Genomic DNA, 72,089 nt, shown 5'->3' with positions numbered 1-72,089 from the left:
AAGAGTTACTTTCCCTAAGATTTAATGAAGCTGAAACATGGAGTTTGGGAGCAGACATATCGTTGGACAGCTTCATTTCCGAAAGCCACTGCATACTTAGCCAGTTTCTCAGGCAGCAGTAAATACACTGCCTTCTGGATGTCTTCAGGGGTGAGGGTACAGCGTTTTCTGTAACACATTAGGTCGCAGGCTTCCCTGGAAATGCGCTCAAACGTGTCATTGATCATGGTGTTTAAGATGTCCTTGGTGCGAGATGATATGCTCTTCTGGGGAACCACTTCTTTCAGGACCCTGTTTATGTAGCGTGAGTAATTCCTATGGCCAGATTCAGTGCTGGAACATGGTTTCTTTTTGTAGATTGCTTTTTGGTGTCCTCTGCGGTGCTTGTTCTTCTTGGTGATGTTTCTGGCCATTGCAGATGTTGTTCTTATCAGTTACGAGTGGAGAGGAGAAGGGCCTACAGGTGGTGGGCGTGCTCATATTTATACTGGCATGTCACAGTCAGACTTCTGGAGCTCCTCTCTGATTGGAGGTCACTCTTCCTATGTCATAATCCCCTAGCAACAACACTGGTTTGTTGTTAAGGGGAAATCTTGTTTCTGGCCAACTTGAAACTCTCCTAAGAAGATAGTGTTGCAGAAGGATTAAGGAGGACTTTATAGCAGAAGAGTACTCATTTTTCATACTTGATTTTTTAGCAATTTGTGAGCATAATATATAATATTTTCAGAGTTGGCACACCTCATCAACTTGAGAGGTTGGTTGTAGGAAAGTAAAAGAAAAAAATGCCATAAACCTTTTAATAGGTGGACTCTGTTTATAGAAGTATATATAAATTCATTTTATAAGCAAATGAATAAACTATTAAAAATCTCATAATGATGTTATAATAAAAATAAATATGTAAACTAATCTGCTTTTAAAAATTGTGACTTATTTAAAAAATGAATTCTAATTTATTTTTTGGACCACAACTCCTTAGGAGTAACTCAATAATACTAGAGAATAAAACAAAACCCTCCTATTTTATTGTTTAAATTCAGATATGTGAACTGTGTTCATTAATTTTTTATAATGGTATTAATGTAGTCCTTGAAAATTTCACAAATTTTATTACATGGTCTGCTTTTTACAAGTTATTGTAGTTCTTATGTCATTGTTAACCAAAAGTATTTGTAGGGTCATTCCTGACCATGTGTTATGTTGATACTCACGCTTAAAAAAAAAAATCCCCGTTTGTTTTCTTAATCAAATTCATCCCTGGATAAAATAAAAAAGAAATAGAAGTAACTATAAAAATCCCAACTCACAAGCATTTCAGTAACTCATGGTTGCCATAACTATTAATGCTGCCAAGAAATGTCTTTCACTGTGAGCTACTTCACAGATAAGGGAGGCTGGGTTATGTGTAGTTTCTGGAATGCTATCTATAAGCCCTTTCCTTTTTCTCCCACTCAAGACAGTAAATCTGAAAGAAGGTAAGAAAGAGTAATGTTATTCTAGAGACACCTTTGAACAAGCTCTAATTTTTGAAGCCGAGAGGAATCGTTTGTAAATGTCTATGCCTTATTGCTAGTAACACACCTCAGACTGTTCTTCATCACTGAGGATGGAGGCTGTTGCTTCCAGGTATGCTTTGGGGTGATGGGTCTTTAGTCAGATCTTGCTAATACTGCATTGAGATTACTCAAGATACAATTACTTAGCTTAATTACAGCATAGCTTTACTTGCTGTTGTTTAGACACAGCTGTCAGGTGAAAAACATTCATCCCCTATTCCTCATGCACCCATGTTGAAGACCTTTTACTAGTGTAACACTCCTGGCCCTCTCTCTCCCCTGCTTACTCCTCCCTGGGACAATCTTCCCTGGGACAATCTTCCCTAGGAAGGGAGGTTGGGAGACAATGGGCACACCTATTTTGGTCCCTTCTGGACTCTTGCTGGGATTAACTCTGGGCAGCTCTGCTCCTGATGGGGCTGGATCACTTTTGCCAGCTGCCAGTAACTGAGTAGGTCATTCTTCTTAACATGGAGGTGCTGCAGTAGGAAGCCTATAGTTGCCCTACACCTAATGCTGTTCTTTAGTTTGTCAGTAATGAAGCTGACATTTGATTCCTGTATTTCTGATCCCTATGACTCTCTCAGCTGGTTCTGTGCTGAGTGGGAAGAAGGAAGAGTGCATCACAGAAGTTAAAAAAGACTTTAAAGCCAAAACAATAAGCTATATGCTAAAATATTGACTGATCAGAAAGTTCAGAAAATGAGGAATACTGATTCTGTAAAATTTCTGAATACTTTAGAGCTAACCTGAATTTTCTTTTAAATTTAATGAGTCATTCTAAAACACGTATGAATTCACCACTGATATGCTGTTTTCCTTTCCCTCCCCGCTTCCTCCTCCTCCAGACAGTCTGGAACAGGGATAGACACTTCTTAGCATAATGTCCTTTAGGAGATGCCTGCTGTTATCAGTCTGGGAAGTGCAGCAAGTCTAATCATTTTGCATCTATGATAACCTGAGAATGGGCACTGTGAAGTCCTCTCTCTCCTTCTCCTTTCTCCCCTGCCCCCACTCTCAAGGTCCTAGCCTTAGAAAGGAGCCTGATGACCTTCAGTAGGGGACATAACAGAGTCAAAGGGCTGATATCTAGCGTGCCAGGGTTCTGGAGTCTCTGAGCTATTCAAGTATAGCCAGAGTCCAAAGTTAAGAACTATTTCATACATTTTTCCAGGCACTTCTTTTTTTTTTAAAGGTCATCATCAAGACTCACAGTGATTATTCAACAATAACTGTGGCAAAAGTGATATCAATTCAAAGAAAACATGTTCTGACAGGAGTGTGCCCAGTGAACACTTAAGTTTCCTGTGGCTGCTGTAAAAAAACAAACAAACAAAAAAAACACCACAAATTTAGTGACTTCTGAAAACAACACAGATTTACTACTTTAGAATTCTGGTGGTCAGAAATCCAAATGGGTTTCGCTGGGCTAAAATCAAGGTGTCAACAAGGCTGTGTTCCTTCTGGAGGCTCTAGGAGAGAACCTGTTTCCTTACCTTTTCTAGCTTCTAGAGGCTGCCTACATTCCTTGGCTTCTCCTCTATCTCCAAAGCCAGGAACAGATAGTTTTTCTCACACTGCATCATTCTGACAATGAGCTTCCTGCCTCCCTCTTTCATGTAAGAGGACCCTTGTGATTACAGTGGACCCACCCAGATAAGCTCCACATCTCAAAATTCACATCTTAGTCACATCTGAAAATTACATTTTGCCGTGCGAGGTGGTAGTCACATAACTGGGGGTTTGGGATATGAGCATCTTTGAGGGGCTTTATTCTTCCCACCATGGCTACTGTGAACAGAATGAGATTGTCAGGGAAAATCTGGGTTATCAATAGTATAGATGTGGGAGATGAACCGTACTGTCCTTAGATGATAACTAGAAATATGTTCAAAAAGTGCTTTCTATATATAGGCTAACTTTCTTGTAATTTGTATATTTTTTCTAAAAATGAAGAGTTGTTTTGGGTTCCTACTTTCTGTGCTGTGCCTTTATATTATGGCTCCAAAAATATGCTAAGTATAGTCAGCTTTATCCTTCGAAGGCCAGAAGATGACATAGAAGAGATATTTTTCTTTACTCTTCCTCATTTTCAAATTTCCTTCTCTTCTCTTTTTTCCAACTTGCTCTCTCACCAGTATTTATTGAATGCCAATCATGTGCCAAGCACTGCATAGGTTACATGGAGGGACACAGAGATGAAGAAGGTATACTTCTTACTTTCAAGGAACTCAGTTTATTGAGGTAGGCAGACAGGAAAGTGATAGATAACTATGAACAGGGACCTAAAGGCTATGTCGTGGCATCCACTGGATATGGCAAGAACATAGGATTGGCCCTAGATCACTCAGCCTGCCAGACCAGGCTTCTCAGAAGACGTGATGTTTTACTTGAATCTTAAAGGATATAAAAGTTATTCAGGCAGATAAGGTTGGTGGTAGGGGTAGAGGAAACAGCTGTATAAATAAAATACCTCCAAGAAAGACATTTTTTGTTGTTGTTTGCTTTTGTATGAAAATGGAAGACCCATGGTCTGAAAGAGCCTGAGTTTGATTGCCCTTTCTTATCTGGTGGTATTCAGGTGTGGGAGAAAGTGTAGTCTCCAGAAAGAGGTAAAGGGAGCCTGTTTGCTAGGGGAGAATCCAGTCTTAGTTTAGGCTGTGGTTCTCAAGATTGGATATATCTTGAAGTCATCTAGGAAGATTAAACAAACAAGCCCATGCCAGGGCTAGACCCCAGACTGTTAGATCCTGCAGGGAGGTAGGCTCAGGTATTTTTTCTTTTAGCTTCTTTTAATGTGAAGTCAAGTTTGAGACTCACTAGTTGAGCTAAAACAGAGAAAAATATTTGAAGGTGTTGGAGAGTTCTTTGTAGACACTGAAATGGGAGTAGTAAGGGAAAGAGTTAAGAGGCAGAGAGGTGAGAAGGGGAGTTAGGAGGAGAAAGGTGGAGTGATAGAATGAGTAGATGAGGGGACTGATGATGAGGAAAGTGGCTCTTGAGGGTGACACATGTCCTCTGGTTATAGGACTCCAGGTTCAGAGACTTGAAGAGACACAGATTGATGTAAATTTGTTTCTGTGCAGTTATTCATTTATGGCCACACTGGTAGGCTTGTGGGATCTTAGTTCCTGCCTAGGGATAGAATCTGGGGCCTTGGCAGAGAATGCAGAGTCCTAACCACTGAACTGCCAGGGAATTCTTTTGTTTGTTTGTTTGTTTCTGTGCATTTAAATCAGGCTAATATTGTCAAAAAACTCTTTCAGTGCTAGACGAGAAGAAGATCTAGGAGAACTGAGGAGGGATAACAGAGGAAGGTAGAGCCAGCCTGGAGCCCGCTTTGTTGTGGAGTCTTACTGTTTTATATCTCCATGTTTTAGGAGGAGTAAAACAAGCACACTCTTCACGTTCCTTTTTCCTGCTTTGTTGGTAGTTCTGTGGTGTAGGTCATTTCTCTTTGTCTTCATTTGATCTTCTTTTGCTGGGTTCCTGAGGCTGACACTCGTAACCTCACCAGTACAAAGCTCCCTCCCTCCCATTGCAGACTCACCTGTGTCCCGCTTTGGCTAATCTGAAAGCTAGGTCATTATTCTTAGGTGACCTGGAAGAGAGTAATTAGATTAGCTCTGTGCAGAGTAAGAATGTAATAAAGGAATTAGCCTTGAAAGTAAGTAGAAGGTTGTCAGTTCCTGATGGGTTTGATGTTCTTTAGCAGAAAACAGAAAATGTATTGGGACGATAGAGAGAAGAAAACTTTTAATTTTGTTTTCAGTTTTGATTCACATATTATAGTAAAACATCAATTAACTAAAAAGTAAGTACCCCCCAAATCAATAGATTATCACTGTAAAATGGATTTTCCTATAACTATAATAAGAGTGCTCTTGCTAAGCACACAGAATAGGAATAAAAGTTGCCCAAGGTCACCTGGCCAGGAAGTTGTTGAGCCAGTGGATAATGGAAACCTATTAGGCATCCAAGCTGGAACTCTTAACCACTGGATATACTGCCTCTCATTAGCTGGCCAAGAAGGGAGGACTTTCCAAGTAGGAGGAAAGGAATGATTAACAACATGGAGGTATAAAATGACAAGCTGTGTTCTAGAATGAGGGAAAACTCTTCCTAGAGTAGAGGGATTATGTCTGAGAAAGATGTAATGGTGGGTTTAGTTTATAACACATTTTAAAATTGTAGTCTAAGAGTTAAAACTATTCTATAAGTATTTGTGAGTCACTGAGAATTTTAAGTATTCATGTGATTGGCTCAAACTTTTGAGAGAATGGACTTGGTGCCAAGTACAGGAACAAATGGGTTTCCCAGGTGCTCTAGTGGTAAAGAACCCGCCTGCCAATGCAGGAGACATACTGAGACATGGGCTCAATCTGTGGGTTGGGAAGATCCCCTGGAGGAGGGCATAGCAACCCATTCCAGTATTCTTGCTTGGAAAATCCCATGGACAGTGGAGCCTGGTAGGCTACAGGGTCACAAAGAGTCGGACATGACTCAAGTAACTTAGCACACATGCACAGAAACAAACAGAGGGAGAAACAAGATCTGAGAACCCAGCGATGTCATTGGTGGCCCAAGAGGGGGACAATAGCGGTCTGAACTGAAGGGGAACAATGAGCTGTCTGAGAGAATTGGTGAGATCTGATGATTAAACCTAGACAGCATATTCAAAAGCAGAGACATTACTTTGCCAACAAAGGTCTGTCTAGTCAAAGCTAGTCATGTATGGATGTGAGAGTTGGACTGTGAAGAAAGCTGAGTGCTAAATAATTGGTGCTTTTGAACTGTGGTGTTGGAGAGGACTCTTGAGATTCCCCTGTACTGCAAGGAGATCCAACCAGTCCATCCTAAAGGAAATCAGTCCTGAATATTCATTGGAAGGACTGATGCTGAAGCTGAAACTCCAATACTTTGGCCACCTGATTTGAAGAGCTGACTCATTTGAAAAGACCCTGATGCTGAGAAAGATTGAAGGTGAAAGAAGAAGGGGACAACAGAGGATGAGATGGTTGGATGGCATCTCTGATTCAATGGACATGAGCTTGAGTCAACTCCAGGGGTTGGTAAAGGACAGGGAGGCCTGGTGTGCTGCAGTCCATGAGGTTGCAAAGAGTCTGACACAACTGAGTGACTGAACTGAACCGAACTGATGATTGATTTACTATTTGTGGCAAAGGAGAAGGAAGAGTCTAATATAATGCTAACTTTTACTGAGTATTGACTAGGTGTCTAGACACTGTGCTAAGTACTTCCCAGGTATTAACTCAATATAGGTACTACCATTATCAGCATCTTTGCATGGGTGTGGAAACTAAGACACAAAACAGCTACATAACTTGCCTCAGGTCGTACAGGTGGTTAGCAGCAGAGCTGGGATTCAAGCTCAAGTTTCCGGCTGCAGGTCCCGTGCTCTTCGCCCTCAGACATCCTGATTCTTCCGTAATCCTAATGTGTATGGTGCTCTCCCTGCTGCATGTATTTGTTTGACCATTGCATCTCATTTCATCTTCACTAGAGTCTGAGTAAGTAGGTGGAACCAGTAGTTCTTCCTGTCTCACAGCTGTAAATTTGCCTATTGCCAGCAAGTAAGTGGATGAACCAAGACTTGAACCCTGATCTTCTAACTCTGTCCCCAGTGCTCTGGCCAAAGCCTCATGCTCTGTAGAGATTACCGTGGGGAGAAGAGGGGGGGAAGGGAAAGTTCATTAAGCAAAGAACAGCTGGAGCACTGGAAAGGATATGATGTTAGAATTTAGACCCCAGGAAGTTGTTTCTCTCACTTTACAGGTAATAGAGTCCCTAAGGCTATGGTATATATAAAGGAAGAATCGTTTCTTTCTTCCACAAGAGAGAAGATTCTGACAGCCATCAGATGGCTTTACATTCTAGACAGGTCAGAGGAAAAAAAAAAAACACCTTTACCTAGGAGGAAAGGATGATTGATTCTAAATTAGGAGAAAGGATTTAAGGAAGGGAGTCTATACTAAGAGAATCCTAATAAGGTTTTATAACCACATCTCTTCTTCACTTGTCCTGAGATGCCCCTTTAAGCTGGTTATACACAAAGAAACAAGACAGATATGTTAACATAATAAAATTAGAAGCTGATAATCATAATAAGAAAATTATTTTCATTTTAAAATGGCTAAACTGAAACCAGGACCTGTCAAATGTCTTTCTTTAAGTACATCAATTTTTTTTTTTTCCATTCTAGGTGATATAATAAAGTCTTGCCCTGGTTACACTCAAAGAAAAAAAAAAAACACCCAGTGTTCTTGAATTTAATAAAATCCAAATACCTAAATCTAATGTCTCTCCAGGGCCCAATAAAAGAATACAAGTCTTTTGGCAGTTCAGACTGAATACATTCACAACAAATTTATCTTAGGACCAGCTTCTGAAGTAGTGCAGTCTAAGTACTAATCTCTTTGGGTAAGGCTGTATCACTACAGTTTTCTTAGAGGAGTGATGGAATTAGTGAAGCTAACTAATACTAACATATTCTGGAATATGCTGGAAGCTGCCATCTGAGGATATGATCTCTCCATTCTGCTGTGTCCTGAAATCACAATACCTTATTAACACCTGCAGAGTTACTTCCTACCTTCCAAAGTATTAGGAGTTTATTAAAAGAAGAGTACTCTCGGAAGTGTTCTCAAGAGAGTATATCTAGTAGGAAAACCCTGAACATACCTCCTCGTAAACATGGCAAATTTAAAATGACTTATGGAGAAACTATTGATGAGAAAGATCAAAACCTACCAGAAAAGACCTTCATTAACTAAGATATAAAGAAGGTACCACAACCAGACAGGTAAAAAGGAAGGAGTCATGGAATAGTCAAGACTCACACCCCTGGGTAGGTGACCCACAAATGAAAATTACGTTTACAGAGGTTTTCCCCAGTGAGATGATGGATGTTCCCTAAAAATTATGATAATCATTTCATGATATATGTAAGGCAGATCATTATGCTGTATACCTTAAATGCATATAGTGTTGTATGTCAAGTATAAAACAGGAAGGAAAAAATAAGTATGGACTCAGTGCCCATAAATTAATAGAAAACAATTTCCTGGAGACCAGGACAAAGTGCTTTTTGTAGGAGTTGGGCACTATCTTTGTGGAGCAGCTCTCGGTGTGAGTGGTGACAAGGCTCCCCAGACACAGTGACCCTCAGTACAGAGGTCATGCCAACTTTTTCTGATTGAAGAAATATCACCAAAGTTGATTCTTAAAAATCAACTTTCAAGATGAGTGGCTAATGTAAACACACTAGGAACAAATTATTAACTACATATTATGTGCTAAGTGGACTTCCCCAATGACTCAAGTGGTAAAGAATCTGCCTGCAATTCAGGAGATTCAGGAGACAGGGTTCAGTTCCTGGATAGAGAAGATCTCATGCAGGAGGAAATGGCAACCCACTCCAGTACTCTCACCTGGAGAATCCCATGGACAGAGGAGCCTGGCAGGCTACAGTCCAGAGGGTCGTGAAGAGTTGAACATGACTGAGCAGGCATGGTGTGCTAAGCACCATGCTAACTGCTTCATTTTAGCCTCTCAACAGCTCTGTGAGGAAGGTATTATTATCCTCAAATTGTGAGTTCATAGTCACCCTTATATTTATGTTCACTCACTTGCATTCTGATATACTTCCTTCAATGAGAAAAAATTGAGTGGGTTCTAGGTTTTCTGTTGGAAGCTGCCCAGAAGTTCAGATATTCATGTGGGAGTATGCTAACAATATGAATGGCATCCATGTATATCTTAGTGGGGAAAAATGAGAATGGCTAGGCTTTAACTTGAAATGTAATCCTGTGTAGAATTTTTCACCTCTAGGGGAAATATTGGGTGGCATATTTATACATATTTTTACTTTTAAAAGTATGTGTTTAAATAAATGCTGGATAGAGTGTGGAGAAAAGGGAAACCTTCTACATGGCTTATGGGAATGTAAATTGGTGCAGCCACTGTGGAGAACAGTATGGAGGTTCCTTAAAAAGCTAAAAATAGAGCTATCAGATGACCTTGCAATCCCACTCCTGGGCATATATCTGCAGAAAACCATAATTCGAAAGTGTTCATGCACTCCAGTGTTCATTACAGCACTATTTACAATAGCCAGGACATGGAAGCAACCTAAAGGTCCTTTGACAGAGGAATGGGTAAAGAAGATCTGGAACATATAAAGAATGGAATACTTCTCAGCCATGAAAAGGGAAAATAGTGCCATTTGCAGAGACAGGGATGGACCTAGAGATTATCATACAGAATGAAATAAGAAAGAGGAAAAAAACATAATATCACTTACATGTAGAATCTAGAAAAGAGGCACAGATGAATTTATTTGCAAAGCAGAAATAGAATCACAGATGTAGAGAAGAAACTTATGGTTACCAAGGGAGGTGGGACAAATTGGGAGACTAGGATTGACATATATACACTACTGTGTATAAAATGGGCTTCCCAGGTGGCGCTAGTGGTGAAGAGCCCACCAACTGTATACCATAGAGAACTCTACTCAGTGATCTGTGATGACCTAAATGGGAAAGAAATCTAAAAAAGAGTGTATATATATATATATATATGTATATATGTATACATAAAACTGATTCAATTTGCTGTATAGCAGAAACTAATATGACATAGTTAAGCAACTATAATTTTTTATGAAAAAGTTATCTGGTTAAGGGGCATATAAAAAATGTTGCCAGCATATAGCACTATAATTTCTCAGATTTTATTACTTAGGACCAGTGTGAGCAAGAAACCAGGGATGGTTTACTTAAAGACAAAGTAAAGACAAATATTAAATAATGAATGTAAATGTTAACTAATGAATATGAACAGGTATTATGAAGATATAAAATCTTGAAGATAATATGTGAGTGACTGGCATTTGGGAAAAGAAGTCTCTGCCTGGCCTGAGATCTGGAGCTCAGGCCAGAGGTAAGAGCTAGTTTATATCAGTTTTTGTTGAATCAGCATTCATTCACCTTCCAGGGCCCTAGGAATCTTCTTGTGACTTTAGTTACTCCAGATGGGGTGTTCAAGAATGGAATAAAGTTGAATCTGAGTCAGACAACCAGGACCCTGGAAGTGTCAGTTCTCCCCCTTAAGTATTGGTAGTCATAAACACTCAGAATGAGTGGGCTGTCTGCCTTATGGTCTTTTTCTGGGTGAAAGTCAAGGGCTCTTTTCAACCAACTTTCTGTGGAAGAGGCAGGAAGTAATGTTTTTTCTTTGATATTACTGGGTTTTCCAAGATTCTTGTTCTTGTTGTTTTTTTTTAATTGAAGTGGTTTTCTTTACTTCTCAGAGTTGAAAGTTGTTCAGGGACTGTTTATCAAGTACCAGTGTACCTGGTACAGTGCTGACCAGGGATACAGAGAGAAATAACAGGCTGTTGCCCTTGAAGATCTGTGGAGAACCTTTTTAAGAACTCCACACACTTGTCAGGGAGATGGACTAGATTAAGAAGCCAATTCAGGACAGACAAACTTAGAAAATAACGACGACCTCTAAGAAAACCTCCATATAATATACTGTGATGGGAATGGAGTGAGAAAACACAGTATCTTAGCCGCATGTGGATGGATGTATCCTTGAAACTTTAGGGGTCCAGGTTTGCCCTTATGCCATTAGTAAAAGACAGTGGCTACCCTTATGATTTCTTAGTATCTTTAGGGATGGGGTTTCCATATTTTTCTTGCAATACTCATACCTAAGATATTTTCTAATGTCTATCCTGTGTGTGTGTTCTCAATCGCTCAGTCGTGTCCGACTCTTTGTGGCCCCAGGGACTGTAGCCCGCCAGACTTCTCTGCCAGTGGAATTTTCCAGGCAAGAATACTGGAGTGGGATGCCATTTCCTACTCCAGGGGATCTTCCTGACCCAAGGATTGAACTTGCGTCTCCTGCATTGGCAGGCAGATTCTTTACCACTAGCACCACCTGGGAAGCTCAAAGCGAAGTGAAAGTGAAAGCCGCTCAATCATGTCTGACTCTCAAATGTCTACCCTAAATCCCTATTATTGAAAGTTAGTTCAGTTCAGTTGCTCAGTTGTGTCTGACTCTTTGCACCCCCATAGACTGCAGCATGCCAGGCTTCCCTGTCCATCACCCACTCCTAGAGCTTGCTCAGACTCATGTCCATCTAGTCGGTGACGCCATCAAACCATCTGATCTTTTGTTGTCCCCTTCTCCTCCTGCCGTTAATCCTTCCCAGCATCAGGGTCTTTTCTAATGAGTCAGTTCTTAGTATCAGGTGGCCAAAGTATTGGAACTTCAGCTTCAGCATCAGTCCTTCCAATGAAAATTCAGGGTTGATTTCCTTTAGGATTGACTGGTTTGATCTTGCAGTCCAAGGGACTCTCAAGAGTCTTCTCCAACACCACAGTTCAAAAGCATCAACTGAAAAGTTATTGAAAAGTTATAATGAAAGTTAAGCCCGTCCTCTTTTACAGAAGAGCTGTCTGCTGTTTCTTTCAATATCATGAATGATTAGAAAGGACTTCTGAGTTTGCCCTCTCCATCTTCAAATCTATGTCTAGATCTTATTCCAAATTCTACTATTTTCAGCCACTCTCGTCATGAACTGTATCATTCAATTTTTTCTTCTCATTTTTTACCTCCCCCTGCCAATAATTACACATCACCTTTAGCGTTTCCTTCTAGCTATATAAACATGAATTTCTTTTGGTTTATTGTCTCTTCTCTAGTTCAAATTTTTACTGTCTTTCATTTGCCCTTCTTGCTTTTTTTTTTCCCCTTGAATTTGTCCTTCCAAAAGTCCTAAATTTTAATTTTATTTAAAGTCTAAATCTTTGTACCTTTTAGTTGGATTTAATTTTCCTTCTTGGGGAATCAGTATTGTCCCTTTCGTGCATATGTACTGAGTGAGGTAAGGGGAGCCCACTGGTTTAAATTATGCTTTGCTGGGTCATGAGGTCTGGAGTCACACTCTAATGTGTGAAAATCCAAGAGAGAAAATTATCCCTCTACTACACTGAATGCTTCCTGGGCCGTAATTTCCAGAAACTGGATCTTTAGGGGTGCATTAATGCTGTTGCTGGCAGGGAAGGAACAGATGAAAAATAAATATACTCGAGGGCTCAGAGACTATTTCTGAGGCTGGAGGCAGGTAGTCAGGCAACAGGAAGTAAATACAGCAAAATAGTAGGAATAAGATATTTACCTTTGGTCCTTTGAGCAGCAGGGAGCTAGGGAAAGATTGCACCAAGGCTTCTGAAGGGGGCAGCCCTAACAGGTGGCTTGTAGAGCCTTACTAGCCATATAGCAGTTGACTCTGAGCAGCTGCATTTTACAGACCTGAAAATAGCTTGAAAATGAGTTTTCTCAGTCCTCAGAGTTGCACAAAGCAGGGCTGGTGAGGGACATGACAGCTGGACATCAGGGATATGATACATGAATAGCTCTCTGGAAAGTACTTCCATGCCCACTGTTGGACGGGAACCTTGTAACAACCCTGTGAGGAGCACAGCAGTGATATCATTAACACTTTGTTGCATAGATGAAGAAACTGAGGCTCGAGGACCTTAACCTGATCAAAGTCATATACTTGGTTTTAATGTTGTACCAGGCTTCCCAGGGCATAAGAGATTGTGGGTAGAACTGGATCCTCATAATAGTTTATAAGCATTAACATTTACTCACCAACTTTAGAGAATTTCAGATCTCCTGAAATTCAATGATGATAATAATGATATGGATAATAGTAATTATAATTAAAAATAGAGCCACTATTTTTTAAGCGCTTACCACATGCTCTTTAAACCTCACAGCAAACCTAATACCTAACAGTGATATTTTCATCCTTGTTTAGCAGATGAAAAAAAACGAGGTCCAGAGAGGTTTAGTACTTTGCCCAAGATAACACAGCTATTAAGTGCCTGATGTAAGATTATAACTGAAGTATATATAATTCCAAAGTCATATATTTCCAGCAGGAAAAATTCAGAGGCTAACTTAAGGAGTCCCCAGGGATGTCCTCTTGTGTTCAGTAAACACAGTCTTCCTGACTACAGTAGCATTTCTTCTTCTCTCGGGTAGTGGCCCCATGGGGCTGCCCTGACTCCTGGCCTTGGTGGGCGTGGCGTTTCTGTCCACGCGGTTCTGACTATTCCACCCGTGACCTCCTTACTGTGCCTTGCTCCAGTGTGCTCCAGCAGTCAGCCAGTGTAGGAGGGCCCAGTATGAACTATGTCCCAAGCAGCATTGCCTGATGCTCTGGTTTCTTGTAGAGATTTCAACAGTAAAGCTCTTTATCTCTCTTCTGAAGACCTTGGGCATGAACCCAGAGAGGCAGAGCCAAAGGGCCTTAACTAGTATGCCCTATGCTCTGCTCTGAAATCCTCTTCTTTTTCAACAGCTACTTCACATCTTTACATAAATCAAGTTGTCCCTCCAATCTGCCATCTCTTAGCAGCATGCTCCTTTGACTTTTGTGCAAATAAAGGCCAGTGGGCCAGTGACATACAGCCAAGTGGATCAGATCTTTTAGAATTAGCATACCTTTTGACCCTTAAACTTGAAGCCCTGTTACCCTCATTATTATGACCATTGCTTGTTATTTACATATTGGATCCTCTTCCATTAAATTATGCTTGTGATATATTTTAGGCAGCTTGTTCTTGCATTCACACATACAATGATTGCTTGATGTGTAGTTTATTGTATGAATAAATGAATGAATGAATGTAGGTAAACACAAATAAGTGGTTTCTAGTTTTTGCTAACTTTAGGTTAGGTCCCTACCAGATTCCTTAAATCAATTCTACTCATTCATGCCTCAGGGTATTTGCACTTGTTCCTTTTTCTTAGGAGTTTCTTCTCTAGAGTTTTGCACGGTTTCTTCCTTCACTTCATTCAAATTCGATGTAATCTCCTCAGAGAGGCCTTCATCTAAAAATATTACTCCTTGAAGGTCTCTACCCCCTTTCTGATTCAGTTTTTCTCAATAGAATTATTTTATGTTGGCTTATTTTCTGTTTTACCCACTCAGTTCTATGAAGGTTGAGGCCTTTGCTTCATTCCCTGTTATATCTCTATAAGTTTTGAATGGTCACTGGCAGATAGGAGCTTAATAAATATTTGCTGAATGGGTGAATTAAATTGAGAAAGGCTTTCCAGAGGGAAGTGTGTCTACATGCAGAGGCTTCTTTAGTCTTTGTTAGGTATTACTCTAGTGAAGACGTTCAAAATCCAGCAGTCTGGTAACATCTAAAATGTTGACTCCTCAAATTAGTTAACTGTTTATTGATCTCTTCTTGTTGCTCCCTGAAAATGTGCATCCAGATCTATAAAACTCTTAGTTCAGAGTTCATTATGGTGTTTTCAGCTGGGCAGCCTCATGATGAATGACTGCTTATAGTAAAACCTGATTTATCTGCCATCAAAAGGAAAAGGTAGATTTTAGTGTAATGTAAATTTATTTTTATATATCCTTATACTAAAAAAAATCCCTATTTGGCTGAGATGAAAACACTTAACAATTATTTTGGAGCTTCACTTCTGTCTGTAGTGGAGTAATAATGCTTAGATTTACCCTCTTGCCTGAAATAAGTAAAAGCAGGGAAAATATATGAAACAATGGTTCTCAACATGTTCAATACAAGATGAGAAAAAATAGTGAAAAACAAAGCATGTGAGTCTTACAGTTGCCCAAATTTACTGTTCTGAGGCAGTTTCTATAGGCTGTGGTGTAGTGAGGGGAACTTAGGACAGACGTCCAACAGTCTCCCCGTTTAAGAGGCTGAAGCTAGAAGTTCAGGTAGGTCAAATAATCAAGAGTTCACAAAACAGAATAGAAAAGCGAGACACACACACAGAGAATTCCAGAGACCTGCACAGAATCCCTTTGACTATTCAACTGAGTGCTGATCAGCTCATGCATGTGTACAATTCAACTGTGTTGGAGGGAAAAACCACTCAAAACTCTCAGAAGGAGTGATCTCTCTGGCTCACACAGCACAGGGTGTAGTGCCTGTTCTTGCCAGCAGAAATGGAAAATGTCATATTCATGGGGTATCAGGTAAAGCTCTTGGAAGTATGTTCTCTTAGTAGAAGACTGAAATTAATTTTTTTTCTAAATGTTTTTCTGTCCTGCCTAACAAAGTTTAAAAGCAAGACCTGAAGTTTGCAAGTAATTTGACCATGTCCCAGAGCAAAACTCAACAATAATAAATATCTGGCATCCACTAGAAAGTTACAAGCAAATAAACAGGGAAATAATATAAACAATAAGGAGATTAAAAACTCTTAATAAGATTTAAAAGTTTAATAATAGAAGCTGACAAAAAATGACACAAATGATAACATTAATAGACAAGAACATTAAAACAGTGATAACAATATGCTATATATTCAAGAAACTAAAGGAAGGATTGAATATGTTAAGTAAAAACATCAAAATACATAAATAAATAAAAGATCCAAACTGAAATTCTGGGGGGTGAAAAACATACTCAACTGTACTATTGGCAGATTAGATATTACAGAAGAAAATACTAATGAACTCTCCAAATTTAAAAATAAGAAAAATGTAATAATAAAATTAAAAAACCAATTAAATATAGGCAAAAGAGCTACACAAATGCTTTGCTAAAAAATGTGGATGGCAAATAAACACATCATCATGATGTTATTGTTGTTTAGTCAGTAAGTCATGTCTGACTCTTTGCAACCCCACGGACTGCAGCTCACCAGGCTTCCCTGTCTTTCACTATCTCCAAGAGTTTGCTCAGATTCATGTCCATTGAGTTAGTGATGCCATCCAACCATTTCATCCCCTCTCACCCCCTTCTCCTCATGCCCTCAATCCTTCTGAGCATTAGGGTCTTTTCCAATGAGTTGGCTCTTCCCATCAGGTGGCAAAAGTATTGGAGTTTCAGTTTCAGTATCAGTCCTTCCAAAGAATATTCAGGACTGATTTCCTTTAGGATTGACTGGTTGGATGTAGTTGCAGTCCAAGGGACTCTCAAGAGTCTTCTCTAGCACCACAATTGGGAAAATCTCAAAAGTACGTTGAGACACTTTCACATCCTTAATTGAAATGACTGACTTTACTATGTGAGAGTATGGATATGGTGCAACTGTAACTCTCATCCACTGCTAGCTGAACTTTAAAATGGTACAACCACTTTGGAAAACAGCTTGACATTTTCTCAAAATGTTAAACTTTTACCTACTACAGTATGATCATTCCAATACTAGATATTAATCCAAAAGAACTGAAAGCATATGTCCATACAAAGACTTATGCATGAATGGTCTTAAGACCTTTATTTCTCATAGCCTCAAACTGGATATAATTCAGATGTCCATCAGCAGGTGAGTGGACAATAAAGTTGTGATATATTAATGTAATGAAATTCTATTCAGCAACTTGGAAAGAATGAACTATTGATACACATAATGATATAGATAAACTTCAAAATAATTATGCTGAGTTAAAGAAGCTAAAGAAAATAGAGCACATAATGTGTGATCCATCTATATAAAACTGTAGAAATGCAAGCTAATTTATAGTGATGGGGCTTCCCAGGTAGCACAATAGTAAAGAAACTGCCTGCCCGTGCAGGAGACATAAGAGAGGCGGATTAGATCCCTGGGTAGGGAAGATCCTATGGAGAAGGCAATGGCTGCCCACTCCAGTATTCTTGCCTGGAGGATCCCACGGGCAGAGGAGCCTGGCAGGCTACAGTCTATAGGGTCGCAAAGAGTCGGACACAACTAGCATCTGAGCACAACGCTGTTAAATATGCATAACAATTTTTTTCATAAAAATCCTTCAAAAAAGAATTTCCTTTAAAAAAAAAAAAGTCTTAAAAGAGCCAAATGAACATGGTTAATACCTTCTAAGGGGCTCTAGGGTCATCGTCATTAATATGAATTATTACTAGACAACCTCAAAATGAACTCAGACAACTATAAATGATTCAACCTATACCTTGGATTTGTTCTGCTCTTCAAGTTCTTCTGGCCCATCTCTCTGCTCTTAGCTTTGTGACCTTCTGCCAACAGCATGTCCTCCTCTAACCTGCAACTTTATTTCTTGCACTATTGGCCTCAAATGTGTTACCAAGTTTATACAGAGTAAAGCTCACATGCCATATAGCCGTTGTTCTCCTTCTTTACTTCCCAGTACTAAGAAGTTCTCACTCTGCTTCCCTGGGCTATGCCCAGCCTTCTCTCCTTCATTTTAAAGATCAGTCCCAGCTGGTAAGACACTTATTGCTTTTCAAAGGCTTGGCCAATAAGCATTCTCTGTTTAGTAAATGAGTGAATTAAAAACTGTTAAATAATTCTATTACCTGAAATATGCTATCTTCCTTTTTGTCCCTATATTTGAATTGCTGACCTTTCAATGCTGTTTTCTCTTCTCTCTCTTTTTTTTTAAAGTGCTGCTCTTTGAGATCTCACTATTGCTCATGGTGATGGGATATTAAAGACCAGAGCTCTAAGGTGTTAGTAACATTACATTATAGGCATCTAAGTCACAAAGATGAAAGGAACAGCCTCATGAATGCTGTGGAAATGGCATGAACTTGGTTTTATTGTCAGTTCTATGCGTAGGAAGATTGGCATAAATTTTGTTTGCCAAGTGGAGAGTTAGATATTTTCATATTTCTTTTTCTTCTCTTCATCATTCTAAAGGTTTTAAGTTATTTCTGGTGCCTCTTTTAATCATTTATTTTGAATGCAACAAGGCTGTCTCTGCAGGTTTGTTGACAGCTTTTCATTGGACTTTTCCGAGAACAAGCATGTTAATGGCATATTTACTGCCAGTATAAGCCATTGATTTGAATGTGTGATATTTGCTGGAACATTGTGTCCTGAATAAAACATAAAAACACACTAAAATGTAACCTCAGAAACTGAATATTTAAATAGTCATGAGTGAGAAAGCTTAAACCAAATATTTTCTCCCATGTAGTATACAGGATGTAGAAATTTAAATCTATTGGATCAGTACTTGATTTTAAGAAGTGTTATGTTTCAGGAAAATTCCTTTTGAGACCAGATATAGAATATAAATAAAGACATCAGAAAAGTTTCTTACTAAAAATAGCTACAAACAGTGTAACATATATGATACTAAAAAGTCATTTATTGGCATTTATCACTGAATTGTTGGTCTTTAGAAATGAATTGCTTTAATGCAGATGAATTTGGTATTGCTTGCTGTTATAATAAAATTATACTAAATAATAACCCCTGTGAGGTTGATGGTTTATTTAGTCTTCTATTATTCTGCTATTGTAGTCATCACTAATTAAACTTAATCTGTGTTCAGAAATCTTAAGTTTGAGATAATAAAACAAGACTAAGTTTTTTTTTTTTATCCACCATGTTAAATTGCAGCATTGACCATAATTCTTCAACCCTCCCTGTGTTCATGTTCTCTGTTGCATGAACTTGTAGTTTTACTCAGTCCCATAGGTGGGGTATATTTTATGAGGCCTATAATATCGGGCTTCCCTGTTGGCCTGGAGGATAAAGTGTCTGCCTGCAATGTAGGAGACCTGGGTTCGATCCCTGGGTGGGGAAGATCCCCTGGAGAAGGAAATGGCAACCCATTCCAGTACTCATGCCTGGAAAATCCCATGGATGGAGAAGCCTCATAGGCTACAGTCCACAGGGTCGCAAAGAGTTGGATGTGACAGAGCGACTTCACTATAATATCGTTTTTGAGGAGAATGGAGCAGAGGTGATAGTGTGCCAGCTTTGAGCTTAGGTCTTACATGATTCCACTTCTCTTGTGCCTCTGCCATGGCCATGAGAAGAACGTGTCTAGCTAGTCTGGGGATAGCAGGATGAGGATGAGGGACACACGGAGTAGAGCCATATGAGCTGAACCCAGGCTGGATCAGCTGATCACAGACATGCAAGTTAAGTGAATGCTTATTGCTATATGCCACTGAGGTTTTATATTTTTTATTACATATGTTATTGAAGCAAGAGCTAACTGATAAATCCATAGATAAAGAAAATTTCATTGCCAATGCCAAATAAATAGAGTGGATAAGTATATAAAGGCTTCCCTGGTGGCTCAGAGGTTAAAGCGTCTTCCTGGAATGTGGGAGACCTGGGTTCAATCCCTGGATCGGGAAGATCCCCTGGAGAAGGAAATGGCAACCCACTCCAGTACTCTTGCCTGGAGAATCCCATGGAGGGAGGAGCCTGGTAGGCTACAGTCCATGGGGTCTCAAAGAGTCAGACACGACTGAGCGACTTCACTCACTCACTCACTCAAGTATATTAATAGTTATCTTCAGTGAGTTTTCTGAACATTTGTAGTAAAATGATACGTAATGCTTTGCTTGTGTGTTAAGAAAGGTTAGAAATAATCATGATATCAGTTTCTTGGACAGATAGATGTTAAATCAAACCATGATAATATTAAATTAAATCAGTGACATGGAAAGCTTAAAACTTGGGTTGTGACTTTGTTTTACCTATTGATCTTTTTAAAAAAATTATTTAATTTTAATTGAGGATAATTGCTTTACAGTATTGTGTTAGTTTCTGTCATACATCAACAGGAATTGGCCATAGGTATACATATATACCCTCCCTCTTGAACCTCCCTCCCACGTCCCACCCCATCCCACTCTTCTAGGTTGTCACAGAGCTCTGGTTTGGTTTCCTGGGTTATAGAGCAAATTCCCATTGGCTATCTATTTTACCTTGTCTAACTCAATGAAACTAAGCCATGCCTGCGGGGCAACCCAAGACGGGCGGGTCATGGTGGAGAGGTCTGACAGAATGTGGTCCACTGGAGAAGGGAATGGCAAACCGCTTCAGTATTCTTGCCTTGAGAACCCCATGAACAGTATGAAAAGGCAAAATGATAGGATACTGAAAGAGGAACTCCCCAGGTCGGTAGGTGCCCAATATGCTACTGAAGATCAGTGGAGAAATAACTCCAGAAAGAATGAGAGGGATGGAGCCAAAGCAAAAACAATACCCAGTTGTGGATGTGACTGGTGATAGAAGCAAGGTCCGATGCTGTAAAGAGCAATATTGCACAGGAACCTGGAATGTTAGGTCCATGAATCAAGGCAAATTGGAAGTGGTCAAACAGGAGATGGCAAGAGTGAACGTCGACATTCTAGGAATCAGCGAACTAAAATTGGACTGGAATAGGTGAATTTAACTCAGATGACGATTATATCTACTACTGTGGGCAGGAATCCCTTAGAAGAAATGGAGTAGGCATCATGGTCAACAAAACAGTCTGAAATGCAGTACTTGGATGCAATGTCAAAAATGACAGAATGATCTCTCTTTGTTTCCAAGGCAAACCATTCAATATCATAGTAATCCAAGCCTATGCCCCAACCAGTAATGCTGAAGAAGCTGAAGTTGAATGGTTCTATGAAAACCTACAAGACCTTTTAGAACTAATACCCAAAAAAGATGTCCTTTTCATTATAGGGGACTGGAATGCAAAAGTAGGAAGTCAAGAAACACCTGGAGTAACAGGCAAATTTGGCCTTGGAATATGGAATGAAGCAGGGCAAAGGGTAATAGACTTTTGCCAAGAGAATGCCCTGGTCATAGCAAACACCCTCTTCCAACAACATAGAGAAGACTCTACCCATGGACATCAACAGATGATCAACATCAAAATAAGATTGATTATATTCTTTGCAGCCAAAGATAGAGAAGTGCTATACAGTCAGCAGAAACAAGACTGGGAGCTGACTGTGTCTCAGATCATGAACTTCTTATTATCAAATTCAGACCTAAATTGAAGAAAGTAGGGAAAACCACTAGACCATTCAGGTATGACCTAAATCAAATCCCTTATGATTATACAGTGAAAGTGAGAAATAGATTTAAGGGACTAGATCTCATAGATAGAGTGCCTGATGAACTATCGACTGAGATTCGTGCCATCATACAGGAAACAGGGATCAAGACCATCGCCGTGGAAAAGAAATGCAAAAAAGCAAAATGGCTGCCTGAGGAGGCCTTACAAATAGCTGTGAAAAGAAGAGAAGCAAAAAGCAAAGGAGAAAAGGAAAGATATAAGCATCGGAATGCAGAGTTCCAAAGAATAGCAAGAAGAGATAAGAAAGCCTTCCTCAGCAATCAATGCAAAGAAATAGAGGAAAACAACAGAATGGGAAAGACTAGAGATCTCTTCAAGAAAATTAGAGATACCAAAGGATCATTTCATGCAAAGATGGGCTCGATAAAGGACAGAAATGGTATGGACCTAACAGAAGCAGAAGATATTAAGAAGAGGTGGCAAGAATACACGGAAGAACTGTACGAAAAAGATCTTCATGACCCAGATAATCACGATGGTGTGATCACTCACCTAGAGCCAGACATCCTGGAATGTGAAGTCAAGTGGGCCTTAGAAAGCATCACTACAAACAAAGCTAGTGGAGGTGATGGAATTCCAGTTGAGCTATTTCAAATCTGAAAGATGATGCTGTGAAAGTGCTGCACTCAATATGCCAGCAAATTTGGACAACCCAGCAGTGGCCACAGGACTGGAAAAGGTCAGTTTTCATTCCAATCCCAAAGAAAGACAATGCCAAAGAATGCTCAAACTACTGCACAATTGCACTCATCTCACACGCTAGTAAAGTAATGCTCAAAATTCTCCAAGCCAGGCTTCAGCAATATGTGAACTGTGAACTTCCAGATGTTCAAGGTGGTTTTATAAAAGGCAGAGTCATCAGAGATCAAATTGCCAACATCTGCTGGATCATGGAAAAAGCAAGAGAGTTCCAGAAAAACATCTACTTCTGCTTTATTGACTATGCCAAAGCCTTTGACTCTGTGGATCACAAGAAACTGTGGAAAATTCTGAAAGAGATGGGAATACCAGACCACCTGACCTGCCTCTTGAGAAACCTGTATGCAGGTCAGGAAGCAACAGTTAGAATTGGACATGGAACAACAGACTGGTTCCAAATAGGAAAAGGAGGATGTCAAGGCCGTATATTGTCACCCTGCTTATTTAACTTCTATGCAGAGTACATCATGAGAAATGCTGGGCTGGAAGAAGCACAGCTGGAATCAAGATTGCTGGGAGAAATATCAATAACCTCAGATATGCAGATGACACCACCCTTATGGCAGAAAGTGAAGAGGTACTAAAAAGCCTCTTGTTGAAAGTAAAAGAGGAGAGTAAAAAAGTTGGCTTAAAGCTCAACATTCAGAAAACGAAGATCATGGCATCTGGTCCCATCACTTCATGGCAAATAGATGGGGAAACAGTGGAAACAGTGTCAGACTTTATTTTTGGGGAGCTCCAAAATCACTGCAGATGGTGATTGCAGCCATGAAATTAAAAGACTCTTACTCTTTGGAAGGAAAGTTATGACCAACCTAGATAGCATATTGAAAAGCTGAGACATTACTTTGGCAACAAAGGTCCGTCTAGTCAAGGCTATGGTTTTTCTAGTGGTCATGTATGGATGTGAGAGTTGGACTGTGAAGAAGGCTGAGCGCTGAAGAATTGATGCTTTTGAACTGTGGTGTTGGAGAAGGCTCTTGAGAGTCCCTTGGACTGCAAGGAGATCCAACCAGTCCATTCTAAAGGACGTCAGTCCTGGGTGTTCATTGGAAGGACTGATGCTAAAGCTGAAAATCCAATACTTTGGCCACCTCATGTGAAGAGTTGACTCATTGGAAAAGACCCTGATGCTGGGAGGGATTGGGGGCAGGAGGAGAAGGGGACGACAGAGGATGAGATGGCTGGATGGCATTACCAACTCGATGGACATGAGTTTGAGTAGACTCTGGTAGTTAGTGATGGACAGGGAGGCCTGGCGTGCTGCGATTCATGGGGTTGCAAAGTTCGTACATGACTGAGTAACTGAACTGAACTGGTCTATTTTACATATGCTAGTCTATATGTTGCCATGCTAATCTCTCCATTTATCCCACCATCTCCCTCCTGCCCACTTCTGTGTCCATAAGTCTGTTGTCTATGTCTGTGTCTCCCTTGCTGCCCTGCAAATAGGTTCATCAGTACCATCTTTCTAAATTCCTTATATACGTGTTAATATATGATATTTGTTTTCCTCCTTCTGACTTACTTTACTCTGTGTAATCGACTCTACATTCATCCATCTCATTATCACTGATTCAAATGCATTCCTTTTTATGGCTGAGTAATAATCCATTGTATATATGTACCACAGCTTCTTTATCCATTCTTTTGTTGATTTACCTATTAATCTTTTATACAATACCTATTTCTTTGTAGGCATTCAATAGAAATTTGATGAATGAATAAACGAGTGAGTGAGTAGTTTCTTTTCCTCCCTCAATTTTATTTTTCCTCTTAATGATTTACTACAAAAAAGGCAATGTGTAAAGATGAGTAACAAACAAACCAGCCCACTCCAGGACTCTTGCCTGGAAAATACGATGGGCGGAGGAGCCTGGTAGGCTGCAGTCCATGGGGTCGCTAGGATTCGGGCACAACTGAGTGACTTCACTTTCACTTTTCACCTTCATGCATTGGAGAAGGAAATGGCAACCCACTCCAGTATTCTTGCCTGGAGAATCCCAGGGACGGGGGAGCCTAGTGGGCTGCCGTCTCTGGGGTTGCACAGAGTTGGACACTACTGACACAACTTAGTAGCAGCAGCAACAAACAAACCAATCACCAATTCAACAAATCTTTGCTCTAGGTCAGTGGTTCTCACCTGTGATTTCATATCCTAGGGGACATTTTGCAATGTCTGGAGACATTTTTGGTTGTCATAACTGGGGGGTGGTGTGCTAACAACATCTGCTAGGTAGAGGCCAAGGATATTGTCAAACATTCTACAGTGTACAGAATAGGTATAATTGGGCCCAGTATGATTTGGCCCAAGTAATATTTGTGTGTCCTTTGAGTTTTTGGTTTTCACTTATCTGGCAGGACCATGAATCTTTCTCCCATGTTTCTTTTTGTCTTCCTTATGTAGTACCCAAAGATTGCTTCTCATTTTTAAAATCCTTTTCTTCTCCAGTCCTTCCAGAACTGCTTCACTGAATCTCATCACTTTTCTGTGTCTTCCCTATATTCCATACTCTTATGACTAGAACGTTTTCAATATTTTGACACTTAAGATGGCCTTTCTCTTTCTGGGAGCTATTTTAGCTTAATCCCTTTTCTCTTCTATGCAGATTTTCTGGAAACTCTTCCTTGTTTGTTATTGTTAATGTTGTTTAGTTGCTCAGTTGTATCTGACTCTTTGCAACTCCATGGACTGTAGCCTGCCAGTCTCCTCTATCCATGGGATTGCCCAGGCAAGAATACTGGAGTGGGTTGCCTTTTCCTTCTCCAGGGGATCTTTCCTACTCAGGGATTGAACCCAGGTCTCCTGCTTGGCAGGTGGATTCTTTACCACCGAGTCATCTGGGGAATCAGAAGCCCTTCCTTAGATCTCTGCAAAGTCTTACGATGGGAGTTCTAGTGCTGCTGTAACGTCTTTCCTCCAATTAGAGATAATTTAAAGTTGGTAGTAGTGTTGTTTTTTAATTGTGACGAGTTGTCGGATTTATGTATGTGCAGTTTTTCTTCTTATTGATCTGTAGTGTTTTGGAGAATGTGTATAGTGATTCAGATTTGTGTAAATTCAGATTTAGTTGGCCACTGTTACCTCAGCAATCCAGAAATGATATCATTATCTTTTAACTTTGCTTATAGTATCATTGCAGTACAGAGATTTTGCAATTTTATGCAATGAGATGTTTCTTTACTGTGTATGGACTTCTGCTATGCTTGAGAAAGTTTTCCTCTCTCCACAATTGCAAAGCTGTAATTTAACATTTTTCCCAGTATATATTTTAAAAACTATTTTATTTTTATTTATTTGGCTGTGCTGGGTGTTAGTTGTGGCACGTGAACTCTTAGTTACAGCATGTGGGATTTAGTTCCCTGACCAGGGATTGAACCCAGGCCCCTGCATTGGGAGCAAGGAGTCTTAGCCACTGGACCACCAGGGAAGTCCCCAGAATAATTTTTTAATAATAAAAAATTTAAATCTGAATGCACCTTGGTTGTGGGAGATAGGAATCTTAACTTTAATTTTTTCTATAGTTATTAAAGTAACTAGTTACATAATATAAAATAATGTATTATTTCAGGGGTGTTATGGATCCTTCCTAAATTCTTAGGCTAAAGAAATATTAAAGCCTATATAGGGAATGTGTAAAGGATTCCAATGTGAAAATGCCTTGAAGGCAGGAACCAAAGCATGGGATCCATGACTGAATCAGTTTATTAAACAGGTTGTTGCTGTTCCGTCACTCAGTCATGTCCAACTCTTTGTGACCCATGGACCGCAGTATACCAGGCTTCCCTGTCCTTCTCTATCTCCCCAAGTTTGCTCAAACTCATGTCCTCTGAGTTGATGATGGAAACAGGTTGAGATCAATATTGATTAGAAATATACTCCTTTTCGCATAAGTATCTGCAACCTATACAATGCCAGTCTATGTCTGATGCAGGATATGACACGCTTGGGGCTGACGCGCGGGGATGACCCAGAGAGATGTTGTGGGGAGGGGGGTGGGAGGGGGGCTCATGTTTGGGAACGCATGTACACCTGTGGTGGATTCATGTCAATCTATGCCAAAACCAATACAGAATTGTAAAGTAAAAATTAAAAATAAATAAATAAATTAAAAAAAAAAAAAGCTGATCAGATTACATACATGTGTATCATCAAGGAGCTCACAGAGTAGTAGAGAAGACGAAAGGTAATCTAAAAGCAAAAGCAAATACATAATTGTAAACATGATCTCAACTGAATCTTCTAATCATGGGCATAAGCTTCTGAGTAAATCTTAGAACTCACTGTAGATCCTAAGAAAGTGTTTCTCATGAATTTCTCACTTTTCAGTAATCAGTTTGTTAATAACTGGATAATGTATATTAAAATTAAAAAAAAAATAAAGACTAGTGAATGCCGTGCTTTATGCACTCAGTCAGGAATGGCAAATACATTTTGATTCATGTGTCAGCTCCGACTGACCGACCCTATAACTACCTGGAACACTGGGGTGAAGGATTCTGAGCCCAGGGGGCATGTGTCTGAGCCTAAATCTGAGCTCAGTTGGAAAGAAGGGCTATAATGACTACTGATGGTTAGAAGCAGGATGGAGGTGTAAATGCAACATGCTTGCCTATCCCCATAAGCACCTTTTGTCGTGATCATCATTTCCCAGGGGGGTGTCTGGCATATGGCAGAGCTAGGCTCTGTCTTGAATACAGAAGCTAGGCTGTTTGGGCTGCTATAACAAAATACCACACACTGGGTGGCTTATAAACAACAGAAATTTATTTCTCACAGTTCTGGAGGCTGGGAAGTCCAAGATCAAGTGCCAGCATGGTTGAGTTCTAGTGAGAGCCCACTTCCTGGTCCATTGCTTTTGAGCCTTCTCATGTGTCACCATATGGTAGGAAGTGATAGGGAGTTCTCTGGGGTCTCTTATCTGGGGCCATAATCCCATTCATGAGATCCACCCATATGACCCTAGCACCTCCTAAAGGCTCCACCATACCACCATCTTTGGGGGTTGGATTTCAACGTAAGACTTTGCAGGGTGGTGGGGATTCAGATGTTCAGACCATAGCAGTCACATAGAAGCTGTATAACCTTAGGTAAATTATTTAGCCTGTCAGTATTTCACTTTATTTATCTGCTCCATGGGGCCGATAATTATATTTACAGTATAAAATTGTAAAGAATAGTGACTTTTTGTAAAATGCTTAGATGAGTCCTTGGTTTGTTATAAATGTTAGTTATTATTATTGTATCAGTTATTTTATTATATGATATATAATAATATATTGTGTTAGTAGTATTATTATAGAGCTAAATAAATATTTGTGAAGTGAACATATTTAGCTGTTTTATTACAATGTTTCTTTTGTGCATAGGAAATTATGCTAGTATCTGTGAATCCATTAACCATGCTTTTGAAAAGTGAAGTTACACTCAGTAAGAGTCACATACACATCAAGTATGTTATACTCAGTATCTACTTACTTAAAGTACAGAAAAATTAAATTGTTTTTCCTATTAGTGTTGCAAATCCGGATCTATACCCATTTCCTCATCAAACTCAGAAGTGGGGAGATGGATAGGAGTGTTACAAGCTCCCCAGAATAAAGCAGTTATTAAATACAGGGCCTTATATCATTAACGATGAACTAGAATATGCTGACCTTTGACATTTATCTCCAGAGTTGAATCTGTGTTAGGCTAATCAATTTCAAAGAGAATTAATTTGAATAACAGAAATCTTTATTTAAGTATGTCATAAATAAACTTTGCACAGCAGAAGGGCATACGAACTGGAACCCTATTCTCAGGAATAGGGTTTTGAACTTAAGGGGAGTGTTTTTCGATTTGTTTGTGTACATTAACTGGAAAGAAAAAGTCAAGCCATCATCAGTAGTACAGCTGGAGGAAAGTATTGGATTTAAGCTCTGCTTTAAATGAATCTGTTTGTGTTCTGTTTTGGATCACTTCCTGAAGTCAATACTCATCGACCTTAAAGGACCTCTTTGAGCTCTAAAAAGATGTCTATCCATGGAGATAACATTTAGAAAGACTACAATTGTATTTTGAAATTCACGTCTAAAATTGACTTCTCTTTAAACATAATCATTCTTCTCTTCCGGGAAACAAACCACATGAAATTATGTAACTGTGTTTTCATTTTCTGCTGGAAATTTTACAGAATGTTATTAAGGTGATCTATGGCCAGTGTTAGAATCTCAGACCAGCAACATCAGCATCACTTGGAGCCTTGTTAGAAATGCAGATGCTCAGGCCACACCTAGACCTCCTGAGTCAAAATCTACATTTGACTCAGATCTCTGGGTAGTTTGTAAATGCACTCAAGTTTGGGAAGTGCTGTTCTCTATATTTGGATAACTGAATGACCTAAGATTTTTGCTGAGCATCTGGTAGGTCGAGTAGTCCGTGACACATTTTAGACTGGTGGTCATTTAGGTTAAGTACAAGCTGGATAAGGTGGAAAAACAAAAAACAAAAAACGTTGTTCAAACGGCATGTTGATTTTTATGAAAAGAAGGTCACCTGAGGATATTAAAATGAAGAAAGACAGTCTGATCATTGTGTACCATGCTCCTTCCTGTTCTGTCATTTACTTAATTAGAAACGTGTTGTATCTGTTGTCTGCTTTTATAGCCAGATGCACGTTGAAGAGCCCATCACATCTAGTTAGTGATACAGGAGTTGGATTTTCATGAGAGAAAGTTATTTAATTACAGTGTCACAAAATAAGCTTGTGCTAATTTCACAGTATTCATTTTTCAGTCCTTTATGGAGAGTGAGATTAGGAAATATCCAAAAAGAGCAACTCAGGTCTGCTGTACGACATCTGCAGTCGTTGGCTCATTTAAAATAAAACAACCATCAGCGCAACCCACATACGATCCTCCTGTTACTTCTCCAGACTCTTTCTGTTAAAGCTAATATCCAAGGACATTTATCCTCTCCTTCCTTGATTAGAGCACCAGTGGATTAAAAGCTCTTTTTCATATGGTTTGTCACGGAGTAAGGGTCACTGATAGACGATCTCCCTTCTCCTGGAGACAGAGCAAGCTAATGAGGCTTGATGACTGCCTCTGGTTGAAGAAGCAGGGCTGATGAGCGCACTACTGACTCTATTGACTCCAGTAAACAGATTTTTATTGACAACTTGTTGACATAACAAACTAAGAGTTTGTAATTTAAGCTTTTCTAAGCCCTTAAATAAATAAGATATTTTCCTAATAGTACTTATTTTACCATTGTCTAGGTTGTCTTGATTAAATACACCTACCACATTCCTGGATGCTCTCTCATTTTTTTTTTAATTTACAAAATATGCTTTTGTATGTATACATATAAATATATATGTGTGTGTGTGTGTGTGTGTGTGTGTGTGTGTTTTATCACTCCCAGCAAAACTCAGCAACATATAAAACCTGGCTCCTGTAATTGATTTTTCAATTTCAATGTTGTTGGGAGATGGAAGAAAAAGGGTTACATTGGAACCCATCTGGAAATACTCTGCTCTAAATCAAACTGCACTGGTGAGTAACAGTTGTTGCCTTGGTGAGCTTTATTGCCATCGCTGATGCAACTTGCTCTAGCCAACGTACCACAAGGGACATATAATGGGAGCCCTGTATTCAAGCCCCTCTCGGAAGAAATCCATAAAAGAGCAGAGATGTGAACCCAGCAGTAAATCCTAGAGGCATTTGTGCCGGAGTCATGAAATGATACCAATAACTCCTTGGTAACACATTGAAGGGACAATAGAGGGAATTCACCAGGTTGTTTTTGATGGATTAGGGCTATTTTTAATTGAAACTCATCAAAAACACGAGAGAGCAAGTGACAGCAGCTGCATGCTCATTGCTCTTCATTTATTTGAGATTTTATCTTAAACTCTGCTTTTATTCTGCTACTTATAGTTTGTTATTTAAAACACCCTTGAAGATTGGTTCACCCATACTCAAGGGCCCTTAGTGTTCATCAGCCTACAACAAGCTCCATGCTTGTGCTTACCTTCATATAGTCTCATTCCTAAATCTCGTCTCATTTCCCTCAATAAATCAGCTAAGTACTCAACCAATCAGCGTAGGCTGAGGTGTATACCTTCTATGTCTAGCACTGTGCTAAGTGTCACAAAAAACATGAGGAAGGAGAATCACTGCTTATATTTTCAAGGAGCTCGGATCACATTTAGAAATGCACAGAATTAAACGTGTGGGTTGGGTAGAGAATAAAGTAAGGTAGAATTAAATGTTAATTATTTAAGGAGGGGAGAACTCAGGGTAGCTGGAGAAGAGGGTTTCTCTGAAGAACAGGCCCCTAAGGTGGGCTCTGAACAAGAGGCAGAGAGTGAGGCCAAGTGGGAGGTGGTCATAATGGTGTAGGTCATAATGCTGTCCAGGCAGACTGAGCTATCTGAAGCAGAAGCTTTATGTTGGAGATTGGTGGGAAAACATGTCTGTACTGGGGTTAGGGTACAGGGTGGAGAAGAGGGTATAGGAGGACTTCACTTGGAGAAGATCAAACTGGAGTCAGAGAGGCAAATTTTTGAGCATCTTGTAATGTATGAGAGGATAAGGGCACAGGCAGCAGGAATAGGGAAGAAGGGGAGCTGAGGAAACTGTAACAGGTTTGGGACCCCTTCCTCCCTCTCACAAATTCCTTAGTTAGCTCCCCTGCTACGTAGTGTTTCTTGGAATATGTTCTGTAAACCACCTACATTGGACTTAGGAGGCAGCTTCAGGGTTTTACCCAGGAATTGCTGGAAATGTAGATTTGTAGTGAGTCTTTACATATTTTACGTATGAGGAAACTGAGGCTCAGGAAGGCCTGTTTCCTAGGCTACACATGGAGGACTAGTCAGGCTTCCCCGGTGGCTCAGATGGTAAAACTTGCCTAGTCATCACAAAGTTCAGCACAAACCTCAGCTGGAGTTGTTTCACAAGCTCTGAGGTCCATTCTGTTTCCACCCAACCAGGTGTTTGTCGTTTTATTCCCTCTGTATAGAGAGGCTAAACTGGCAATGTTTATGTTGTTGCAGCTTTGATGTTTTTATTTTTTAAAAGTTTTCTGGTGTATATATATATATATATATATATTAGTTTTCTGTGGGACAAACTTTCTAATAGAATAAAAAAGGAAGCTATCCACAATATTTCATTTCACCAAGTCAACTGTTATTATTCATAATGTTTCTAACTGGCATGTTGATCTTCCCTTCATCCTGTGAGAAGTACTCCTCTGTGTAACTTTCAGTATTTTCCTAGGTATATGAAAAAAGACAAGACAAACGCAATATAATAAGATGTTCACGATTGATACCTCTGGGTGAGATGTTCTTGGGCTCTACTTTTTAAACATCTGTTTTTTTTCTGTAGGTTTGAAGATTTACTGGGAGAGAAGGAAGCAGCTTCCCCTCCTCTTCCTCTTCCCACTGACTAGAAAATAGCAATTAGCCCAGGGACAGACTTTCATATAGAGATAAAAGCCACATGTTGAGGAAACCAGATTCTTCCCTGCAGACCCAGATCCTGTGTCTTTGGGCTATAAGGCACAACCCAGAAACAAACATCTATCTTATTCAAACAAACAAAACAAATCCCAACCCCCGCCCCGACGCCAACAACAAAAATATCCCATGAGTAGTTATGAATGTGTTTGCTGGAGCCAGATTGTCGGTGTCCAAGTCCAGCTCCACTGCTTGCTAATTAGGCAGGTTATTTAAAGTTGTCAGTGTTTCAGCGGTAAAGAATCAGCCTGCCCATGTAGGAGATATGGGTTTGATCCCTGGATCCGGAAGATCCCCTGGAGAAGGAAATGGCCACCACTCCAGTATTCTTGCTTGGAGAATCCCATGGACGGAGGAGCCTGGTGGGCTACAGTCCTTGGGGTCGCAAAGAGCAGGACACGATGAGTGTTTAACACTTTCACTTTTTCTTTTCAGTGTCAAACTCGGCATGAATCCGTGTTTTATAGAATAAGCAAGCTATAAGAAGAGCACTGAAAAAGGGAGTTTATTCGTTTATGTACAGACTCCTTGTGCTAGCAAGAATAACCTCTGGGGCTATCTGTCTGGTAACGTTGCTGTCACACTGAGGTCAGAGAGGGACAAATGAGTGGATGTTGGCCTGGTAGCTGGGGACCAAGGTTCCTGGTTGTGTGATATCTCTGCTTTCAGTTTTCCCACCTGCAAAAGATGGTTTGATTTTAAAGGACTGTTTTGGCTTTAGAATTTTCAAGTAAGCATTGCCTTGAAAAGTTCTTTGAATTTAAGTGGAAATCATTCATGACCACTTCAGTTTTCATTTTTAACACAGCAAGCAGATATTTGTTCATATGCCAGCTCTCTGATGACTGTTTATTCAGAGCTTGCCCTCACCTTTAGAGTCTGATGCACCTGGACCTATCTGGGTGAAGATGTCTGCCTTCCTGAATGGACTCTGGTGCATTCACTTGTTCAATACATATTTATACTGTATTTATGTGCCATGCTCTAAGGCGAGGCTCTGGATATACAGTGATGAACAAAGCAGTCACAGTCTCTGCCTCCTGGCACAGTGAGTCTCATGGGTATGTGAGACAGCCAATGAACAAACAGAGCAGGAGTCCCCAACCTCCAGGATCTAATGCCTTACAATCTGAGGTGGAGCTGATATTATAGTAATAGAAATAAAATGTATACAAAGTGTAATGTGCTTGAATCATCCTGAAACCATCCGCTCCTCCCCAGTCTGTGAAAAATTGTCTTCCCCGAAACCAGCCCCTGGTGCCAAAAAGATTGGGTACCACTGAAATAAAGAAATATTAATAAGAATATATAATTATAAAATTATGTCAGGCATATTATGATAGGCGGGGCTTCCCTGGTGGCTCAGAAGTAAAGAATCTGCATGTAATGCAGGAAACACTACATTACAGACACCCCGTAATGCAGGGTTTGATCCCTGGGTCGGGAAGATCCCATGGAGAAGGAAACGGCAACCCACTCCAGTATCCTTGCCTGGGAAATCCCATAGACAGAGGAGCTGTGGGGTCGCAAGAGTCGGACATGACTTAACGACTAAAAAGCAACAATTATGATAGGCTAGCTAAGAGGTTTCTGAGGAGATGCATTTAATCACTCATGTAAAGGTAAGAAAGAACCAGCTATTTGAAGAGTTGATGGAGCTGGGAGAATGATGCAAGTGAAGGGTCTACCCCTGTACAGAGCTGCAATTACCAAGAGTTCTTGTTAGAGTTGGTGTTTCATGTTCTTATCATGAATATAGCAACTTAAAACTTTTTTCTAATATCTTTTTGAAAAAAAAAAACCCAAATAAGAAAAACATTTAAAAAATGTAGAAATAAGTGTATTGATTATAAAAGAGCTGGAAAATACAGATGTCACAGGGAAATAAACCCCCTCTTATTATATCCATATATGATTACTTTGATATTTAAAAAATTTCTTCTTATTAAAGTATAGTTGATTTACAATGTTATATTAGTTCCTTGTGCATAGAGAAGTGATTTAGTTTAATATATATTTTAAATTATATATTTTCTTTTTAATAAGTGATTTAGTTTAATAATTTTAAATTATATATTTTCTTTTAATAAGTGATTTAGTTTAATATATATTTTAAATTATATATTTTCTTTTTAATATTCTTTTCCATTATAGTTTATTATAAGATATTGAATATAGTTCCCTCTGCTATACAGTAGGACCTTGTCATTTATCTGTTTTATATGTAGTAGTTTGTATCTGCTAATCCTAAATCCTGATGCATCCCTTCCCCAAACCCTTGACCCTTTCCCCTTTGATAATCATAAATTTGTTTTCTATGTCAGTGAGTCTATTTCTGTTTTGTAAAGAAATTCATTTGTATCATTTTTTTTTACACATTTATTGCAGTATTTAAAAAATTGAAGTATACTTGATTTACAATGCTGTTTTAGTTTTAGGTTTAAGTAATGTGATTCCGTTATATATATATATGTATGGAACTATATCTTTTTCAGATTCTTTTCCCTTATAGTTTATTACAAGGTATTGAGTATAGTTACTTCTGCTATACAGAAGGTCCTGGTTGGTTATCTATTTTATATATAGTAGTATGTATATTTTAATCCCAAACTCCTGATTTGTGCCTCCTATGTCCTGTCCCCTTTGGTAACCATAAGCTTGTTTTATGTCTGTGGATCTGTTTCTATTTTGTATTTAAGTCCTTTTGTATCATTTCATTTTTTTTTGTTGTTGTTAGATTTCACATGCAAGCAATATCATGTGATATTTGCCTTTCCCTGACTGGCTTACTTCACTTAGCATGACAATCTCATGTTGCTGCAAATGGCATTATTTCATTCTTTTTATGGCTGAGTGATATTCCATTGTATAAGTACACCACATCCTCTTTATCCACTCATTGTTGATAGATATTTAGATTGCTTTTACCTCTTGGCTGTTGTAAATAGTGAGGCAATGAACATTGGGGTGCATGTATCTTTTTGAATTAGGACTTTCTCTGATCATATGCCCAGAAATGGGATTGGTGGATCATATATAAACTCTTATTTTTAGTTTTTTAAAGAACCACCATGTCATTTTCCCTAGTGGCTGCACCAATTTATACTTCCTCTAATAGTGTAGGAGGATTCTTTTTTTCCCACACCTTCTCCACCATTTATTATTTGCAGACATTTTAAAGATGGCCATTCTGACCAATGTGAGGTGAAACCTCATTATAATTTTGACTTGCATATCTCTAATAATTTTTGATATTGAGCATCTTTTCATGTTCCATTGGCCATCTGATTGTCTTCTTTGGAAAAATGTCTATTTAGGTCTTCTGCATATTTTTTGATTGGGTTGCTTGATGTTTTATTTTATTGACTTGTTTGAGCTGTTTGCATATTTTGGAAATTAATCCCTCGTCGGTAGCTTCATTAGCAAATATTTCCTCCCATTCTGTAAGTTGTCTTTTGGTTTTGTTTATAGTGTTTCCTTTGTTGTGCAAAAGCTTGTAAGTTTGATTAGGTCCCATTTGTTTATTTCTATTGCCTTGGGAGACTGAGCTAAGAAAAATGTTTTGTCTATGTTCTCTTCTAGGAGCTTTATGGTGGTGAGCCTTATATTTAAAACTTTAAGCCATTTTTAGTTTTTTTTTGTGTATAGTGTGAGAGAGACATTTAGCTTCATAGATTTACATGCAGCTGTCCAGCTTTCTGATCACCACTTGCTAAAGAGACTATCTTTTTGCCTTTGCATATTTTTGCCTCCTTTGTCAAAGATTAACTGACTGTACATGTGTGGGTTTATTTCTGGGCTCTCTATTCTGTTTCATTCATCCATGTCTTTTCTTTTTTTTTCAATACCACTCTGTTTTGATTACTGTAGCTTTATAATGGTATTGTTTGGACTCTGGGAGACTTATGCTTCCAACTTCGTTCTTTTCCTCAGGATTGTTTTGGCAATTTGGGGTCTTTTATGGTTCCATATAAATTTTATAATTATTTGTTCTGGTTCTGTGAAAAATGTTATGGGCAATTTGATAGAGCTGCATTAAATATGTAGATTGCTTTCAACAGTATGGTCATTAATTCTTCCACTCTAAGAGCATGGGCTATCTTTCCATCTTTGTATCATCTTCAGTTCCTTTATCAATATTTTAGAGTTCTCAGCTGTATGAATCTTTCATCTCTTCGATCAGGTTCATTCCTAAGTATTTTATTTTTTGGTACAATTTTTAAAGGGATTTTTTTTTAAACTTTCCCTTCCTCATATTTCATTGTTAGTGTAAATAAATGAAACTGACTTCTATATATTAATTTTGCATCCTGATTCCTTGCTGAATTTATCAGTTCTAGTGCTTTAGTGTGGAATCTTCAGTGTTTTCTATATAGAATATCATGTCATAGTCATATAATGACAATTTTACCTTTTCGCTTCCAACTTGATACCTTTAATTTATTTGTCTTGTCTGATTGCTTTGGCTAGGACTTCGAATACTATGTTGAATAGAGATGGTGAGAGTGGGCATCCTTTTAGTGGGACGTTTTCCACCATTGAGTATTATGTTGGCTGTATGTTATGTTGAGATAGGTTCCCTCTAATCATTTGGTAAGAGCTTTTATTTTTTTAAAAAATCATGAATAGATGCTGAATTTTATCGAACAATTTTTCTGCATCCGCTGAGATGATCTTGTGGTTTTGCCTTTTCTTTTGTTGATGTGGAGTATCACATTATTTTATTTGCATATGTTGAACCATCCTTGTGACCCTGGGATGAATCCAACTTGGTTGTGGTGTATGATGTTTTTTAATGTGTTGTTGGATTTAGTTTCCCAATATTTTCTTGAGAATTTTTGCATTTATATTCATCAAAGATATTGGCCTATAATTTGGGGAGGGTAGTACTATCTTTGGAGAAGGGAATGGCAACTCACTCCAGTACTCTTGCCTGGAAAGTCCCACGGATGGAGGAGCCTGGTGGGCTGCAGTCCATGGGGTTGCGAGAGTTGGACACGACTGAGTGACTTCACTTTCACTTTTCACTTTCATGCATTGGAGAAGGAAATGGCAACCCACTCCAGTGTTCTTGCCTGGAGAATCCCAGGGATAGGGGAGCCTGGTGGGCTGCTGTCTATGGGGTTGCACAGAGTTGGACACGACTGAAGTGACTTAGCAGCAGTAGCAGCGGTACTATCTTTCCCTGATTTTGGTATCAGGGTAATGATGGCTTCATACTGTTCATCGGGTTCTCAAAGCAAGAATACTGAAGTTGTTTGCTATTCTCTTCTCCAGTGGACCACGTTTTGTCAGAATTCTCCACCATGACCCATCTGTTTTGGGTGGCACTATGTGGATGAGCATGGCTCATGGTTTCATTCAATTAGACAAAGCTGTGGTCAATGTGATCAGTTTGATTAGTTTTCTGTGACTGGTTTTCATTGCTGACATCCATTGGATCATAGAAAAAGCAAGAGAGTTCCAGAAAAACATCTATTTCTGCTTTATTGACTACCTCACAGTCTTTGTGTGGATCACAATAAAATGTGGAAAATTTTTAAAGAGATGGGTATACCAGACCACCTTACCTGCCTCCTGAGAAATCTGTACACAGATCAAGAAGCAACAATTAGAACTGGACATGGAACAACAGACTGGTTCCAAATCAGGAAAGGAGTACGTCAAGGCTATATATTGTCACCCTATTTTTTTAACTTATATGCAGAGCACATCATGTGAAATGCTGGGCTAGATAAAGAACCAGCTGGAATCAAGACTTCTGGAAGAAATATCAGTAACCTCAGATATGAATCTTGATTCCAGCTTGTGCTTCTTCCAGCCCAGCGTTTCTCATGATGTACTCTGCATAGAAGTTAAATAAGCAGGGTGACAATATACAGCCTTGACATACTCCTTTTCCTATTTGGAACCAGTCTATTGTTCCATGTCCAGTTCTAACTGTTGCTTCCTGACCTGCATACAGGTTTCTCAAGAGGCAGGTCAGGTAGTCTGGTATTCCCATCTCTTTCAGAATTTTCCACAGTTTCTTGTGATCCACAGAGTCAAAGGCTTTGGCATAGTCAATAAAGCAGAAATAGATGTTTTTCTGGAACTCGCTTGCTTTTTCCATGATCCAGCAGATGTTGGCAATTTGATCTCTGGTTCCTCTGCCTTTTCTAGAACCATCTTGAACATCTGGAAGTTCATGGTTCACGTACTGCTGAAGCCTGGCTTGGAGAATTTTGAGCGTCACTTTACTAGCGTGTGAGATGAGTGCAATTGTGTGGTAGTTTGAGCATTCTTTGGCATTGCCTTTCTTTGGGATTGGAATGAAAACTGACCTTTTCCAGTCCTGTGGCTACTGCTGAGTTTTTCAAATTTGCTGGCATATTGAGTGCAGCACTTTCACAGCATCATCTTTTAGGATTTGAAACAGCTCAACTGGGATTCCATCACCTCCACTAACTTTGTTCATAGTGATGCTTTCTAAGGCCCACTTGACTTCACATTCCAGAATGTCTGGTTCTAGGTGAAGAGCCTCTTAATGTAACTGGAAGAGGAGAGTGAAAACGTTGGCCTAAAACTCAACATTCAGAAAACTAAGATCATGGCATCCAGTCCCATCACTTCATGGGAAATAGGGGAAACAATGGGAACAATGAGAGACTTTATTTTGGGGGTTCCAAAATCACTGCAGATGGTGACTGCGGTAGTGAAATTAAAAGACACTTGCTTCTTGGAAGAAAAGCTGTGACCAACCTAGATAGTATATTAAAAAGCAGAGATATTACTTTGCCAGCAAAGGTCCATCTAGTTAAAGCTTTGGTTTTTCCAGTAGTCATGGATGTGAGAGTTGGACTATAAAGAAAGCTGAGTGCTGAAGAACTGATGTGTTTGAACTGTGGTGTTAGAGAAGACTCTTGAGAGTCCCCTGGACAGCAAGGAGATCCAACCAGTCAATCCTAAAGGAAATCAGTCCTGAATATTCATTGGAAGGACTGATGCTGAAACTCCAATACTTTGGCCACCTGATTTGAAGAACTGACTCATTGGAAAAGACCCTGATGCTGGGAAAGGTAGGAGGAGAAGGAGATGACAGAGGATGAGATAGTTGGATGGCATCACCAACTCGATGGAGATGAGTTTGAGTAAACTCTGGGAGTTGGTGATGGACAGGGAAGCCTGGTGTACTGCAGTCCATAGGGTCACAAAGAGGTGGACACGACTGAGTAACTGAACTGAACTGAATGATGGCTTTGTGGAATAACTTTGAGAGTGTTCCCTCCTCTTCAATCTTTTGGAAGTGTATGAGAAGAATCAATATAAATTCTTCTCTGTATGTTTGGTAGAATTCTCCAGTCAAGCTAAATGGTCCTGGATTTTTGTTTGCAGGGAGTTTTTAAAATTACAGATTCTGTTTTACTTCCAGTGGTTAGTCTGTTCAAATTATCTATTTCTTCTTGATTCAGTTTTGTTGGGCTGTATGTTTTTAGAAACTTGCTGATTGCTTCTAGGTTGTCCACTTTGTTCACATGTAATTATTCATAGTATTCTCTTATGTCTTTTTTGTATTTCTGTGATATCAGTTGTTACTTCTCCTCTTCCATTTTTTATTTTTTCATTTGGGGCCTGTCTCTTTTTTTCTTGGTGTGCCTGCCCATAGGTTGGTTGATTTTTTTTTTTTCCCTTTTCAAAGAACCAGCTTTTGGGTTCACTGATTTTTTTCTATTTTTGTAAATGTCTATTTTGTTTATTTCCTCTCTAATCTTTATTAGTTACTTCCATCTGCTAACTTTAGGTTTTGTTGTGCTTATTTTTCTAATTCTTTTAGGGGGTAGGTTAGATTATTTATTTGGGATTTTTCTTGTTTTTTGAGGAAGGCTTATATCATTATGAACTTCCATCTAAGCGCTGCTTTTGCTACCCCATATACATGTTGTACGGTTGTGTTTTCATTGTCATTTGGCATAAGGTATTTTTAATTTCCCTCTTTATTTTATTGTTGACCAGTTGGGTTTTTAGTAGCATGTGGTTTATTCTCCATGTAATTTTTTTCTCATTTCTCTTTCTCTTGTTGATTACTGTAAATGGTTTCATGCGGTTGTGACCAGAAGAGATGCTTGAAATAATTTCTATGATTTTAAACGTGATGAGGCTTGTTTTGTGCCCTAGTATGAGATCTGTTCTAGAGAGTGTTGTATGTGCACTTGAAAAGAATGTGTTTTTGCTTTGGTTTCTTTTTCTTTGGATGCAATGTTTTGAAAATACCAGTTAAATCTAACCATTCTATTGTGTCATTTGGTACCCCACTCCAGTACTCTTGCCTGGAAAATCCCATGGATGGAGGAGCCTGGTAGGCTGCAGTCCATGGGGTCGCTAAGAGTCGGACATGACTGAGCAACTTCACTTTCACTTTTCACTTGGAGAAGGAAATGGCAACCCACTCCAGTGTTCTTGCCTGGAGAATCCCAGGGACGGGGGAGCCTAGTGGGCTGCCGTCTATGGGGTCGCACAGAGTCGGACATGACTGAAGTACTTAGCTGCAGCAGCAGCAGACTAGAGTAGTTGTTCGGTTGCTAAGTCACGTCCAACTCTTTGCAATCCCATAGACTGCTGCACACCAGGTTCTTCTGTCCTCCATTGTCTCCTGGAATTTACTCAAATTCATGTCCATTGAGTCAGTGATACTATCTATCTCGTCTTCTGCCACCCCCTTCTTCTTCTCCTTCAATCTGACTCAGCTCCAGGATCTTTTTCAGTAAGTCAACTTTCGCATCAGGTGGCCAAAGTGCTGGAGCTTTGGCTTCTCTTTTATCGTTTGTTCTTTCAGAAGAATTTTCTTGATCTTTTAGCTGAGAGTGGTTCCTCTTCTTCTTCATTTTACTTATATTTCTCTGACTCTATGAGGTTAGGAGAAACTGTTATCTACTGTGGTCTTGATGGTCAATTTTTAATGTGGAGATATCCCACAAAAACATCCCTGTGTTGGTTGTATGAATCTAATATTTTTGGTGTGAGGGCTGTTTTTAATATGGGTGCCTGCCATGTCTTTCCTCCGTGTGTTCTGGCTATTATCCCCTTGATTGTTGGTGTGATTGGTATTGTGGTGACCAGAGCCTGCCCTGGATATTGAGCAGGGCCTCCTGTTTGCTTTGTGGTTGTCAGAACCCTGGCCGGTACAGGATCTGCTCCCCAGTTGTTGGAGTAGAAACCCCCAGATCCATTTCTGAGCTGCAGTGTGAGGTAGATGAGACTGGAGTACTTCTACTGGGAGAGGAGCCACTGTGTGTCCCTCTACAGGAGATGTCTACTGGGAGGTGCACTCCATGGTGTCACCTGCCACCTGTTTGTTGTGTGGGCTCACAAAGTATACTGTTAGCAGTGCCCCCAGCCCCACCTCAAACGTGGGAATGAAGGTCTAGGTGCTCCTTAGGCACTGTGTTCCCAAAGTCACCAGCACAGATTCATTGGCACAGATTTGCTGAAGTCAGGCCCCAGGATAGCTATAGTCATGCACCTGGACCTGCTGTGGGAGCTATGCAATTATCTCAGGCCTCCGCCCCACCTCCGCATGCACATGTGCCCACAAAGCTTGTAGCTGTTAACGTTGGACCTGCCCTAACCTTGAGAGCACCAGTGATTTGCTCAAATGTCCTGCAGGCACTGAGCTTACAAAGCCATTGGCAGTGTATAAATCCATGGGGTAGCATAGCCACTGGCAGATGACTCAGACTTCAGCCATGCTTCCGTAGTTGTTTGGGGGCGGGGGAGGGTGGGAGGGGTGCGGCCTGGGATGGGCTCAGATTTCAGCCCCACCTCGGTGTGGGGACAATCCGCTGGTGCTTGCAGGCTCCCAGAACCCACAGAGGTGGGGCTGTGCCTGCTAAGGACATGCTGAGAACAAGGCTGCTATGCAGGGCCCCACCTCTCTTTGCACCCATTAGCAATGTGGCTCCTATGGCAGACCCCGGTCTCTCCTATTTCTGCTTCTGATTGCAGCTCAAAGTACACTCCGGCGCCTTCAGACTGTCTCTGTGCAGCAACCCAGTCCTCTCCCCACTGAGTCCTCTGTCCACTGAGCCCAAATTTCCAGCACTCAGCCCCCATGCATACCAGTGGATGCATGTCCTGGACTGGGGAGTCCAGGGACGTGGGCAGGACCCTCTGTGCTGGTCTCTCTGTTCTGCCTGCTGGAGCCCAGTTGCCGCATTCTCCTCTGAGACCCTGAAGCTTCCCATCTGTCCCAGCTGATCTCCCAGCCAATGAAGGGAGTTCCTGCTGCTAAGTCATGTCAGTCGTGTCTGACTCTGTGTGACCCCATAGACGGCAGCCCACCAGGCTCCTCCATCCCTGGGATTCTCCAGGCAAGAACACTGGAGTGGGTTGCCATTTCCTTCTCCAGGGCAGGAAAGTGAAAATTGAAAGTGAAGTTGCTCAGTTGTGTCCGACTCTTCGCGAGCCCATGGACTGTAGCCCACCAGGCTCCTCCGTCCATGGGATTTCCCAGGCAAGAGGACTGGAGTGGGGTGCCATTGCCTTCTCTGGGGAGTTCCTAGAGTGAGGCAAAATTTCCTCTTTGACAGCTCCCTCCTTCCATCCCGATTCCTATTTTCTTTCATCCTACCCAGTTACATGATGATCTTTCTTGCAATTTTGCTTGTGTAAGTTTTCCTAGTATTCAATAGGTATTCTGTGAGAATTGTTTCACATGTATAGTTATTTTTAATGTATTTGTGGGAGATGGTAAGTTCCATGTCCTTCTTTTCTGCCATCTTGATCTCTGCCTCCACTTTGATATTATTAGACCTTATATCTTTATCACTCTCCATGTCTCTGCCTCTGCTCTCTGTTTAGCTCGGTGTCTATATCCATGTTTCCATATCTATATCTCTCTACAAGGAAGTACATAGCTTGTATTATTTTACAACTTGCTTTTTACAAATTTGTTAAGCAAATCCCAGGCATCATCATTTCATCTGTATTTTAGAATACATATATCTTTTTCCTATGGGTGTTCATACTGCACTGAGATGGTGAGGAAAAGTGACAATAATGTTGGTATCAATTGTTGCATTTGGGTCACAGAGAATAATTGAATATTTCTTATTCTAATACCTTTCTGGTAATAGCAACAGCAGTCACTAATGTTTATATAATGATTACAACCTTTTCACTCTCATTTTCTCATTTTATTCATTTCTTATTTCATTAGGAAGGATTTTTGTAGATGAGGAAAGAAGGCTCAGAGAAATGACATGACTTCCTTAAATTGACACAAAACAGTGTCAGTCTAGGTCTGAATCCTGTGCTCCATCAGCATCCAAGAAGATGCTTTGGAATTTTAATTAGGTATTAATTAATAATTTGGATTGGGAGTATTCTCTTATCAAGACAGAACGGGCAAGACTGAGGTAAATATTTGATGATACTTTTAATAAGATTCTACTTTTAAGAACTTAATGCCAAATATACAATATAAAATAGTTATTCTCCTCTGAAATGATAAATACACCCTTAAATTTAGAAAAGATTACATACCAACTGACCTAATTGGTTTCATTTCTGCCTGAGTTTTTGGACATTTTTGTAAAGTAACTAACATGGTCTTCCCCAGCATACAAATTTGATAACAAATTTTAAGCTTGAAGCCATATTGTTAAGTAAGAACAAAGAGCTAGACATATGATCTATGGAAAGGTAGACAACAATGGGCGTGCCTCCTTTCCAGCAGGGGAAATCAAGCTTTTCTCCTTGTTACTCCTGTCTATCAGAGGAAACTGATTACTTAGATGTGTTTTGAATAGCTCATCTAAAATGACTCGAGGCAAGCAGACACTTGAGGTTTTATAATCAACCTTCGGGCTTCTACGGATCATTCTTATGCACAGAAGGCAGCTTTGACAGGCTGATGCTCACACACAGGTTTTGCTGAGGGATTAAATTGGTTATATGTTGTTAAAAGGTTTTCTATCTGTGTTGCCAGATTTCCAGAGAGAGAGATAAACAAGTATCATTTAACGTGAAAATTTCCATGATGCTACTAGTATTAATAACTTCTATTTTATAGTGCTTTGAAATTTATTAAGAGCTTTTAATTATTTTATTAACAACACTTCACTGAATTTGGTATTATTTTCACTTTCATTTCTTAGATAAGGAAATTGAGACTAAGAGAGTGACTGAAAACTATTTTTCAAGCACAGGTTTCAGTGTATTCTGTAACAAAATCTTTGCCTTGCATACTCAGCAATCATAACAAACAATGATTTCAGTTTAAGGGCTGATCCTCTCATGAATCAATGGTAAGGTCTCTCTTTGATGATAAAGGTTACCCAAAGAGGAAAGCATCTGGTTTACTACTTTTTGAGCTTCTGGCTCTACTGAGGGGAATGACTTTTGGTTCCAGGAAAGATTACTCACTTCACAGGCAGTCCCCATGAAAGCCCATGGTTTGTATAGGTGTCTAAACACTGTCTGACATTCTGACCAGGAGCAATCGTCCTGGAGACTACAAGCACCCTGCACCTTTTGGTTCACTTTCAAACTGGAAGACAGGCTTGGAAAGAAAAGATCTTTCTTCTTCACCTCCTTGCAGAAGCCTTGAGAAGATGTCTTTGGTTGTGGTTCTCAAATTGCCCTTTGAGGGGTCTTGCAGTGGTCTGCAAGAAGTTAAGGGGGACCAAGCATGGCCTGTGAATGAAATAAATGAAATGTCTCCCGTGGAAGTGTTACTATTTTTCAAGTAAATGAGTTTGCTATTGGACTTAATTAAAAGAAAAATTAATTTAAGAGCAATGCCAAATGCTTAGTACCGTTTTGTCACAGTATATGTTTGTAACAATGGCTATGAAAACTACTGCCACTATCACGTGGAGAATGGCTGTTATACAGAAAGGCCGGAAATGACTATTTACCTGCAGAGGAGCACAGCATCAGAAGGCAGTTTCTTACACTCTTTTTCATACAGCCTAAAGTTGTAATATTTCCCATTGCTGATTGATGCAAGCTTTCCTCTTATGAGGACTGAGCCACAGGGATCCTCAAGATCAGCTAGTCGGAGTCCTCATTTTAAAGATGAAGACCCTGAAGCTAGGAGAGGGGAAATGACTCACCCCAGGTCACACAGTTAAGGTAGGCTGAACCCATGCATGGAATCCTCTGACTCTTTGAATCCTCAGTACTCACTGTGATGCCACTACTTATAGTAGCCCTTGATTATGGCCTCATTATCTAAATCTACACAGTAGTCTTGTGAGGTAGATAGTATCATTTCCTCTTTACAGATGGAGAAGTTGAGGCACAAATACTCATTATGAAGTTGCCCAAAGCCATACATAAATTGCTACAGACTGAGTGGCTTCAACAATAGAATTTTTTTTTTTTTTTTTTTGTGGTTCTGGAGGCTTGAAATCCAAGACAAAAGATGAAGCAGAGGTTGGATTTCTGGGGAGGTTTCTCTTGCTAGCTGGCAGGTAGCCACCATCCTGCTGTGTCCTCACATTTTCCTTTCTCTGTGCACACAGAAAGTGAGTTCTGATCTCTTTCTTCCTCTGCTTGCCTGTGTACATGCTAAGTCAGTTTAGTTGTGTCTGACTTTTTGTGACCCTATGGACTATAGCCCACTAGGCTCCTCTATCTATGGGATTCTCCAAGCAAGAATACGGGAGTAGGTCTCCATGCCCTCCTCCAGGGGATACTTCCTTCCTCTTATAAGGACACTAATCCTATTGGATTAGGGACTCACCCTTATGTTCTCATTTAACCTTAATGAGACTTTAAAGGTTCTATCTTCAAATATAGTCACATTGGCTGTTAGGACTTCAACATATGGATATTTTTGAGGGGGATGAGAGGGGCACAATTCAATCCAGAGTACTTTGTATTTCAAAATTATATCCAGAGACATGTAAAGTTTATGTGCCTACCAGCAATTCATGAAGAGTTTCCCCCTGTATTCTTGTGTACCCTGTATCCAACACTGGGTCAGTCAGCTCAGTTCAGTTCAGTCATTCAGTCGTGTCCGACTCTTTGCGACCACATGAATTGCAGTATGCCAGGCCTCCCCGTCCATCACCAACTCCCGGAGTTCACTCAAACTCATGTCCATCGTGTCGGTGATGCCATCCAGCCATCTCATCCTCTGTCGTGCCCTTCTCCTCCTGCCCCCAATCCCTCCCAGAATCAGAGTCTTTTCCAATGAGTCAATTCTTCACATGAGGTGGACAAAGTACTGGAGTTTCCATCATTCCTTCCGAAGAAGTCCCAGGGCTGATCTCCTTCAGAATGGACTGGTTGGATCTCCTTGCAGTCCAAGGGACTCTCAAGAGTCTTCTCCAACACCATAGTTCAAAAGCATCAATTCTTCGGTGCTCAGCTTTCTTCAAGTCCAACTCTCCCATCTATACACGACCACTGGAAAAACCATAGCCTTGACTAGATGGACCTTTGTTGGCAAAGTAATGTCGCTGCTTTTTACTATGCTATCTAGGTTGGTCATAACTTTCCTTCCAAGGAGTGGCATCTTTTAATTTCATGGCTGCAGTCACCATCTGCAGTGATTTTGGAGCCCCAAAACATAAAGTCTGACACTGTTTCCCCATCTATTTGCCATGAGGTGATGGGACCAGACGCCATGATCTTCGTTTTCTGAATGTTGAGCTTTAAGCCAACTTTTTCACTCTCCTCTTTCACTTTCATCAAGAGGCTTTTTAGTTCCTCTTCACTTTCTGCCATAAGGGTGGTGTCATCTGCATATCTGAGGTTATTGATATTTCTCCCAACAATCTTGATTCCAGCTTGTGCTTCTTCCAGCCCAGCATTTCTCATGATGTACTCTGCATAGAAGTTAAATAAACAGGGTGACAATATACAGCCTTGACAGCCTCCTTTTCTTATTTGGAACCAGTCTGTTGTTCTATGTCCAGTTCTAACTGTTGCTTCCTGACCTGCATACAGGTTTCTCAAGAGGCAGGTCAGGTAGTCTGGTATGCCCATCTCTTTCAGAATTTTCCACAGTTTCTTGTGATCCACAGAGTCAAAGGCTTTGGCATAGTCAATAAAGCAGAAATAGATGTTTTTCTGGAACTCTCTTGCTTTTTCCATGATCCAACGGATGTTGGCAATTTGATCTCTGGTTCCTCTGCCTTTTCTAGAACCATCTTGAACATCTGGAAGTTCATGGTTCACGTACTGCTGAAGCCTGGCTTGGAGAATTTTGAGCATCACTTTACTAGCGTGTGAGATGAGTGCAATTGTGTGGTAGTTTGAGCATTCTTTGGCATTGCCTTTCTTTCGGATTGGAATGAAAACTGACCTTTTCTAGTCCTGTGGCTACTGCTGAGTTTTTCAAATTTGCTGGCATATTGAGTACAGCACTTTCACAGCATCATCTTTTAGGATTTGAAACAGCTCAACTGGGATTCCGTCACCTCCACTAGCTTTGTTCATAGTGATGCTTTCTAAGGCCCACTTGACTTCACATTCCAAGATGTCTGGCTCTAGGTGAGTGATCACAGCATTGTGATTATCTTGGTTGTGAAGATCATTTTTTTGTACAGTTCTTCTGTATTATCATTTAAAAATATTTGTCAGTTTGATGTGCTAAAAAATGGTCTTTTGTGGTTCTAATTGTAATAGATTTTCACATGTGCATATATTTTTGTTTTATGGATTTCTGATTTATTCCATTTTTAAATTTGGTATTCATTATTCAGTGGGCTTCCTAGGTGGCACTAGTGGTAAAAAAAAAAACAAAAAAAAAACCCTGCCTGCCAATGCAGGAGGTGTAAGAGATGTGAGTTCATTCTCTGGCTTGAGAAGATCATCTGGAGAAGGGAATGTCAATCCACTCTAGTATTCTTGCCTGGAAAATCCCAGGGACAGAGGAGCCTGGCAGGCCTCAGTTCATAGGGTCACAAAGAGTCAGACACAACTAAAGCAACTATAAGCACATTCATTATTCAGTATGTATATGGGCAGATATACTTTTTGTCATATGTTGTAAAAAAATGTTGGACTTCCTAGGTGGCTCAAAGGTAAAGAATCTGCTTGCCAACGTAGGAGACGTGGGTTTGATCCCTCGTCTGGGAAGATCCTCTAGGGAAGAAAATGGCAACTCACTGCAATATTCTTGCCTGAAAAACCCTGTGGACAGAGGAGCCTGGTGGGGTGGGCTGTAGTCCATGGGCTCACAAAGAGTTGGACACAACTTAGTGACTGAACAATAGCAACATAAAAATATTTTAAAGGTCACTTTTACTTTTAAATTCTGTTCAAGAGAATTATCTTTTTAATTTTGTTGTGATTTATTTGTTAGATACTATTGTACCTTAAAAATGATTTTTAATTACCAGCATTTCTCTCCCCTTTTTTGTTTCATGCAGGAAATAAAAGTTTATTAAAGCAAACCTAAAAATATATTTTGAGAAGCAAAAAAGAAAAAAAATCACTAGATGTAACCTCAGAAAATATTTATGTGTATTTTCTCCAAACATTCCTATCCAAATACATATTTGTTGTTTAATCACTTAGTCACGTCTGACTATTTGGGACCCCATGGACTGCAGCACGCCAGGCTTCCCTGTCCTTTACCATCTCCTGGAGCTTGCTCAAACTCATGTCCATCGAGTCGGTGATGCCATCTAAACATCCTATCCTCTGTCGTTCCCTTCTCTTCCTGCCTTCAATCCAGCATCAGGGTCTTTTCCAGTGAGTCAGTTCTTCTCATCAGGTGGCCAAAGTGTTGGAGCTTCAGCTTCAGCATCTGTCCTTCCAGTGAATATTCAGGGTGGATTTCCTTTAGGATTGATTTGTTTTATCTACTTGCAGTCCAAGGGACTGAAAATACATATATGCAAATATAATACATATTACAGCAGCAGCACACACATATAAATGTATATATTAAAAAGTTGAGCAAAAACGGGATCATACTTATATCAAACACAAATTATGTACAACTTGAAGCTCTTTGGCCCTGCTTTGCCTTGCGTCCCTAACGAGACTGTCTTGGCAAGTTTCACCTGCTACCGTTGTCCTTGACACCTAAAAGAAGGGACACTGTGCCTATCCTTTGGCTGGATTGGAACTGCAGAGGCTTTGTCACTCCCATTGGCTCTCTGGAGAGGCCAAGGAGGAAAGGGTTAATGCCCTTGACTTTGACTAGTGACAGGAAGGTAGGAAGGGGCCAGCAGAGAAATTGTTCATCCTTTCTTCACTCAATGGATTGTTCTAAGGAACAGTGTTCCATGTCACCTCTCCGGGAGTGTTTTGTTTGAGCCATCAGCACTACTCCTTAATAAGATACCACAACGTATTTGCTCCCCCTCTTTCCCTGACCACTTCCCTTTTCCCTTCCCTAATGCATCTCTAAGACTGCAGCCCCAATAAAGCATTAGCATGAAAGCTTTAGCCGCATGTTCAATGAGAGAATTTTGGTAAGGCCAATATTATTTTTGAATTTTTATCCCAGGATGCAAATAGGTCTGTATAATCTTACACATTAATTCTGATGCCTTATATTATACATAGACTTTTTCAAGTTGTGCAAAAATGAGATCACACTTTTATCAAACCCAGTTCAAACCAGTGTATGGGTTGTGGCTATGTTGAGGGTTGTATTGAGAACGATTCTGAAGCTCTATTCTAATTTCAGCTGGAAAGAGTTATGATTTATAAGCAATATCTACAGTGCATGTTGGGTTTGGCAGAGAATTAGAATGCATGAGCCAAATTGATCTCCTGAGAAGTTATCCAAGTTTATATGGCAGGAGTGGCGTTTTTCCCACACCCAGTGTTGAATATTATCAATCTTTTTTTTTTAAAGACTTTTCTAGTTTTATGGGTTAAGATCAATTATTTTGTTTTCTAGTTTTTTGATTTTTCATACTGTTACTGAGTTTTCTTTGTGAGTTGCCCATTTTCTTTTTCTTGCATTTCTTCCTTCCCCTTTCCCTTCTCCCTTCTTCTTTCTTTCCTTTTACCTTCCTTCTTTCCTTTCCTAAAATTTAATTTTGATGTATACTATTTAAAATTCAGATAATAAAATGGCCAAAAACAAAGAACAGCTGCCCTTCTCTAACTTTTCTATCCCTGAGTCCTCTCCCAATAAACCATTGCCATTTCTTTCAGCTGTCATTTCTTTTGGGGGGAAGGAGAAACTTGTCTCAATGTTTCTAAATAATATGCTTACGCTGCTATTACTTGATTTGTAAACTTTAGATATTATTAGTGGACTTCCTCCTATGGAAGATAAGAACTTCTTGTTTCATGTATTCCCAGTTCTTATCTCCTCATAGTTCCCTCCTGCATTTCCTTCTATTATTCTCCTGATACAGATGTATTGGTATAATAATTTGGGGATAAGTCAGTATTCAGGATGTACATTGTTACAACTGCATATATACTGTAACAGCTAAATCTCAAAGTGTATAATGATTTCTTGTTGAACTTGTTTGCCCCCCATTGCAGTTGATTGCCTCAGTTTTTGTATTTTATCGCTAATATAACCCAGATTAGCTGGTAAAGCTGTATAAAGCCGGTCAGTATAACCAAAGACTTCACCTAATCTATTAATTCCACTTTTTTTCTTGAATGCCTTGCTAAAGCTCCTGACCTCTGCTCTGATCTTTTTTGGTTGATTTTTAAGCCTGCTGCCTAGCCATTCTCCTGAGATTTTTCACTATCGTTCTGAGAATTCTCTTCATCCTGACTGGGTTTAACAACTTCTTTCTTTATTTTACCCCCTTGTTTTGATAGAGTGCGTTCTCTACTTGCTTTTTCAAGAAAAGATACAGAGGAGGTACATTTTTGAAATCTGGATTTTTTTTTTCCTATTTGGCCATTTAATGAGTGGTTTGTGTGGGTACAGAATTGGACACTGCTGCCTTAGTCAGAATAGGCTAAGTGTTGTACCAAACAGCTCTCATATCTCAGGGTCTTAACACACAAAAAAGTTTCGCTCACTTCATTTTAACTGCAGGTGTTTGGTGGGTAGATTTCTACGTGGTGTTTTTTAAGGACTCAGGTTTCACCCACCTGGAGGCTTTACCAGGGTCTCGAAGTCCTCAGTAGGTCTTCCGCATCCCTTCAGAGACAAGGAAAGAGTCCATAAAGGATCCTGTGGAAGATTTTAGAGGTCTGCCCTTGAAATTGGTTTCATCTTCATGCATGCTGCATTGGTTAAAACTCAATTACGTGGACTGCTTAAGTGAAAAGGCAGCTGGGAAAACACTTCCCCTTATAATTTTAAAGGCATTCTTGTTCTGTTACTTGGCTTTGTTACTTTGGCTTCCCGTGTTACTATTGAATCAGTTCAGTTCAGTCGCTCAGTTGTGTCCGACTCTTTGCGATCCCATGAATGGCAGCACACCAGGCCTCCCTGTCCATCACCAACTCCCGGAGTTCACTCAGACTCATGTCCATCGAGTCGGTGATGCCATCCAGCCATCTCATCCTCGGTCGTCCCCTTCTCCTCCTGCCCCCGATCCCTCCCAGCATCAGAGTCTTTTCCAATGAGTCAACTCTTCTCATGAGGTGGCCAAAGTACTGGAGTTTCAGTTTTAGCATCATTCCTTCCAAAGAACACCCAGGACTGATCTCCTTTAGAATAGTAGTCTGATGCAATTATGGTTTCTAATTCTTTGCATCTAGGTTGTCTTAGATAATTATTGACTGATGAAAAGTCCAGTGGAAAAACAGATGACTGAGGGAGAAAAGTCCACAGGAAATGTACTCCATTGTCATATTGTACACCTAGCAGCAGCCTATAGGGGATGATTATACCCTGTAGGGGATATTTGACAATGTTTGGAGACATTTATGATGGTTACCACTGGTGTGTGTATGCAGGTGCTTCCAGAATCTAGTGAGTAGAGGTCTGAGATGTTAAGTAGATGCTAAACATCCTACCATGCACAGGAAAGCCGCCTACAACAAAGACTTTTCTGGTCCAAAATGTCAATAGTGCCAGGGCTGAGAAACTCTGCACTCAGTGTTACATATGGGCTTTCAGGTTTAGAAAGAATGGTTACCACCAGCATAATAGAAGCATGTGTAATGATAGCACACAGAGAGATATGATAAAATTTCCCTGGAGAGTAGGGAGGGTCACAGATGTGGTCCCTTGCCTTCTGTGTAAGGAACTGACCTCAATTACGTTGCTGTATCTGGGCTTAGGTTATTGGAACAGGTCATTCTGATCACTATTGAATTAGACCAATTGATGAATAACTGGCATCTTTATGATATTGAGTCTTATAACCATGATCATGGATTTCTGTTTTATCTTAGTGTTCCTTAATCAGTTTTCAAGGTAAAGTTTTATAATTTCCTTCATTAAGGTTATTTTCTGCTTTTGTTGTATTTATTCCTAGATATCTTATATTTTGGTGTGACCACTAGTTTTCTTTTGATAATTTGTCCTATACTTCCTTTTAATTTATTTTTTAAAATTTAAAATATATAGAATAGTACAACAAACAATAACTTAAAAATTTTATATTTACTAGGTGCTTTCCCTTAATATATAGATATATGATTTTTTTGACTTTTTATGTAACTTTATTGCAAGACTCTTCTATTAATTATAAAAATTAGTGTAGTTTTTCCTATGTAAATCAAAACATTGACAAATAATGACAGTTTTGTTTCTCCCTTTTTTTCAGTTCTTATACTTTATATATATATATTTTTTGTCTTATTGCAGAGGTCAAGCATAATATTGAATAAAAGTGGTGAAATAGCAGACATAAATTTCTTGTTTCTGATTACAAAAAGAGTGCTTCTATTCTTTCTTCTTCTTGATTATTAGGAAGATGCCTCTGTTAAAGGAATTTGACTTCTTTAGTGTTAGAAGACTAGTTGTTATTGTTCAGTTGCTACGTCGTGTCCAACTATGTGACTTCATGGACTGCGGCAGGCCAGGCTTCCCTGTCCTTTACTGTCTCCTGAAGTTTGCTCAAATTCATGTCCATTGAGTTGATGATGCTATCTAGTAATTTCATCCTCCTTTTGCCTTCAACCTTTCCCAGCATCAGGGTCTTTTCCAATGAGTTGGCTCTTCACATCAGGTGGCCAAAGTATTGGAGCTTCAGCTTCAGCATCAGTCATCCCAATGAATATTCATGGTTGATATTGACTGGTTTGATCTCCTTGCTGTCCAAGGGACTCTCAAGAATCTTCTCCAGCACCACAATTCGAAAGCATCAATTCTTCGGCACTCAGACTTTTTTATGTCCAACTCTCACATCCATATATGACTACTGGAGAAACCATAGCTTTGACTATACAGACCTTTGTCAGCAAAATGATGTTTTTTCTTTTTAATATGCTGTCTAGGTTTGTCATAGATTACAAATTTGTCACAAATTACAAATTATTGTTTGATTATTTTTTTTGTTTCCAAATGTATATGTCATTTATTTGAAAGTAGATACCAAATACTGTAGGTCATACAGTTTTCATATAAGTGACAAGTCAGCCAAAATTCACAACTAGAGAATTCATTCAAAATATTACATTTTTTAATCTATTTTTCAATTTTATGGACATTTAAAATGGGGCCTCGAACTATTTGTTTACTCTATTTTCTGAGTGAGAAACTTTAGTCAGAATAAACTGATAAGCAATATCCTTGGGAGACTATGTAGAACCATCTGATGAACATAAGGTTTTGGAAACAGATTGTATTTTTTTCAAATTCTGCCTCTTTTTCTTAGTAAATTTGTGACCTTAAGCAAATAACTTAATTTCTCCTTATACTTCGTCTGTAAAATGATGATGATACCTGGTGGCTCAGACAGTAAAAAATCTGCCTGCCCTGCAGGGGACCAGGGTTTGATCCCTGGGTCGGGAAGATCCCCAGGAGAAGGGAATGGCCAGAATGGCCACCCACTGCAGTATTCCTGCCTGGAGATTTCCATGGACAGCAGAGACTGGTGGGCCACAGTCCATGGGGTCACAGAAAGTCAGACACAACTGAGTGATTAACACTTTCTCTTTTTTAGTTTTGTACTTACTTTAATGAGTTGTTTTGATAATTAAATGAGTTAATAATAAGGGTTTCCACACAGTACACATTCAGTAACAGTTGGCTGTTGTTGCTATAAATGCTTCCAATTTCAAAATTATGCATTTATTGCCATATTTTAAAATGCAAAAAAGCAAATGATTTTGTTTATAGTGCTCATTATTTTTAAATGTAGCATGATGGAATAGAATATGGTGGTTTTTAAAAAAGTAATTAGATATTAACCAAAAAATACCAAGTTGGTTTATTAAGCAAACATCATACACAGAAAATGTTTACTTCAGTGTACAAATTGTGCCATTTTGATAATTGTTTTAACTCATCAATGTTAATTTAGAGTTGTCTATATGGACTGTGAAGAAAGCTGAGCACTGAAGAATTGATGCTTTTGAACTGTGGTGTTGGAGAAGACTCTTGAGAGTCCCTTGTACTGCAAGGAGGTCCAACCAGTCCATCCTAAAGGAGATCATTGGAAGGACTGATGCTAAAGCTGAAACTCCAGTACTTTGGCCACCTCATGCAAAGAGTTGACTCATTGGAAAAGACCCTGATGCTGGGAGGGGTTGGGGGCAGGAGGAGAAGGGGACGACAGAGGATGAGATGGCTGGATGGCATCACCGACTCGGTGGATGTGAGTCTGAGTGAACTCCAGGAGTTGGTGAGGGACAGGGAGGCCTGGCGTGCTGCAATTCATGGGGTCACAAAGAGTCGGACACGACTGAGTGACTGAACTGACTGATATCATTATCATATTTTTAATTTTGCTCATTTCTTTTAGTATCTCAGACTTCTGGAAATTTTTCCTTTTTTTTTTTGAGTACATGATTTAGAAATTCGTTGTTGAGAATCTCAGATTTAGTCTTCTGATAATATTTTTATTTCATGTTTGTTAATTATTGAATGGCAGGGTTTTTTCCTTTCTCTGAACATAAAATTCTCAATTCACTTTTACTTATGTTACTCAGCATATTGAGGAAACTACTCCACGGTGGCTTCCATTGTTGTTGAAAAGTCAGCTATGAGTCTGCTTACCTCTCCTTTGTAGATAATTTGTAGTGTCTGTGCTGCTGCTGCTGCTAAGTCACTTCAGTCGTGTCCAACTCTGTGCGACCCCATAGAAGGCAGCCCACCAGGCTCCCCCATCCCTGGGATTCTCCAGGCAAGAACACTAGAGTGGGTTGCCATTTCCTTCTCCAATGCATGAAAGTGAAAAGGGAAAGTGAAGTCGCTCAGTCATGTCTGACTCTTTGCGACCCCATGGACTGCAGCCCACCAGGCTCCTCTGTCCATGGGATTTTCCAGGCAAGAGTACTGGAGTGGGGTGCCGTTGCCTTCTCCATGTAGTGCCTCTAGCAACTCTTAAAATAGTCTCTCTATCTTAGGCTGTATTCTACTTTACTATAATGTTTTGGGTGTGCCCTTACACTTATTTATCCTGTTTGGGATTCATTGTGATTCTTGATTTGAAAATGCATGAAATATTTTTCTCACATCTCTCCAAATGTTGCCTTTCCTTTATTATTTCTATAATCCCCTCTGTTCCTTCTGAAGTTCCAACTAGACATATGTTGGTCTTTTTCATTATATCCTCTGTACCTCTGAACCTGTGTTCGATCCCTGGGTTAGGAAGATCCCCTGGAGAAAGGAAAGGCTACCCACTCCAGTATTCTGGCCTGGGGAATTCCATGGACTGTATAGTCCATGGGATCACAAAGAGTCAACACGACTGAGTGACTTTCACGTTTACTTTTCTGAACTTTATTTGTATATATATGAAGAGCGTGTGTCTGTGTGTGTTGGTTCTTTGTACGCTGCATTGTATATAATTTCTTTATGGTTTATTAGGGCTCTCTTCATCTATGTTTAATCTGTTGTTTAATACATCCATCAAGTTTTTTTCCATGGTTTCTCTTTTTAAGAAAATTAACAGCCCTTACTTTTTAGAGAAGTCTTAATTTTACAGCAAAATTGAGAGAAAAGTGTACACATATCTGCTTACTGCACACCTGCAGCCTCTACCATCATCAGTATCCCACACCAATGCGGTACATTTGTTAAACAATCAATAAGCCAACATTGACACATTGTTATCAACCAAAGTCTATACATTAGGGTTCACTTTTTGTATTATATTTCTGTGGGTTCTGACAAACGTGTAATGACATGTATCCACCTTTCTAGTAGCGTACAGGGTAGTTTCACTGCTCTACACTCTCTCTGTGTTCCACCTATTCATCTCTCCCTCTTCCTAAATCTGTTTCATTGGATTTTAAATTCTGTTGTTTTACTTTTATTTCTAAACGTTCTATTTGGTTTTACTTCAAATCTTGATAGTTTGTTACTCCTTATTTATTGTTTTACATTTTTTCTTTTATCTCTTTAATCATTATAGTACTTATCTCAAATTCTGTGCCTGGTCATTTTAATATATGAAACATTAAAATATCTCACGTGTGTTCAGATCTGGTTCTGTAATGTATTGTTCTTGTGTGCTTTGTGTACATGGTGGCTTTTGGGCTTTGTAATTGTGTGTGTGTGTGTGTCTTCATGATGGAAATTTTGCTTGAAATTTTTATAGCCCTGGGTTGTCAGAATGCTTTTCCAAGGAAGATGTGTGTCTGCTTTATTCAGCTGTTAGGAGGTGCCACAGACTTGGGGTCACTAACTACAATTCTTACATTATAGTTTTTTAAGGACCACATAGAAGTCATGCAGTTTTGGGCCTTAAATCCACTTACGGACTAATCAGTAGGTGCAAGTTACCAGAGGAAACTTTTCTATTCCTGACTTCTAGAGCCAGGATAGAGACAGATGCTCTTTGTTTTTCTTGCATTTTCTGCGGGTCTTCTTTTTCCTTCTTATTTCTCTCTTTCCCTGAGAGGATATCCATTTCTGGGCCTCACACTGTCTACAAGTCATGCTATAGACATAGTTAGCCAGTGGCTTCCAAGCTTGCTTACTTTCCTAGACTCATGTTCTCAGCTTTGGCAGAATACTCTCACCTTCTTATAGCCTCAGATATTCAATCAAACATACTTATCTGTCTATATGCCATCCATCTATGCTTTATTTATATTTAATTGAGGTTTCAGTATCACCATTCTGTCCCATGCCCTTCAGTCAGTTTTCATAGTTATATTTACCATGCTTAAAATCTTTTAGCCTAGGCTTTTTCTTTCTCCTAGTGTTCTGTAGAAATCCATCACAAACTTCTTTTAGTGAGAAGAGTGAAGACTAGTTCAAAGTGATGATATTATGTGTCGAAAGTCATCAACTGCTGTCCTGGCTGTGCCAGTTGAGACTCATTAACCTCCCTGTACCTCTGATCTTCTGATCTAGAAAGAACACAGAGTATTGTACCAGAGATCTCACAGCCTCCTTCTAGCCTCAGCATTTGATACAGACCATGAATTCCTTCATGAGCCTGGCCCCTGTGGCTGTCGGCTCTTGATTTATAGTTTAGCACACTATTTGTCCTTCCGAGTATTTTTAAACACAGAAATTTATTTTAGCTTGACTAGACAGGACTCTTGTGTAGGCCTGTCTTAGTGCCTTGCCTAGCCTTGGAGATGTTGCTAAGCCTGTTCTGAGTCTGTGAAATACTGGAGAAAGACAGTGTGGAGCCCTGGGGGTTGGATAGGGAGGCACACTAGACAAGCAGGGCTTGGTTTTCAAGCTGCTATTTTAACACTTAACCTTCTTTCCTGCCTATAAAGGAAAAACTCAGCTTCCTGTTTTATGTAGGGAAAAACAAAGTTCTCTGCTACCATTTCTCTCCTGTGAATGTACTACTCATGCAAGACACTTCATTTTGATGCTTCTGGTCAAATGTGTGGTGGATTTTCACCACAAGCAAGTCTCCTATACCAGCTGGATGTCCTGTGATTGAACTCAATTCTGACACTGTCTACCTGGGATACTGTCAGATCTCAGAGGTAAGGGCTCGGTCCCATAAGTCTGTGCACCCCTGCACCCCATCCTCTTCCCACACCCCTCCTTCAAAAGCCAGTCATAAGCTTAGGTCATCACCTGTACTTCTGATCAACAGGCTGTAGCTGGAGGTTCCAATGACCTCCTCCTCAGATTTGATGAAGTTGCTAGAGCGGTTCACACACTTAGAGATACACATGCTTGCTTTTACCAGGGTAGTGAAGTATGTGATAGAGGGTACAGATAACAGCCAGATGAAGAGGCACATAGGGCAAAGTCTGGGAGAGTCCCTAGAACAGGAGCTTCTGTCCCTGTGGAGCTGGGGTGTGCCACCCTCCTGGTAGGGAAGATGTGTCCACCAATCCGGAAGCTCTCTGAACTCTCTGCTATTGGGATTTTATGGCAGTGTCTTCATGTGGAGATGATCAGTTTCTAACTCCATTTCAAGCACCCCTCCCCTCTCTGTAGGATAAAGGGTGAAGCTGAAAATGCCAAGCTTCTAATCATGGCTTGATCACCCAGAGTCATCTCATTAGAATGAAAGATGCTGCTAGCGTTCTTGTCCTTTAGGGATCTATAATCGTTTAGGAGCCCTGTGTTAAGGATGGAGTCAAAGACAGATATTAGAACAAAAGAAACTTGTAGTGTCCTTGTTGTTCAGTCTCTCAGTCATGCCCGACTCTTTGCGACCCCATGGACTGTAGCTCACCAGGCTCCTCTGTCCATGGGATTTTCCAGGCAAGAATACGGAGTGGGTTGCCATTTCCTTCTTTAGGGTATCTTCCCAACCCAGGGATCAAACCCACATCTCCTGCATTGCTGGTGGATTCTTTACCACTGAGCCACCTGGGAAGCCCAAACTTTAAAAATCTTGCAGTCTCATGAAAGACATAGATATTAAACAGATATGAATTTGTGTCATAACACTTGGGCACAAGAAATGTCACATCACTTTTTTTAAAAAGTCAAGTTTATTTTAGTTTGGACAAATAGTTATTTGAGTAAGGGGATATGTCATTTGGGGATAGCCTGTGTCCCTTCCATGGGCCTTGCAAAATCTAGCGGGTAGGGAAATTTAGGGATTTAAGACATCGAGGAAATTTGGGAAAAGGCCTCCATTCTTTATCCCATCAACTGGCCATACAATAATCCCAGTCCAAGCCTGCAGAATTCACTCAATGTGGGAGACACATACGTACTGCAAAGCATAATAAAACCTTTTAAAGAAAGGAAAGCATGCTCTTCTGGGTTTTTCACTCCAGTGTATTTGTAGCAGAGAGATACTTTTTTCTTTTGGCTACACAAACAAAAGAAGCCTAGAGCTTTGATGGAAATACAGGATTTCTGCTCTGCCTGCAGCATATGCATCTCCCTGCAGATGTTTACTCAGTCGGCATGATGAAGACATTAAACCAGAAAAAGAACACATTTATGCTTTCATTTTATGTCTTTCAAAGTGGTGAGTGGCATAAATACAGCACTTATGTACCAAATGGAACCAAATATATAATAAGCGGGACTTAAATTTTCCTATTAGTATGTAAAACATTATTATATTCTCCCCAATTTGCAACATTTACATATCTCATTATGAATAGAATGCTTGAAATGCTATACAGAATTTCATTTTACCCTTTTTGTGCAATACCTGGTTTCCAAGAAATATTAATGAGACAATCTCATAAATCTCTATTCACTAAGTCTGATGTCTACCCTGAATTTACATTTGCAGACTATGATTGCATTATATCCCTAGCAGACTGGCATATGAACTTACTATTGCATATACAGACAGCTTCTTTAAAGCCTCCTTTATTCAGGAGTGTTGGAGGAGAAAGAACCCTTGATAAAGGAGAAAATAGCCCCTGATAAAGTCACATTTGAGATTCATCTGAACACATTCTTTTGTATGTGTTTAACAAAACTTAAACTTGGGAAAAAAATTACTTTTGCCTCTGTTTACCATTTCAAAAAAACTCTTTTAATTTTTTAGCTTATGTAACTAGTTTATATAACCTTCCAAATCCTTTCCTAAAAAGACTGAACTCTTAAAGAAAAGAAATAAAGAGTATTGTAGTCATAGTAATTCTGAAACCCTCTATTCACTTTAAATTTGCCGGCTTTTGTACATTACAGTGGCAATCATGTGTGTACATAATCTGGAGATCAAGCTGTTCAAAACCCTCAACCTCTGATAAGTTATGACCTATTTAGAAGGTGGACAAGAGGTTAATCTTGACTCTGGAAAACAGGCTTTTCTTTTGAAACTTTCTTGGTCCTAGAGCATCACAAAGAATCGCTAAGGGAGGGAACAGATTTCCCTCTAGAAGCTTGCATAGTAAAGGGATATCTTCCCAAGGATGGTATTTTGGTTGCTGGTAGTGCTGTAAAGACTTTAAGTAGTACATAGGCGTTTTAAAACTGTCAATAATTATACATTTTTTGTAATGTGTATCTGAAAAAAATTCATTTGTATGTTATTCCTCAAGACAAGTCTAAAGGCGGTGGCAATATTAGAGGCAATGATATAGAGAAAAATATATTGGTTAAATAATAATAATACAGATGATATTCATATAAGACAGATTTTCTCCACCTTCTGTCTTAAATATCTGAACATCCTCAGAAGACCTCCGGCTGTTCTTTGCCAGATGTTTTCTCCCGATCGGGATCATGCGTGTGCTAACAGTCTGCTCTCCCATTCCCAAGCTTCTAGCGCCCTCATGCCCTCTCCCTGGTCTTGAGTGAGACCCTAGTATGCCGCATCAAGGGGCAGGGTTAAGTATAACTCCGAGTCATCAGGTAAGCTTTAGTGCAGTGTTGCCACAATGGGTTCAGGAATGGTCTACACCGGAATCACCTAGGCTACTCGTTAAAAATGCAATTTCTATTCTGAGGTGAGATCAAGGAAGATAGATTTTTTTTTTTAAAGGAAATATTTATTTGGCTGCACTGGGCCTTAGATGGGGCGCATGGGACCTTCAGCCGTGGCATGTGAACTCTTAGTTGCGATACGTGGAATCTTGTTCCCTCACCAGGAATCAAACCTGGGCCCCTACAATGGAAGCAGGGAGTCTTAGCCACTGTACCCCCAGGACAGTCCTGATAGATTTAAATTTTTTTAAGTTTTTAAATTTTTTTGGCCATGCAGCGTGTAGGATCTTCATTTCCCAACCAGGAATTGTACCTATAACCCCTGCATTGGAAGCACAGAGTCCCAACCACTGGACCACCAGGGAAGTCCCTTGATAGATTTTTAATAAGCACCCCAGATGATTCTGATCCTAAGTAAAGATTAAAATAGAGGCATCGGTGATGGAAATAATTCAGAACAGTCCTAACTGCTTATCCTAGGGTACGTAAAGGAATCCAGGAAACTCTTCTGGGTAACAACAACTTCTTTATCCAATGGACTATCTTCATCATCTAACTTGAAAATGATACTGGGAAAAATAAAAGCTCTTCTGGAATTTTGAAGTCAAGAGTTTCCCAGTTTGCTATACAGCTGCTTTCCTGGCTTGGTCCTGGCCTCCTTGAACATCAGCTTTGCATGGAGGCTGCTGATAGCCAAGCCAGAGCTCAGGAGGTGGCAGTTCCCCAGCAGGAAAATAGTTAATCTTGGGTCCAGCCCACTGATATCTACTGTAATCTTTTTAAAGAGAAGTGCTAGACTCATAAGGCTCCTACATTCCGTCCTCATAACCTCTCTTCCCAAATTAGAGAAAGTGAAAGTTGATCAGTTGTGCCCGACTCTTTGTGACCCCATGGACTATACAGTCCATGAAATTCTCTAGGCCAGAATACTGGATTGGGTAGCCTTTCCCTTCTCCAGGGGATCTTCCCAGCCCTGGAATCAAACCCAGGTCTCCCACACTGCAGGCGGATTCTTTACTGGCTGAGCCACAAGGGGAGCCCAAGTTAAAAAGGTTTCAGTTTCATAAAGTAACTTTGGTTACCTGAAAACTCAGGTAGAACAAGATTCCCATTCTTTACAAAGGACTTGATTTCAGTAATGCCACTTGGGCTGAGCTGAAGAAACCCAGTAAGGAAGATTTGGGGTGCAGTGGGGAATAAAAACTCCTCTCAACTGCCATACATTAAAACATGACATCAGCTCTGTGACCAGAAGAAGCCCCCCAAAAACAGACTTTGGAGACAGAGTTGCAGCACTAGAGATTCATAGGAATCTCTCAGGGGAAGTTTACTAAAAAGCAAAAATCATTCAACAGATAATGCTGGGACAGCTAAAGATATCCACATGCAAAGAATGAAGTTAAATCCCTGCTTCACACAGTGTACAAAAATTAATTTAAAATGGATCAAGGACATAAAAGTAAGAGCTAAAACTATAAAACTCTTAAAAGACAGATATAAATCTTTGTGGCTTTAGACTAGACAATGTATTTTTTCAACATAATACTAAAAGTACAAGTCACAACAGAAAAAAATAGTTACATTGGATTTCATCAAAATTAGTAAGTTTTTTTTTTTTGCTTCAAATAACACATCGTCAAGAAAGCAAAAAGACAACTCGTAAATATTGATTTGTATATAGAGTATATAAAGGACTTTTACAACTTAATAAAAAAGCAATCTTATTAAAAGTGGGCAAATATTTTAATAGATATATTTTCAAAGAAGAGACAAAAACGGTGAATGAGTACATAACAGGATGCTCACCATCATTAGCTGTCAGGAAAATGCAAATAAAAGACATTGAGACACCACTTCACATCCATTAGAATGGCTATAATTTTTAAAAGTAACATATTGACAAGGATATAGAGAGACTAGAGCCCTCAGACAATTGCTGCTGAGAATGTAAAATAGTATGGCTACTCGAAAGAGCAATCTGGCAGTTTCTTGAAAGGTTAAACATAGACTTACCATATGATTCAATAGTTTCACTAGTAGGTAATAACCCAGAAAAATGAAAACATACATCCTCACAAAAACTTATACATAAGTATTCACGGCAGCATTGTTCATAATAGCCGAAGGGCGGAAACAACCCAAGTGTCCATCAGCTGATGAGTAGATAAGTAGAATGTGATACAGCCGTACAATGGAATCTTACCAACAAAAGGAAAGAAGTATTGTGATATGCAGCAGAGTGGGTGGACCCTGAAAGCACTATGCTAAGTGAAAGAAGCTACTTTATAAAACATCACATCTTGTATGATTTCATTTATGCAAATGTACAGAATAGGCAAATTCATAGACATAGATAGTAGATTAATGAGTGCCAAGGACTGGGATGGGAGTACGAGGGTGGCGATTTAGAGGAAAATTGGGAGTGACTGCTTCAAGTTCCTTTTTAGGGTTGTTAAAATTGATTGCAGTGATGGTTTCACAACTCTTAAATATACTACAAACCATTTAATGGTACATTTAATGGGTGACTTGTTTGGTATGTGAATTTATAAGCCTCACAAAAAAAAATGAGATGGCTAGGTGGGCTCTCCTAAAATAGGAGGAATGGAGGTTTGACAGTAAGTTCTTAGAAAGTCGTTGTGTAAATACATGTGTTTTTGTTGTTTGTCTGTTTTGATCCCCTTGAGGGATCTTAGTTCCCCTATCAAGGATTGAACCTGAGGCCCCGGCAGTGAGAACCATGGGTCCTGGTTCTCACTGAGAATCACTGGACTGTCAGGAAATTCCTTACACGAGCGTTTCAATCTAGTGAGGCAAATCTTCTGAGTTCTCAGGGAACTGAGTGTTTACTGACCTTCCAAAGCAGATATTGACAATCAGCAAGATGCATGTGTATGGAGATTGGGGCCAGAGATAGGTTCAGGGCCCACGTGCTTTAGTAAGAAGGAAAGTCTGAATGTGTACTGGGGAGGGGAGCAGACAGAAGAAGAGGAAGAGGAGGAAGAGGGAGAGGAAAGCAGAAAAATAGATAATTTGCATTAAAATGTGGAGAGACTATTAACATTGATCAAAGCAGGACTAAGAGTTTCCCACCTCTCCTACCCTGGATTTCTATCTTTCAAGTATCTGTCTCTGCTGGGAATTCCGCTATGAACATCAAGGACAATTGTCGTGCAGACCCTTTATTCCCAGTTTTGGCTCCTGTTCCTCTGCCTTGCTAAGTTGAGCTGAACACGTGTGAGCCTCATTTCTTCTCACAAGACTATGCTACTTCTAACATTCTTACTTCTTGAGGGCAAAGAGGGTGCTTCAGAAGCATACTCCCACTCTCTAATCCAAAGGGAAGAAGCTAAGAGAAGGAACTTAATTTATCCAGCCATTGGCATCACTGACTCAATGGATATGAGTTTGAGTAAACTCCAGGAGTTGGTGATGGACAGGGAGGCCTGGCGTGCTGCAGTCCACGGGACTGCAAAGAGTCGGACACGACTGAGTGACTGAACTGAACTGAACTGAGTTATCCAGCCATTAAAAGCTTGGTCCTGTAATTTGAATGCTCCACAGTGTGTCCTTCAGTGTCCTTGATGCATAAAGTTAAAGAATCCTGACAAAAAGAAAAAAGGAAAGACTTTCAGAAGGTTGGTTTTTGTATCAAAGTAATACTAATTATATTCATTTACATGATTTGTTTATGCCTTGTTACCAGGTAGCACAATGACTGTTTGTACTGGAAAACTTGAGTCAGATTGATTTTATCGTGCATTTTGATTACTAAATTCTTTCCTTGAATGCTCTATTTTCAGAGTTTATTATTTGTAACATGGTCATGAGTTCCCATAGCTGAAAACAAAATTAAAGGGAACATTAGTGTGAAATGTTTTCGACTAAACCTAATAATTAACTTTTTTCTCCAGTTGTGTTTCCAGACCAAAAAGAAGTCTCAATATGGTCACATTTATACATGCAGCTTCCCAGGTGGCACTGAGAGATGGGAAAGAGGGCACTTTTCCAGCGGAAAGAACCCGCCAGCCAGTGCGGGAGGTGTAAGAGACACAGATTCGATCTCTGGGTCAGGAAGATCCGCTGGAGGAGGACGTGGCGACCCACTCCAGGATCCTTGCCTGGAGAATCCCACGCTCAGAGGAGCCTGGTTGGCTACAGTTCATGGGGTCGCAGATTGGACATGACTGAAGTGACTTAGCACACACACACACATCCTATGGCAGGGCTAGGATCAGAAATGGACTTAGTTTACAAACTTCTATGGTACTTCTCTGTGCTGTATGATGGAATTAAGGCATATCCTATTTAGAAAATGTTTTTCTGGGGATAGAAAAAAAATCAGTGATATTTGGTCTTCCTGGTATATCCGAGACGACGCCTTCTCAGTGGCATATGTAGGCACTGTTCCTCCATTCTCCAGTTCTTTTGGCAGCTATTGATCAACCCTCCCAAACTACAGTGGCGTGTTAATGCTCTTTTGATGTTGAAGAATTTCAACCATTCCCTTATTTCTTGTTGATCTATACCCTTGATTTTCAAACCATTTTCAGGAAGCAGACTTGAGCTACCTTTATTATCTTTTATGGCCGGTGGGATTATCCCTTTGTTTATTTTCAGCAGATAAAGCATGGTTACTTGTATGCCCTTTCTTCAGTCATTAATCATCAAAACTATCCATAGAAAACAAAATAATGGCTGGAGGACTGATATCATCTGAGTGAAAGGAGTGGACGGTGGCCCCTCAGATTAAGAAAATTAAATTATGTCATGTTATCAATAGAACCCACTAACTATGTGTCACAAACTGTGAAGGGTCTGAAATTCTACCCTCCTTGCAAAACAGCAAGTTAGCCTGCTACAGTTTCATGGGTGCTGAAAGATGATGTGGGACTCCTAGGTTAGGGTCAAAGAACAGTTTATTGCTCAGAGCAGTAGCAGCAGCTAGGTAGAGTATTAGCAATACTGAGTGGGTTCTTGAGCCCCAGTTCTCACAGTGTGCGACTACTAGGCCTAGATGCCCACGTCTTTTACAATGGGTAGTCAGCAAGGCTACCCTTTGCTCTAGAAGGAGACACTAGCTCGGTATTCCAAGGTGTTTCATTATACAAACATTCGTGAAAAGATGGTCAGGAACAAAGGGCAGTCGGTGCCTTACTTGTAAGACCTGCAGGAACACAAGAGACCCACAGAGATTTGTCTCCCAGCACTGAGAACATGCTATAGCACGCTGTTCACTGCATGGACTGGCCATCAGTGAGAGAATCACACGCTAACACACTATTCAGCACCAGAGCGAATTAGTATAGTCTATGTGCGACAGATGGGCTGTGCTGAAAGAGGTGTGCTCCTTGCTACCTACCTGATGCCTCTCTTGCCTCTTCAACTGGCCTGCAAACTGCCTGTATGAGTCTATGTATCTCTTACAGAAGAGCGCAGAGTTGATTGACAATGCTCAGGACCTTGTAGGAACTGAAGGATTGCTTTTTCTTTAGTGTTTGGAAGACGACTTTACTAGGTCGCCCCAGGGCTGAGGACTGTGAAGTGCTAGCATTTTCAGGATACTTTCCAGTGGCTTCCTAGTATTCTGGCCCAAAGTCCAGACAAACCCTTTCCAAGAGGTGACCACCTGGAAAATCTGTTTGCACTGGTTCTATTAATATAGACACCCGTGTCCTGGAGGACTCAGCTGGGATCTTGTTTGAAGCGGGCAGGGATGGGCTTGCTTCTCCAGTCTGATGGGAGAGGCTGCTCCCTGAGGGGCTGTGGAGTTGCAGAAGGTCATGGGGGTCATGAGGAGTGAGGCACGTGGGCCAAGACGGGCAGGAGGAGAGGCTTCTGGCTACTGTGATGATCTCAGTGTCGGGTAGGAGGTGCAGGGGACAGTCCCAACATTTACCCCCTAAATGCAAAAACAATAATGTTTCAGTAGGTCAAATTTGGGACATATAGGAGGTTAAAAAGAAGATTTGACCCCAGAGTTTTCCTCAGCTAACGTCTTAGTGCATACAGAGGCCAGAAAGTGGATGGTGGTGTGAACAGGGTGTGAGGTCAGTCGGCTCGAGTTGAATTCCTGACTCCACCACTTGTACCTTGGGCTGATTTCTTTAATCGTTTCCATCTCAGGGTGCTCCTGCCTACCCTATAGCACGCACGCACCATTGTATTGCTCTGAGGATTAATGAAATAGGTAGCACAGTGCATGGCACACAGCGAGCATTCAACAAAATTAGCTGTTACTATTGCTATTCTTTTCTCCCCAAATACCATCATCACCTACTTATTCTTTTGTAAATTGGTTTTTAAATGGAACAATATATGATGAACATTGTTTCTGATTGGGGGTTCTTTCACAGCCAAATGGATCTCTTACTCAGCAGTGGGTGTAACTCAGATTGACCACCCAGGAGAAAACTAGCCAGTCCCTGAAGAGGGGCCCTGGGAACTCTGGACTTGATCTGGGCAGTAGCCAGTGAGGAGAAGGTTCAGGAGAAACAAATAGGGAAAACCTGATTCTTTCAAGGGCTATAGGACTCTTTGAATTCAGCCTGGGCAGGTAACTCCTGCTTTCATCTCCTTCTCAGAGCTGAAGAAAACCTTGGGTTTGGGGACATGAACGAGAGTTGTTTGATCCAGTTCATGGAGCAGGGTGACATAGTACATTTACAGGTGACCTGGTGTCAGACACTTTTACATCAGAGATGACACGCTTTTCTTGCTCCAGCTCCTGGCTAGAAACCTGTGGAGTTCTCTCCACTGAGCTTCCCTTGGGCCTGTGGGCACCCAGCTACAGGGCCTGGAAGGCAGCTTTGTTACAAGAAAGGAAAATCAATATCCATATTCTGTAACAGACAAGTAGTCACCCAGAACCCCACAATACTTCCCAGCTTCGAAATAGTCACACCTAATGCTATCCCACTGGAGAAAGCAATGGCACCCCACTCCAGTACTCTTGCCTGGAAAATCCCATGGACAGAGGAGCCTGGTGGGCTGCAGTCCATGGGGTCGCTAAGAGTCGGACATGATTGGGTGACTTCACTTTCACTTTTCACTTTCATGCATTGGAGAAGGAAATGGCAACCCACTCCAGTGTTCTTGCCTGGAGAATCCCAGGGACGGGGGAGCCTGGTGGGCTGCCGTCTATGGGGTCGCACAGAGTTGGTCACGACTGAAGTGACTTGCAGCAGCAGCAGCAGCAGCAGCAGCAGCAGCAGCAGCAGCAATACTATCCCACACACATGCTCCCATAGGTTTCCCTGGGCCTCCTGAATTCAAATGCTAGCTCTGTCTTTTTCTAGCTGTGTGATCTGGGGTAAGCAACCTAACCTATCTGTGCCTTGCTTTCCACATCTGTAGACAGAAATGATAATAATACTTATCTCATAGAGTTGCCTTGGAGGAGGAAATGGCAACCCACTCCAATATTCTTGCCTGAAAAATCCTATGGGCAGAGCAGCCTGGCGGGCTACAGTCCAAAGGGTCTCAAAGAGTCAGACACTGCTAGCACATACAGAGCAGACAGCATAGAGTGGCCACAGATACTGAGTGCGTGAGTAAAGTGGTAAATCATGATGGCTTTTGTTTTTTAATCATTATCATCATTACCACATGAACCTCAAGTTCCTCAGCCTGATTAAGGCAGTTATTGCTGATTTTCCACCAGACTCTCCAGCTCCAATACACACTAGGTTAGGATCCTTCATGAGCTTAGTACTAAGAGGGTGCTATATTTCTTTGTGGAGAAATAGCATGGGCCCCTCTGTCTCGAGGCCCTCTTTCCTTTTTGACCATGAGAGAAGCAGCAGTTTTCTAAAGAGCCAACTCATGAGCTCCAGCCTAGTCCCGTTTTGACAGCAGGATGCTGTGGCCCCTTTGCAGGCAACTCTGCTGGCTGGGATTCTCCACCCCGCTCTCGCTCAGCACAGCTGGGAAGGAAGTAGGGATTCTCTCAGGAAGCTTTCCTGGGCCCTGCAGGCCCACCTGTGTTTCTCCAGTGGGAGGTCAAGCGCGCCCAGGACTCACTGCTCCTGAGGAGGGCTCTGTGGGCACAACAGCAGCAGGGCTTTCAGGCATTTGCCCCCTTGAAGATTTTTAAACAAGTCTCTTCTGGAATACATCCTTACCAATAACGCCTTTTGGTTATGCCATGATAATAGCCTGAGCCTGGCAGGAGAGCCTGACAAGGCCTCCTCCCTACCACAGTTCTGTGTAGGTAGGTAATGTGTCTTCTCTGGAGTGGAAGCAAACATCTGCAATGGAGGGGCAGCATGGGGGTGGGGGTGGAAAGCCGTTTATCCTGGAAGAAAAGGCCATGGTGTGCCGTTTATCCTGGAAGAAAAGGCCATGGTGGCTGGACTGAAAGTTTTGTGTCGCACCATGATGCTCCAGGCTGGCCTTTGCAGGACAATGGCAGCCACCACCAGCTCTGGCATGGCTATCTGAACACAGCCCATGGCGCAAGACTGTAGTCCTCCGCTCAGCACAAAGAACTGAAGACACAGGGATGGCTAATGTCCAGGGCACTTGGTTTGCAGTATCACCTGGCTCTTACTGAGCCTGCTCATGGGTAACCACCCAAGTTCCTAACCACTGCACAGCTCTCCCCTGTCTTGGGATGAGATTTCTGCATTGCATCTCCGTCCCCCATTTCACAAGAGACTCTGCGTAAGATTCTTGACCTCTCTAAGCCACAGTCTGATCCTCTGTAAAGTGGAGATTGGTAATACTAACTCTAGGTAATGAGGATTTAAATTAGACATTTTATGTGGAGGCTGAGCAGAGGCCGGGGTTGCAGAGGCCGGGGTTGCAGAGTCCGAGATGACTTAGCGACTGAACAACAAACTTGTCCTGCATCCCAGGCAATCAGTTTCTTGAGCAAAGAGGAGCCTCCACCTCCCCTCTATGAGGCAGTACGATGAAAAAGGGAGTACATGGACTCTGGGGTCCCTCTGATAGTCTGACTCTGCTCTGCCACCTTCCTACTGTTTAACTTCGGGCACATTCCTTAACCTTCCTGGGCCTCAGATTCCTCTCTGTGAGTGGAAGAGCCATAGGATCCTCCAAGAGGTGTGGTGAGGATTATTGCTTTCATCTACAAGAAACTCTTCTGCTTGGCACTGATGAGTGCCCAGGAAACATCAGCCACGATCACCCATGTCCAGGCAGGATCTGGTACAGTGCCACTCATCAATGTGGCACTCAACAAATGGCTCTGCCAGGTTAGATCCAACGTGGCGGGCCAGCCGCCTTTTGTTCTATCCTGTTCCCCACTTCTCTCAGTTTCCACTGAAAGTCTTCAAGCACACAGCCCATGAGAGACCACAGAACTACGCTCTGGTGGCCAGTGCCTTTCTGTGCCAGAGTTTGCCTGATTTCTCAGGTTGCAGGACTTTCCTTGCCAGATCAGGAAAGGCCATGGTACACTAGGATGGTGGCCCACCTACCACTGCTTGCATCTCCCATTCATGGGGCCAGAGCTAAGCTGTTCGTTCCTAGAGCTACTGCGTGGAGAGGTAGCACTTCCGGGGATGCCTTTCCCCTGTCCCCCACTTGTTATGAATGCCTCCTGTCCCCTCAGTGCTACAGAATCTGCAACTTGCACCCCAACCATGCACCCCCAGCTAGCCTGGGCGTCAAGGAAGCAGACCGTATTGGCCTGGGTGGTAGAAAGGGGTATCTTGAGCAGCTTGTGTCTTAGTCATGCTTCTTGGCTGATTTCTTGAAAGGCTGGTGCTGCTGGGAACTTGAGGTCCTATTTAGCATCAGACTGGACTCTGACACATCTGATTCTAATCTCCACTTTCCTTTCTTTGAGCTACGTGACCTTGGACAAGACTCTAAACTTCTGTGGGAATACATGGTCTTTATCTGTAAAATAGGAAGGCAATTACATAATCCATGAAGATCATTGCCTTGTGCCCGGCAGGGCAGTGGCACTGGCCTTGCCAGCTGGGGCCTTCAGTCAGGGGCAGGTGGTGCGGGCTGAGAGGCGAGGAGGGCGGGATGCTGCCTGGCCGCCCTGCCCTTGCTGTGGCGGCTCTACTCCCTGGAGGCCCTGGGTCTTTTCCCCTTCCCTGGAGGCCCTCAGTGGGCTTGGTGCCTTCACTTGCTCTTACATGAGATCACCCTCTGACAGCATGAAGACAAGGGCCACCCCCTTGGGATGGTGGAACCAAGAGCGGGTAAGGAGTCACCAGAGTCTAGAATTCTTATTTTATAAGAGAAAAAAAAAAAAATCTCTGCTGGATTTAAGTCAACTTTTTAAGTTTCAGTTACTAGCAGCCAGACGTGATTTCTAGTTGATCTATTTAATAGAAGTGGTTCACAGTGCAGAATCAGATCTACTTTTTTCCCCTAAATGTCAAGAAGTGAAGGTCATAGAAATCTAACAAATAAAAACTTAATATTAAAGCACAAGAAATCTAACAAATAAAAGCTTAATATTAAAGCTTAAGACAGTCAAACTTTCCTAGTATACAACAACTGGGGCGACTAAGCCTGCCTTTTCCTCCTGCGTCTTCCATCAGTTCAGTTGCTCAGTCATGTCTGACTCTTTGTGACCCCATGGACTGCAGTACACCAGGTATCCGTCCATCACCAACTCCCGGAGCCTGCTCAAACTCATGTCCATCGCGTCAGTGATGCCATCCAACCACCTCATCCTCTTTCGTCCCCTTCTCCTTCTGCCCTCAATCTTTCCCACCATCAGAGTCTTTTCCAATAAGTCAGTTCTTCTCATCAGGTAGCCAAAGTATTGGAGTTTCAGCTTCAGCATCAGTCCTTCCAATGAATATTCAGGACTGATCTCCTTTAGGATGGGCTGGTTGGATCTCCTTGCAGTCCAAGGGACTCTCAAGAGTCTTCTCCAGCACCACAGTTCAAAAGCATCAATTCTTCGGCGCTCAGCTTTCTTCACAGTCCAACTCTCACATCCATACATGACCAATGGAAAAACCATAGCTTTATTGTCCTCCATAGGAATGATATTTGATATACGGTTTCCCCCACCATCTGAGCTTCCCTGGTGGCTCAGACAGTAAAGAGTCTGTCTGCAATGCAGGAGACCTGGGTTTGATCCCTGGGTCAGGAGGATACCCTGGAAAAGGGAATGGCAACCCACTCCAGTTTTCTTGTCTGGGAAATTCCATGGATAGAGGAGCCTGGCAGGCTACAGTTCCTGGGGTCACAAAAGAGTTGGACAGACTGAGCGACTTTCCCCTTCCTGCAATCTGAAAGTAGGGAAAGCTTTCCTAAGTTGAAATGGCATAAATTGAAGAAGCAAGATGAGGACACATCTTGCTAACAGATGCACAAACTAAACCAAAATAAACCACAGATGCTCACAGATGCGGTTCAAAGCTGTAGTGGCTTGATGCTGAGTGTAGATCCTGGGGAAGGAGGTTGGTGGCCTCATTCTCACTGCTCTGCTTAACGTCCACACTGTCTCCATGATGCCTGCAAAACAAAACTCTGAACACTACTTTCACTTTCAATCTTTCTTCATAAAAGCTAAAACCTTCTTCTGATTTCTTGCAGTTAGTGAATACAGGTACTAATGTAGTTCTTTTGTAAAAGCAAATTGGCATAAAGTAAACTGCAAAAGTGGCAGATACTTGTACCCTTAAATCTCCCTC

General features: G+C 40.6%; 1 protein-coding gene across 1 annotated transcript; it reads right to left on the bottom strand.

Moving 5' to 3' along the window:
* Window positions 1-14: 14 nt before the first annotated feature.
* LOC120879398 (histone H2B subacrosomal variant-like) lies at window positions 15-413 on the bottom strand. The gene has a single exon (XM_040262394.1). It carries the CDS (start codon window positions 411-413, stop codon window positions 15-17), a length of 399 nt encoding a protein of 132 aa, XP_040118328.1.
* Window positions 414-72,089: the final 71,676 nt, after the last annotated feature.

This window comes from Oryx dammah, unplaced genomic scaffold (genome assembly GCF_014754425.2).
Source record: "Oryx dammah isolate SB20612 unplaced genomic scaffold, SCBI_Odam_1.1 HiC_scaffold_20, whole genome shotgun sequence".
Classification (NCBI taxonomy): Eukaryota; Metazoa; Chordata; class Mammalia; order Artiodactyla; family Bovidae; genus Oryx; species Oryx dammah.
Note: the sequence above shows the minus strand (reverse complement) of the source record. Positions and strands in the feature narration are given on the sequence as shown.

Coding starts and splice junctions, on each gene's coding strand:
- LOC120879398 (XM_040262394.1), bottom strand. CDS start 413: ATGGCCAGAAACATCACCAAGAAGAACAAGCACCGCAGAGGACACCAA.